The sequence below is a fragment of the Mytilus trossulus genome, chromosome 4, assembly GCF_036588685.1.
Source record: "Mytilus trossulus isolate FHL-02 chromosome 4, PNRI_Mtr1.1.1.hap1, whole genome shotgun sequence".
NCBI classification, from domain to species: Eukaryota; Metazoa; Mollusca; class Bivalvia; order Mytilida; family Mytilidae; genus Mytilus; species Mytilus trossulus.
The window spans coordinates 11,845,320-11,917,408 of NC_086376.1; the positions used below are offsets into that span (position 1 = coordinate 11,845,320).

General features: G+C 31.1%; 1 protein-coding gene across 2 annotated transcripts; it reads right to left on the minus strand.

The window, feature by feature from the left end:
- Positions 1–9,804: 9,804 nt before the first annotated feature.
- LOC134713733 (arg8-vasotocin receptor-like) lies at positions 9,805–47,864 on the minus strand. 2 transcript variants are annotated; one of them, XM_063575023.1, is made up of 3 exons: positions 47,534–47,864; positions 15,423–15,941; positions 9,805–10,566 (listed from the first exon to the last, which is right to left on the minus strand). In XM_063575023.1, the coding sequence occupies exons 2-3, from the start codon at positions 15,915–15,917 to the stop codon at positions 9,874–9,876; spliced, it is 1,188 nt and encodes a 395-aa protein (XP_063431093.1). In that variant the 5' UTR covers positions 15,918–15,941; positions 47,534–47,864; the 3' UTR covers positions 9,805–9,873. The 2 variants fall into 2 exon arrangements, with proteins under 2 accessions (XP_063431093.1, XP_063431094.1); XM_063575024.1 differs by lacking the exon at positions 47,534–47,864 and adding an exon at positions 16,196–16,315.
- Positions 47,865–72,089: the final 24,225 nt, after the last annotated feature.

The window sequence follows — 72,089 nt, forward strand, 5'->3', positions numbered from 1 at the left end:
ATTTGAGAAGTAGGCTTCATTTATTAAACAAAACAACTAGGACACTTTAGTTTAAAGTTCATATACATAATCGGAAATAAGAGTGAGAGAATTTGAGAAGGAGGTTTCATTTAAGAAATAAAAAACAAGATCAGACACTTTAGTTTTAAGTTCATATAAATTATTTATCGGCTATGATAGTTAGGGAATTTGAGAATTGAAAATAAGGCTTCATTTAATTATTCGTTTAGTTGAAAAGAAATTATATTGTTTGATTTAAGTACAAAGTATTATCATTCTCTATAATTACTCGCATCCGCATCATTTAAAATTTGGTGGATAGTTGTCTCATTTCCAATCATACCACATCCCCTTATTTATTCAATATCAAAAAGATATATATATATATATATATATATGAATTCGATCATTTTCAACAGAAGTCATTATTATGTTTTAAATAAATTTACTGGTAATTGTACAGTTCTAGGACAAATACTTCTTATGTTAGTATATAACTCAGAGGAAAGCTTCAAAAAATGAAAACGACACGTTATATAAACTGCATGCGTCCGAAGCGCTTTTCTGGATTCACTTCATCAGGCATCGAAGCCAAATATTTGAATGCCAAGGATTTAAAAGAACCGAAACAATTGAAGTGCTATATAACCAAAAATAAACTAAAAAAAATAGACATATCCATATGCCTTTGCCTGAGGGAGTTAACCTTAATTTCTTAATGATTTCAAAATTTATAAGCGGACAGGTTTAGAAAGGATTGTTATAAATCATGTCAGTATCAAAGTACTGACAACTGAGCTGCTGTTTATAACTTTATCAAATATGAGTTAAAATCTTGGTTTTTCATCAATATACGAAAATTATGTCAATTACAGTTTTATGTTTTATATTGATATTTTTTATCACCTATACTTTTGCGCAAAATAGGATTAACATGTACGGATTGATCTGGGTTACACACTTCCAGAAATGTACAATGCACATTTTGACCCTTAAATGCAATACATATACCTAAATAGATATAGTAAGATGTGGTATGAGTGCCAATGATACAACTCTCCATCCAAATAACAATTTATAAAACTAAACCATTATAGGTCAATGTACGGCCTTCAACACGGAGTCTTGGCTCACACCGAACAACAAGCTATAAAGGGCCCCAAAATTACTAGACGTGTAAAACCATTCAAACGGGAAAACCAACGGTCTAATCTATATATAAAAAACTCCGACTAAAGCACATTAAGAAATATGAACAGCATATCATACTGTCAGGTTATATAATTATTAGTCATCTCTCCAGAAATGTTACAATACCATTAAAAAGATGAGGATTTGGAAAATATGAAAGATATCATTGTCTATACAATAGATGTTATGTTGTGTGACGTCATTGTTTGAATCCATACCTGTTACTTCTATTACAAGTTTGTTAAATCTGTATTCCCTCTCCTGAAATATTATCCCTTCTGTCAATTTTATAACAAATAAAGCAATGACAGTGAGGTTATCGATGCACAATTTATATGCAGTTATTAATGGATGAATTCGACGGCGCGAAAAATTGACCTTGTTTTTTTGAAAACATGGGTTCATTAAGTATCACGAGGAAAACACAATTTATATTCAGTTAAAAATGGATGAATTCGATGGCGCGAAAAAATGACCTACTTTCTATTAAGACATGGTTCACTTGGTATCACTCCGCTTCTTAATTTAATGACGTACAACATACTGATGATCAACCAAAATGGACCAGTCGGCAATACAATTGGTCATTTAGAACAACATTTCATCTAATTGTCTCGGCAGTAAAAATCATAACGCAATATTCTTTGAAACTTTGAATAGGTGGTACAACTTCCAATAACATAACATTGGAAATGAATTGCCATTCAGAAATTGTAATCTCCTAGAAGTTATTCTTGCAGAGTAGTAAAGTTTTGTCAATATCTATTTGCATGAGGAAATTTCAATAACTTGTCGATGAAGTTTTCAGCCGATTTAACATTAAGATGAATGGGGAAATTGTAACCTTTCGAATCTTTATTTCTTATATTTAAAATAGATTTATCAGTTAATCAATCTTTCCGTCATTTCAAATTTCTCCATTCTGTTGCTGATTTTGTGAATTCATTTAGTATTCAAATGCTCAAGTTTATTATATTGAAAACCACAATGTTTCATTTTCACAAATCACAGCTTCGAGTTGTCAGTGTATTTTCGATGTAGGAGTTTGACTGGTCCTCTGGTATCTTTCGCCCCTCTTTCGCACGGTCTCTATAAAAAATATAGGAATAAAAGAACAACATGAAAACGTGTTCTTTTATATAAAATAGTTTGAATGTATATAAAGATGTAAAGAAGTTGACATGACCTTTGAGTTTCAAAATGTTTACCTGTAGAATAGTTCTGCCAATTCTGGTTGATTTCAAATCAAAGTATACGTAAATAATACTATTTGTCTAGTAAAAACAATAAATGTTTCAACCATTCAGAGAACAATCACAAACATCGGAAACCTATTGTTTTGGCTAAATGTGATTATCAAATAAACCAGATTAAGACGATCGAAAATGATATGGCAGAGATTTTCAATCAGCGTTAGGTCTTCAAAGAAGAGCAAAACCCGTACCGTATAGTAAGCTGACAAAAAAGAAATATTTCAAACAAGAAATCAAACGACCTGATTTGTGATAAAAAAAAATCACGAAACACAAACACGAACACAAACATTACATACGGCGACCAACGAATAACACCAAATCAAAAGCAACGGAAAGCAACATAAAGGATGTGGCGGGTTTGAAAGGCCTTTACACGGAGCATAAAAAAGTGCAAAAAATACAACAAAGTGATAATATTTTTTAAGTTCTATTTTCGTGTCCATGTTAGGTCACTAATAAAGGGTTCCTGTTTGAATTAGTGACATTAGTCATTTTGGGTACCTTTTTTGCTTGCTGTTCTGTGTGAGCCGGGGCTCCGTGTTAAAGGCCGTACTTTGACCTATAAATGCTTACTTTTTATACGTTGTGACTTTGATTGAGAGTTGTCTCATTGGCACTCATAAAACATTATTTGATTTAAGAATTGAATGCTTCTTTTTGTAAATTTATTGGGTGGTAAAAGCGTTGACCGAAGTACATTTTGTATGAAGCGCGGAAGCGCTTCATTCTAAAAATATACGCACGGTCAACGCTTTTACAACCCTATAAAGTTTCAAAAAGAAGTATTCAATACTTATAATTACATTTTTTAGCTTAAATCATGAAAACACGATTTTTATCCAGTTTTATTTAATTCACCTGTGCACTTTTTTGTCGGACTTCGTGTCATCATGCATGATAAATGTTATTGTCTGATGCAATTGTTTACGGAATAACATGTTAGCCAATCAGAATAACGTATTATAATGAAACTTACATCTAATGTAATTATTTATAATTATTCTAGATTTTTTAAATAACTGGTCACGATAGTTATTATTTACGTACATATGATTATTGAAATAGATACAAACAAGTACATCTTTAAAACCGTTACACACATAAAATCCTTAGTCTAGGTATAAATGGTCAGACATTTTTATGTACATTATTTCAGGTGGCTATAGTTATAAACTAAAAGCCGTTTACTTTTTCAAAAGGATTTTTACATCATTCTAGTTCAAAGCATCATAAAAGTATATATTTAATAGCTTCGTGTTGCCTAGGTGACGATTACGAAACGAAGAGGATCTAATATGAATAATTAATGAGAAGGAAAAAACTTGACAATAGATTTAATATAACACTGTCAAATAATGGAAAGAGAAACTAGGATAAACATCTGTTCAGACATTATCACCTAAATGCGCTTCTCATCAGTGCAAAAAAGTCTTCATTTCCCCCAAATAATCATAGTATGGTAACATCATTTGTAAACTTTGTGGTGGTTAAACATTTATGAAAATGGAAACAAATTTAAAATACATGTACCAACAAAAAAAATCGATTTTCTCTATATTTAGACGCTTTGTCATTTTCAAACGAGAAAGGGCATATAAATTGCTTTTCTGAAGTTAAGCCATAATTTTGTCATCATTGAAAATTATTGCAGAATGGTAACTTACACCAGGAACATATATATCAGATATCCTGTTTCCAGCTGCTGGAAGTTGGATGTGTCCTGATTGATAATTTAGTCTTTGGTGCACTATTTTGTATTAGTTGGCGCCTCCTCCTGACCAACTATTTAGCTTTGAACAAGCTGTCAGCAACTACGAGTACTCTCAAATCTGTACTGGATGTCTTTTTGTTGTTGAGATGTCTCTGTCCATGTCCATTCTATGTTTTGGTTATAATATGTATTTATATTTGTATCCAAAAGTTAAGACTTTTTGACTGTTTTTTTATTTCATTTTTATGTTGTACTGTTACACAACTGTCCAATGTTAAGGGGAGGTTCGGGACCCCGCCACATTCTGTTTGTATGTGCCTTTCCTATGTCAGGAGTAATTGAGTATTCTTATATATATCCCTTTTGGATATATAGCTCTAACTTATCCAAGCTCTGTATATCCTTATATAGATACACTATCTATAAAGGGAAATGTTGGACTAAGCAAGGAGTCGGAATACTCATGTGTTGTTTTTCTGCAAGGATACTAAGCATATTTCGGGAAAATGTGTCGGTTAAAGAAGGACGTTTGGCTATTCAGATGTCGGACAAGGCGGGTTGCACGGTATTTCGTAATTTACTTTAAACCATAAAATGTTTTTGTAAGCATAATTATTTTTAGCTTTAACAAATTTGTGTTCTGTATTCATGACGTAGTTTACCGGTGATGATAGTCACTTCTTAGATTGAAGCATTTAAAGTTGAGAGATTTATATATACAGTGTTTTGGTTTCTAAACCGAGTCGATAAGACTGATAGTCACGAGTGAATCATCAGCTTTTTAATCAGTAATTTGGTTCAGATTTCAATTACTCTTTGATAAATTTGGAAACTACGGACCAAGAAAATTACTGTTACATCCCTCTCAGACAACGATGATCGTAGGTGAATTTGGTGGATATTCTAGAATGCCAATTAACTTTAGATTCATGTAAAGTATCAACGCAATTTCTGTTCATTCAAATGAATATAAAGAGATTTGCGATAAAGGTCTGTGAGACAGCATCCCCCAAAAAATTAAAGATATCGAGACATGTATATTATTGATTCAATGTTTGAAAGCATGCATGCACTAGCAGTGTTTGATGTGTTCGAGCTTTTGATTTTGCTAATTTTGATTAGGGACCTTCCTTTTTGAATTTTCCTCGGAGTTCAGTATTTTTGTGATTTTACGTTTTGCTATGAAAAACCTGACAGAATTTCCGACTTTATGAGGATTATGAATAGTTAATCCACCAGGCTTTAATTTCGTAGAGCTCTGCATTAAAAGTTGTTAGCAAGAACTTTATCACCACATTATATAAATTGAATATAAAGATGTATGTTCGAGTTGATTTTATTTATTTTCTGAAAACGTGCGTCTAGTGTATTAAATTTTAAACCTGATACCTTTTGTTAGCTATTATTTGTGTGTTTTTCTGTTCTATGCGTTCTCTCATTTATTTGTATTGTAGTCCTGTCATGTAATGTTGTCATTAAAAGTTATTTTTAACATTGCCATAAAAGCGGGAGTTTTGGAATGCCAAACCCCCCCCCCCCTCCCCCCAAGTTTTACTCACCATTTTTTCTTAAAATGTCCTCTGCCGAGTGAGGAAAATGGCCATTATTATATCATAGTTCGTTTCTGTGTGGCGTTTATTTTAATGCTGTGTTTCTGTTGTGTCGTAGTTCTCCTCTTATATTTGATGTGTTTCCCTCGTTTTTAGTTTGTAACCAGGTTTTTTTCTCAATCGATTTATGAATTTCGAACAACGGTATACTACTGTTGCCTTTGTCTATAGGCATTTAAACAATATCATCTCCTTTTATGTATAATTCTGTTTTATGTAGACCCCACATGCACATACTTTCTGCACACGATATTAAGTTTAAATTTATAAAACAAAACATATTCGTTTTGAAATAAAGACTGAGTGACACACCAATGTCTCTAGAAAAGGAATAATGCACTTTTTACGTGGACTGTAATCAAGTATTATGCAAACTGGGTCAGATACCTATAAGTAAATTATATGCTATTTTTCTGGAGTGTGATACAATTTCTTTTTTTAGCCCATTTTATGAATACACCCGTATTATTACAGCCTTTTGTCATCACAGGCTTTTTCCTATTATTGATAAACCTGAAAATCATAAACGACATTTTCTCAAATTAAAATATATAAATAGAGGTATTGATTTGATTAATTTGTCTAGCATATTCAATGACTCTTCTGTCTATAGCTTAATACCTCCATATTTTAATAATATAGAACAACCCATTATTTCGTATTCTTATAAAAAACCGAGCAGAAATTTGATTTTCAATTATACATCAATTACAACAGACGTCAATATAGAAAATAATGTTCCTTCCACTTGAGATTGCGAAACATCTAGTTTTAAATATGTTCCCTATGGTCATGTTATCACAGGAGACCTCAACATCGTCGATGACCGTGAAGTCATAACTTTTCTAAAGAAAGGACCGAAATACCGTCCTCCATCTACAATAGATTGGAAACAGTGTCGTCAGGTCATTAAGGACGCTCTGTCTGCCTATTGTAAAAATTGGTGCAAACGTGTAAAATCCGATAAAAAATCTTTAGACAGTTATTTGAATAAAATTATGAATACTGTTGATATTTGAATATCTCATTTAGAAAACAATTCTGAAATTAATAATAGGAACCATGATATACCCATTTCTAGAATAAAAAACAAACTCAAGGTACTCGCAGAGCGGTTTGTGTTCGTACCGGCAGACAAGGCAGCAAATGATGTAGTGGTGGTGTGACGCATATACTACACGAAAGTTCTTCAAAACGAAATTATCAATTCCTCTACATTCAGGCCAGTGCGCACCACAGAGAGTCAAATCGTTAACAAGCATACCACTGCCACTGCCCAGCTTAAAGCATCTTCCGAACATTTAAAAGTCCCTACCATGTACTGGTTACCGAAATTACACAAAAAAACATTTAAATTCCGTTTCATCTCCGCTTCGAGTAAGTGTTCTACTACTAATCTATCAGTGCTTCTAACCACCTCCCTTACTACTATCAAAAAACTGGTTATTAACTTTTGTAATAAAGCTTATGAAAATAATGGTATTAATTATTTTTGGAGTGTTAAAAATTCTTTAGAGGTTTTAGATAAAATACATGCTTTCAATGGGCCTTACAATTCTGTTGACAGTTATGATTTTTCTACTCTGTACACTACACTTCCACACAATCTTATAAAGAAAAAGTTTTTATATTTGATAAAATGGTCTTCCGAAAAATCTCATGGTAATTTTATTTGCTGTAACTCGTTTAAAGCCTTTTTCTGTAACGAAAAAGGAAAGTATGCTAGATACACTTACTGAAAATGTGAGGATATGATTGAAGCTTTAAACTTTCTACTTGATAACCTTTATGTACGTTTCGGCGGTTAAGTCTATCGTCAGGTAGTAGGTATTCCTATGGGCACCAACTGTGCCCCTTTAATAGCAGATTTATTTCTATATTGCTATGAATCTCAGTTTATGACCAAACTCAGTAAAGACCCATCATTGTTACATTTGGTTGATACATTCAAAAATACCTACCGTTATCTGGATGATATTTTTTCGTTGAATAATCCAGAGTTCTCTAAATATACTTCAGAAATTTACTCAAACGAACTTACTTTACCTAAATCTAACATAAACAGCAGCAGTTGTCCTTTTCTAGATTTAGACATTTCAATTTCAAACGGGAAACTTCACACTAAAATTTACGACAAAAGAGACGATTTTTCATTTCCTATTAATTTTCCTTTTTTAGACGGCGATGTGCCTTTGGCTCCATCATACGGTGTTTATATATCGCAACTTGTTCGGTTTGCACGTGTGTGTTCTGATGTCATAGATTTTAACGAACGTAATCAATGCATCACTGGTAAATTGTTGTGTCAGGGATTTCGATACCATAAATTACTTAAAACTTTTACTAAATTCTTTCATAGATACAAAGATTTGATTAGTAAATTTGGCTATACCTGTAGAAAGCTTATTAAAACTGGTATTTCACATCCTAAATTTTATGGTAATATTGTACTTAAAGCGAGGAAATCACTATGTGATCCTTGTAAACTCATCGAACCTTTAAACAAACTTATTAGTAAGGGTTATCGTACCAATATTGTAATTAGATCTCTGAATATAGTTCACATTGGCACTAATATTGATTTTGTCATTAGCAAATTAAAACATAACTAAATTTCATTATCTTCTGAGGCGAGATGTATAGAGACACAGACACGTTAACTTTTCTTTCTATAGAAGTCGCTCTTCACTATACTACTACCTGTCGATACATTTATTTTTGGCATTGCACAAGTCATGTCTTCTTTGACTATTGTTTGACGTTAAAATACTAAATCCCTGTGATGTGTTTTAGTCGATTTTAGTCTCTGATGCATGATTTTTTATTATTAATTGGTTTTGGCTTTTAACTAGCTGTCAGTAACTGCGAGTACTCTCAAATCGTATTTTCTTGTTAATTCGACCTGTTGATACTGTTTATAATGCTTTTTTGTTATTTTTTATTTATATGGATCTTGGCTGTACACCAGCTTTGATTATTTGTAATATCTTCAATTTTTCACTTATTCTTACAACATTTGTATAAACTTCAAGATTATAAAAAAACGTTTTTTTTCTAAAGTGAACATTGATTGGTTAAATATTTCTCAGCGATGTCCTGTGATTGAATTTGTTTGTTAGCTTTTTGGTCATGAATGTTTGTCTCTAATATTTAATTGACTGTGCATTTGTATTCAGATATCGCAGATCAAATTTATTCGTTCATTGTGTAATCATACGTTTTTTGATTGAGTTAAGTCTGCCAATTGATATTTTATCGTATGTTTTTCTATGTTGTGATGTTATGCTATTGTTTCAAAAAAAAGGGCGAAGGTTTGGATCCATTAAAACGTTTAATCCCGCTGCAAAAATGTTTGCACCTGTCCTTAGTCAGGAATCTGATGTACAGTAGTTGTCGTTTGTTTATGTGATATATACATGTTTCTCGTTTCTCGTTTTGTTTGTATAGATTGGGCCGTTGGTTTTCCCGTTTGAATGGTTTTGCACTAGTAATTTTGGGGCCCTTTATAGCTTGTTGTTCGGTGTGAGCCAAGGCTCCGTGTTGAAGGCCGTACTTTAACCTATAATTGTTTACTTTTTAAATTGTTATTTGGACGGAGAGTTGTCTCATTGGCACTCACACCACATCTTTCTATATCTATGTAAATATACTTTAAAAAATTATTTAAAGTGCAAATTGTTCTAGTCAAGAATATGCATGTCTGAAGTATTTGCAACTGAATTTTAAGCAACCAACTAATTATCTATATATAACTGTCAGATGTTTCATTTGGTGTAAGCAAAAACAACAAATGATCCACGTGACTTAATAACGCAGTACATAGTACATCATAATTTTCTACTTGACGATCTTGATGATAAAGTTTCAATGTTGGATGTCTATCCAATGTAATTCAAATATTTCTCCTGATCGATTAAAGTTTAACATGACTAAGGGTTCAATTAAATAGTCTGTGAGTTGCATCACCTTTGTATGATTAATGAGTCTTGAATTTCAACACAAAATATATTTATTAAAATTATATTTGACAGAAGTACATACATTTGATAACACCCTTACTAACGATGAATACATTACGATAACTAGCGTGTAAATGATGTACATTTCATCGAATGTTCGACAGTTCAACGTGATTATCTTTAATGGAGGACCATTTATAATTGACAGATGCAGTTTTTGAGTCGTGAAAAGATCTCGTGCTAGTTGTTGAATACACGCAAGTCTTCTGTGTCCCAATGCCATCTGAAGGACCTCTCCTCAAATCACTCATTTTACAATTAGTGTTGAAAAGTAAGAAGACGTATGGGTTAGCAGTTGAGTTAGCAACAGCTAACGACCCTAAAAGTCCATAAACTAGAGGTGATATGACACAATGATCCCCGTATGACATAATCATCTCGGCTATAAAGTACGGTAATCCACAAACAGCATATACCGCTACTATAACAAATGTCATTTTCAGAGTTTTAACTTTTGCCTTTGGTAGTGAGCTTGACTGTGTGCTTTGTAAGTGAATTTTGCCGGGTTTAATTACTTGTCTAGATTTTCTACTTTCTCTTGCTTTTCGAGCAATTTTTAAAAATATTCTTGTATAGCAAAATATTAAAATGACGAAAGGAATTACGAATACTATGATACCAATATAAGTGAGAAATGCCTGTCGATGCGACTTTGGCGTTGTCCGAAATATATTTTCACATTGACTCCGGTCACCGTGCTCTACTAATCTAAACACGTAAAACATTGGTAACGAGGCTACAACTGCTACTGTCCATGCACAGCCAGACATTTTCCAAACCTGAAAAAAAATGAATATTTATTATAAAGTTTAAATGGCCACTTGTCTAAATACTATTTTGAAGTGCAATGATTATTGGTCGTCGTTTTTCCTAGAGACAGTCCTAAATACAACATGTTTACGGACAAATTCGAAGGAAGTAATCTTCATTTTGTAAACTTGTCTGAAGAGTACAGTGAAATCGAAGGAAGACTTTTTATATGAATTACGATTTCCCACTGGGTTAAGAGGCTGTTCAAAACTATTTTACCATTGAGATCTTAGACAATAAAAGCAATACTTTTACGTCGTCTCTTTGTTACAAAAAGTCCTAACCACTGATTTTTCTCAAAAGCTATCTGTCTGGGTCAGACTTTAATTGAATAAGACAGTCATAGAAAAGCGTTAATTTTAATTTATAAGATGGAAGTAGTAATCGTTCATTGCCTTTCTTCAAAACCTGTCACTTCGGTTTTATAAGTGATGAATCTATTTTTACAGAGTCTGGTAAGTGTGTTTGGTATGTTTCGATCTTACACATATGAACGTATATTGCTTTCATCTGGTAATCGACGAATTACTCCGCTAGCTATGTTTGAATTTACATAGAGTCTTTAAAACGTTAAACAATAGGAAAGTTCCGGTTTGTAATGAATACGGAAGAATTACATAACTAGTTCTTATCACAGACACATCAAATCGGTTATTTTTGCGTTTGAAATTGTTTGATTTAAATCATTTATTGGAAAAGCTGTTTTCTTATCCGATGTTCGGACAGATTTTTCAAGAAATAAACACGGAACAAGCCCATCATCCACCAACAATTTCCTGACTTTAAGATTTTAATCAATTACTATATTGAACTCTTAATGGTAATAAATCTCTTAAATACAGACTTATTATATAGTTGACTTCCTTCGTATTAAACCATCGAATTCTGTAACCAGAATGAGAAGACATTTATTGCATTGACAGACTAGCTGCATTATTTTTATTGCGTGATGATACTCTAGCCATAGGTTCGTGTCACTTAATTGGAACCTATGTCACCATACCCCGAATGTTTCTTAATGTAATTTATGTTCAAATTACATAGATACATTTCGAGTTCGTTAATTGTAGGAAAAATAAAGTTAATGCATCGTTTATTCAGGAAATGAACTTGGGCTCAAATTTGGTCAATTACCTAATTGTTCGTTATCAAGTGACGTAGACTTGGTCACATGATTAATTACATTGTAAGTTTATACAAATGGTAGAACATATGTTCTGACCTATACTGAAGTATCATGGCTTGGAGAATCAATTGAAATCTTTCTGTTGTCTAATATAATGAAGTATCTAAACAAAAAAGATCTTTGATGCATCTTAATGAAGTAAGATCAAATAAACATCACGTAACGATGCAATCATCTTATACCATGTGGATTTGAGAGTACAAGAGAAGAAGTAAATTAAGACATTCAGTTAACAAAAACTTCAGTATGTGATCAGAATGGTAAACGTACATTTTACAATATTGTTGTCAGATAGAACAGTTAGTGAAAAGATGGAAGCAAGAATGGAATAGGAAATGAAAACGACAAGAAGTAAACATAAAAAATACGATGAAATATCATGAGGGTCAATTCGCGAGTAAATGTAACAACAGTCATTTCCATAATGCAAAAGTAAAATCACAAAAATATTGAATTCCGAAGAAAATTCGAAAAGGAAATTTTCTAAGCAAATGGCAAAATCAAAAGCTCAAACACATCAAACAAATGGCTAACAACTGCCACATTCCTGACTTGGTAAATGCATTTTCTTATGTAGAAAATTGTGAATTATACCTGGTTTTAAAGCTAACTAATCGTCTCAAAAGGGAGCTTCTGGTAATTTACAACTCTTCTATTTGATCTCATCGTAAATAGAAGTTAAATCCAGACAGCAATCACACTTTCCACATCGCCATGTTATAGCATAGATACATTTTAAAATGGTTTTTATGTCAATGACATACAAACATGGTACCTGAATTATATTTTATTTTATTTCAATTTTCAGAAATGTCTGAATTTAACCGTCAAAGTTTATTATAAATTGGATTTATATTGAACAAATCAAAATTGACAAAAAAAAATATTCAACTGATTTCTTCAAACAAATACTCCAGTCGGATAATTTTGTTTAAAAATAGTACTTATTGCTTTTATCTGTTGTTTACCAAAAAAAAATGTTTAAAGCAACGCATGTGCTCATAATATTCGAATTTTGCCAAATAATGTTCCAAAAGTTTTCTTACTTTTCTGAAGATCTAAAGCATCTCTCTTTTTCGTCATTTATATAAAGTCCCATTTAGTAAATTGTGTAACGATGTGGAGTGTGTTGGTTGTCGATCCCTTGTCCAGAAAACAGTTATTTAATTTCAAACTTTCAAAGTTCATCACATAATTTGATTTAATTGAGAAAATTGAGAACTACCTAATTATTATGAATTTAGTAATGCACTTAAAGGAGAAAAAAGACTTTTATCAATGTGCGAAAGTGTAATGCCTTTTCATCATCTTTTTCTTATAGATTATTCAACATGAGTAACTACAAGACAGGTGTCTAGAGTGGAGCAGAAACTGCTGACTCTTCTGGAGCAATCGAGCTTTGTGTTTCTGTTGTTAGTTTTCTGAGTTTTGTATGATGGATTTATGTTTGACTATTTTTTTGTTTCCAAACATCTTGTTCAAAAGAGAAAAAAAATTGTCTAGACTTTTTAGACACATATTATTTCGTATTATTGAAATTAAACTCATTAGTGTTCTAAGATTATACAAATGTGGAACAAACATAGCGAAAAATATTTCCGAGTCATTATTTTCGTAATTAGAGCTTTAATATCTCGCATTTATTCTACATAAAAAATAAAGAGTTCGAATTTATGCCTGCTGACAGTGATTTAAAAGTTTGATAATTTAAAGGAGGTTAAAATAACCTCCGTGATAATTGGAATACATAAGTAGAAAAAGCCACGTGAATAAAATCCTAATAGTTTTAATATAAGGTACAAATTAAAATATAGAGACTTCGACAAAGTAGTTAGCAAAAAGTATGCAAAGATTATTTATAATTGAAAGTCATACTAATCCATACGATATCAACTCACTCACCATGTCCGTTCAAAAGCAATTTTGTAAATTTAAAATATAGAGTGTGGGTAATGAAATATAGCCACCAAAGGTTAAAGAATGCATAACTATTTAAAAATGATGTATATTCAACAATGAAAGACAAATGGCAGAAAACAACCCAAAAACCTGATACAAAAGATATGAGTCATGTATATTGATAGATCCCCACAGGATGTGAAATCAAAATGCTTAGTAAGTAAAATGCAAAAATACAACCTAAAAGGTATACAACTCTTTCCCTTTCTTATTTCTTGTCGAGCAAAATATTTGCTCCTCTAAATTTAAGCCTTTGGAATATTTAGTCGATTTTGCGAAGACTTAAGGTTGTTTTTTTCCAGGGAATTTTTTTTCCAAATAAATGTTATGGTTTTAAAATGAAAATCCGACTATGAGGATTAAGAAATGTCAAACATATTTTTCTGTAAAAGGATGATTTAAACAGTCAAATATAAAGCAAATGACGTTTACAAACAAAATAAGAAAAACAAAAAATAAAGACGATTAAGATTTAGTTACTACTCTGTGCCGACATATTTTGTAAAACTGTATATTATTTAAAACTTGTTTAAGAGTCTAGCCCTAGCCGTTCATAAACAGCTTTGACACAAAATTTGGGAATATTACTTTTCAAAGTTCTTCAACTTAATAATTGATTTGAACGTCCAAGTTCCAAAAGAGCTAGCCATTGAAAAAGTTTTGAATAGACGAAACGCGTATCTGGTTACTTAATCGCTTAAAGTACCACTGTGAGACGTTTTATCGTCAACACTCAGTCTGTTGGACATGAACGTTCATCAATACAGTAATCTTCTGTGAAAAAAAAGACAAGGGAAGATACCAAGGGGACACTAAAAATTCATACATCGAAGTGAAACTGACAACACAGTGCAAATGAACGAAAGACGGCATACGAGTAGACCACATACAATACAGAACAAAACTAAAATATAGACCCAACCAAATTTGGAGGGAATCTCATGTGCTCTAGATTCGCTTTTACTAGTTACAACCGTCATGTTGCCCCTGGTAAGTAAATTTGGTTGAAAATGTAAATTTACTGATCAAATTGACTTTTATTTTGTGGTTTTTTGGTTCTTAACTCTATTGTGTTAAGCGCTCCTGGCGAGACGTTTACAAACGAAACGTGAGTCTTGCATTCTTGCATGTCTGGTATATTTGTTGAGTTACCATTTTATGGTTTACTTTGAATTTAAATTGTACCGGATATCACCCGGAAACATTTGATCATCACTAATACTAAAATTTAAAAAAATAAATAAAAAGCGACAATTTTTTGTCACAAAAGAAATGGTCTTACAGTATAAGTTTCTAGATGGAAACCAAAATTTACAGTCTAACTGCATTGTATCAAATCTGCTTATTTAGTAGTATAAATAAAATATGTATTTGCTATTGTGTTTGTTTTATCAGAGGTGTATTTAAACATTTATCTTGCACATTAAGTAAATGAAGTACACATGTCAATGCATGTTAAAAGAATGAAACAAAGATTCGTACTATCAGTAATCTTTTTGTCCAATGTTTGTAAATGCATGCACTCACTCAAGCAAAGCATTTTTAGAAGCGCAAGTGCGGATTCCATGTAAACTTGTTGTGTTCTATTTATCTCTTTTTAGAATTACAAATTACATTTGGTTTGATACAAAAAGCAATTTGAAAGGAGCAATTTATTTTAATATGGTCTAATATACTTACGGATATTTTTTTGAGCGGAGCCCTGATAGCTAGATGACGGTCAATAGCTATCACAACAACAACGTTGGTGCTAGCCATCATCGTGAAACTTTGAAGAAACTTGATAAATTTACACATAAAGGCACCAGCATGCCATTCTCTCTGATCCTGATATTCCCATATTAACTGTGGTAAAATGGCTAACAGAACAACCATCAAATCGGCTACTGTCAAGTTCAGTATGAAACTATTCACCCGTGACAGACTATTCATCCGTCTGTTCAGACGTCTATTGTTCCACATCCATAACAACACAAAAATCCCTCCTAATGTTCCAATGATAATCATTACATATAAAGATGCACGTCGTATAGTTTCATCATATTTCTTATCATGAACATTTTCACAAATGTTAGTTGATTTGTTACTGGGTTCTGTTGTGTTAAACATGTCTACTTGAGGAGTCAATGTTGAATAATTGGTAATGTTATACTGATATGTTGTAGATATATCCATTTTGCTTCATACACCTTGTGCGTACTGAAAAATAACAAACGAATTGTGAATGGCTATGCGTGAATCGAATGCTGAAGAAAACATTGACAAAATGAACAACATGCACTCAAGTCAATTCGTATTACTGTCACTGAATACTGGCAAAGAAAATATGTTTTACAAAATTGATTTATTTTTTTGATCACCTAGAAAATCATTCCGCTAGATGTTCATTCAAAAATAACATCACTTCTTAAAACATCTTAATTTTTGGCAACAACTTTTGAATTAGTCCATACTTGACTGACTTGCAGACAGCAATCTCCACACTGGTTATTCCTGTTCAACAAAGAGAAGCGTAATGAATCTACTGTAACTAACACAGATTACTTCAAAAATTGACAAGTCGTTTAATTACATTTTCATTTTCCCAAATAAAACGCATTAATGATGTACAGAACAATTATATCAAACAAATTTATTTTCAAGTATAATGACATCATAACATAGTTAATTAATAGCTTTTCTTGTTAAACTGATTGGTCGGCACACGTGTCAAAGTCAGATATAGTTTTCCTGTTATTGATACAATGTTTTCTGGACATTAATCATACTTTCGTCAGAAGCACGTGTAATTATAGCCCATTACAGTGTCAGAAAACTTAAAAACAAAACAGAAAATGAAAGAGGATATCAGAAAACATGGTAAAGAATTTAAAGCAGACCAACTCTTATAACTGACGCTCTTGAAATACTTTTGTACGTACTTAGGTACAATGGTAATAGGTATGGAAGTTTGATACATGTCCAATTTTAGTATTGCCATGGATCCTTTTTTGAACTAGAATTGTAAACAATTTACTTATATTATGATTCATCGATTGTTTACGAAATATTATACTACTTTAGAAACTGCTAGTTTAATAAAAGTAAAATCACAAAACGGAAAGTTCCAAATCAAATGGCAAAATCAAAAGCTCAAAAACATCAAACAAACAGAAAAAAACTGTCTTGGTACAAGACATTTTATCATATAGAAAATGATTGATTAAACCAGGTTGTATAGCTAGCTAAACCTCTCACTAGAAATAAGTGAAACATGTTTTTGCGAAGAAATATAAAAAGGGACGAAAGATACCAAAGGGACAGTCAAACTCATAAATCAAAAATAAACTGACAACTCCATGGCTAAAAATGAAAACGACAAACAGAAAAACAATAGTACACATGACACAACATAGAAAACTAAAGTATACAGTTTGGCATAGTAATGGCGAAACTAGATGACTACATCTTTGCGAAGAGATATAAAGAATGCAATTTGGCATATACAGTGAGGACCTGGTTCAAAATTAGTGGACAACAAAAATCTGCGAAGAATTATGTAAAGATACAATTAACAATAACTTGTTTCGAAATTAGTGGAACACATATTTGCAAAGAAATATGAAGTATACAATTTAGCAAAATGAGGGTTTGAAACTAGTGTAATACATCTGCGATAAAATATAAAGTCGTCAATTTAGCATAGTAAGTTCGAAATTAGTGGAACATATATTTGTGAAGAAATATATAGTATACTAACAATTAAACAGAACATTCCTCATTGTTCTTAAATGGTTATGAAAACGTTGACACTTCCAGTAGATTTGTAATATCGTATACATGGCAATATCAGAATATGTTTTATAGATATTTTATTAAATTCCAATTTTACAAAGAAAGAGAGTCAGAAGAAACCAAAGGGATATTCAAATTTACAAGTTTATAAGACGTTGACAATTTACAACGTCATAGCAAAATAAAACCACCATCAAAAACAATACCAGGCCTAATCATGTTTACTAAAAGGCTAGATGTTATTGACTATTATAAGTGATTTATTTAATTTATCAGTTTTGGTTATTCCATCATCAACACATCTAAAAGAATCGAAAACAAATGTACAAAACATTGTCATCAACAACATAGAAATCAAATTATTATGTTAATTCTATTGTCTCGAGAATTTTTTCAGTTCTTTGGGATCAAGATATAATAGTAACGATAAACAAAGTAATCATTAAGCCACTACCCTTTAGGAAAATTGATAAATTAGTTAGCATTGTTCCTTATACATAGGATTAAATCCATCATTCAAACCATACATCACTTCCATTAATGGATGCAATGTAGACTTCAAATACTGAAAATTGAGAAAATTGATATACATGCTCCATATTGCTTTGGAAAATACCGCATCAACAAGACCAGTTTCAATTTAACTTTTACATATTGGAAACAAACAAGGGAAACTCATTTATTTCATATTTCTGAGCTGTAATTACAAAGTTGATAGACTATTTGCATTTTGTGACTATAGATATTGCAAGTATGTTAATGAAAAGTTAGAATACCTTACGCCAAACCTTTACGCATATATCTAAAAGGAATTATAAAAAAATATGAATACTTATGTCTGACAGTCTGATGTTAAAATCTGTAATGTGTTTATTTGTTAATTGGTAGATTTTGGATACTTTTTAACTTTTGAATTCAAGGGTCCACAAAAAGCAACCTTATCATAGATAATACCTTCTCATTTGACCACGTATCCAGTGCTTTGGTTCGGATTATGTGAAAGTTTACATCGTAAATGTATATGTTTAGTACCTTCCCTTGGTTATTATTCGTTTGTTTCTCTGTACTAATTTTTCTCCAATTTATTTATATTGTTGTCCTGTCATGTAATGTTGTCATTTTAATATTATAATTACCATTGCAATCGAAGGTTCAACCCCACATTTTTTTTAAATGCCCTGAACCAAGTCAGTAAAATGGCCATTGTTATATTATAGTTCGTTTCTGTGTGTGTTACATTTTAAGGTTGTGTTTCTGTTGTGTCGTAGTTCTCTTATATTTGATACGTTTCCCTCAGTTTTAGTTTGTAACCCGGACTTTTTTCTCTCTATCGATTTATGAATTTCGAACATCGGTATACTACTGATGTCTTTATTTAGTTCCAAATATGGACCCTTTATAGCTTGCTGTTCGGTGTAAGCCAATGCTTCGTGTTGTAGACAGTCCTTTGACCTATAATGGTTTACTTTTAGAAATTGTGACTTGGATGAAGAGTAGTCTCATTGGCATTGATACCACATCTTCGTATATCTAATTATGTTAAAATGTTAAAACAATTTTTACAGTTTTATCAGGCAAAGTTTATCGTAGACGTAGTTGGGTCTTCGGTGCAGGCCCTTTTCCGTTAAACGCTTCGATACGCAATTGCTTGCTGCCTAATCCTTTTGATAAGTTGACCAATGAACGTTCTTAATGAGATTTACTTGACAAGTTTACATGTGGTGCTGCTTACCCTTCCAGAGCACGTGAGATCACCCTCGATTTTTGAATTTTTAAATTAACTGTTTGCAAAAGTAAGAATTATTCGAAATACTAAAGATATTCTTATCCCAGGCATAGATTACCGTAGCCGTATTTGGCACAACTTTTTTTTCGTCAATGCTCTTCAACTTTATACTTGTTTGGATTTCTAACTATTTTGATCTGAACGTCAGTGATGAGTTTTATGTAGACGAAACGCGCGTGTGGCGTATCAAAATTATAAGCCTGGTAAAAATAAAACATTCATTAGGATCAATACCAGGGATAATCATTTAAAACTAGATGCTATTGACTATTATAAGTAATTTTGTTTAAAGGTAGGTATTAATAATTTGTAATTGGAGTCTTTTTTTCTTCTCATTGCTTCCCTCCACAAATGAGACTGTAAAAAATCGGGGCCATCTTAGTTGCTACTTTCGGCAACTGAGGGTTGATGTAACAGACGATTATTAATAAAATATGTTTCATATTAAAAAAAAAAAGAATCGTAAACAAATATACAAAACATTGTCATCAACAACATAGAAATCAAATTATTATGTTAATTCTATTGTCTCGAGAAATTTTTTAGTCCTTCGGGATCAAAATATAATGGCAACAATCAACAAAGTAATCATTAAACCACTGTGGGATATATTTTTGGTAAATATGCATCTGACTATTTTTATCCTATATTTCTTTAAGGATTTGGTCAACGATAAGGATATCTTTGATGTGAAAAAAACCCCGAAAAAAACCAATAGTTACTGAAAAAACCCACCAATAATCAACTATGCAGAGCTTAGAGCAAAACCATATTCATTCAAGTAGGTGGTAATATAAACTGTTCAAAATATGGCTTGTTTCAATGGGTTTTGTCTTTCGTTAAACGTTACTTGCCATTGACTGCGCTAATTTCAATATAGCGAATTGATAGAAAAAGAGTTTTAGTACAGTGATAGCAATTGAAAACCATTTTTTAGAGAAGAGACGATGAATTGAAAGTTGCAAACGTTGATTGTTTCATAATCTAAATCAGATTTCAGTAAAAACATCAAGTAGTGAGATGCACTCGTCAAAAATGAAACTCGACAATCGTTGAGGCGTATTTCAATAGCTATTATTCATGTAGATATTTCAGCAATCCATCTATTTGATTAGTAGTACTTGGACATTTTCATTTATGATTTATCTGTTCACTAGGATATTTTGAAAAATTCAATTTAGACGCCGAGTCAGTTATATACTGTAAATGTAACCTAATCTTCAACCCCTCCTCCATATCTGATTTCAATGTCATTTTCAAGCTCATATCGACTGTGTAATGTATTGTTATATCTTGACCTTTATTTTCTGGATGAAATATCGCGTATTTATTTTGTGATAAATGTAAATGTTGGCGGCATATTAGACTAGTCGTTATTATTATTATCTTCAAATTGAGTTTTGATTTAAAGAAACGTCTATGAAAATATGAAATCTCATTTATTAACTACGCTCTATCCTAATATAAATTACATACTAAATGAAAGCTATTTAAAATATTTGCTGCTTTCTTTCGATTTTTCAGTCTTCAACTTGTGTCTCTCTTGAAACTAAAAAAACATTTTTAAGTTTATTTTCATCTTAAAATTAAGGATAATTGCATTTTGTAAAAGACCCTCTTCAAAGTATGTTCGTATTTTGCTAATGAGTAGTACAACAAAGACGTAACGACGTCAGATAAGTTTTATTTGTATCCATTCGAAAAGTTTTATTTAAATCCATTCGGATGTCTTGTTTTCATCTTCTTCAATCACTTTGTTCATTTGATTCAGACTATATAATACAGTTAAGAACCTTTGAAAGTTATCACTTTGTTCCGATTAGTTTTACGCCTTCTGCGTCAATATAATGATGTTAATGTTCAGGAGCATGCCAGATTGCAGTTTCAAAATGACGAATAAGGAGATAAAACAAAAATGAAATAATTTCTGTTAATTATGCTATTTTGTCATAGTTATTTACATAAATGAACATCCTTTTTTTTCTTCATTTTTTACTTTTATATTTTATAAGTAGATAACTTGTGTATGGAATGTTTGTGTTAGTGTCAAAAAGCACATTATGAGCGAGTGCGCATTAGAAAGTGCCGATGGTGGCATTTTGGTATTGTTTTAGTTTTTAATGGCTTTAATTTTTTTTGACGCAATCTTTATGAAAATAAGGAGATGTGGTATGACTAACAATGAGACAAATATCAACCAGAGTTCAAATGAAGCGGATGTAAGTATGTATACTTTGTTGGTTTTTAGCTGTCTGTAGAAATCTTGATGAACATATGTGGTTTTGAACAGACGTTTAAGGAACATTTATATATTGACTTTGAAGTCTTCTGTTTAAGAGTGTTTTATTTAGGTGGTCAGCTTATTAGAGCAATTAAAAGTATTCTAGGTTTAAAATTGGCATAAGAGAAAAGATACAGTATGAACATTCACGAGAAATCCTGTTAACGTCTTTTAGATAAAATCAAATCAAATCTCTGTCTCCGAAAATAAATAAGGCGATCGACAAACTTCGACACACAGATGTTGACATATTATTTTAAAAACATAATTAGTGGTCATACGACTATTTTTGTTATTTCTATAAGATCTTAATATTATTCTTTAAACCATTTTTGTTCCATTAACTAATTGTTTTTACGACAAGAAATGTTCTAGATGACCGTAATACGCTTCTTTATCAAATTAATAACTTTTTTTTCTCGTAAATTAACATTAGTACAGAGAGACTTTTACACAAACAAAATATCCTTCAGCAAACACCATACTTTGTGATCATGCGGTCATCTGATTTTATTTCTATTCTTTGTTTGCTTCTATTTGTTTTACTATAAAAACGCATCAAAGACACGAAGCATATAACTCGGTACGCCAGGTAATTTTTTATCTTCAGATTTCATTAGAGATATGGAAATAAGTTCGCAAATGTATATTACCGACTAATTTTAGCGATACGGTCTTTGACTTTATAAACGCATCAATGATACGAAACTTATCTGTACCGAAATAATTCGATACGCCTGACGGATGTTTTGTCTACATAAGAAGCATCAGTAGCGCTGAAATAAAAAACAACATTTTGCATAAGTCAGAAATTAGGGCAATATTTTCTCCGATTTCGTCTGGAGATATAGAAAAAAAGCTAAGAATTATATATTACCGGCTAATCTTAGCGCTAATACAAACTGACAGATTATTGACATATAGTTAACTTGGATTTTGGAAGCGTCAGTTACTGTCTGATTGTCCATTGTAGTCAAAGTCTATCCTGCATACAATGAAATTTATAAGACTTTTTCCTCTGGGCCTTATAGTGTTTCGTCATGTTCTAGATTTAGTTAGAAAAAAATACAATAACCATAAGACCTTGTATTCAATTGACAAATCATTTCACATTTTTTTCAATTAAGGTATACAAATGAATTGATTTCTATGGAAGGTCAATACCAACTGTTTTTGTCATGCCACTTTCTTCCGAGCTTTGTCATGAAATGAAGGAAAATTGACAGTCTTTATATAGGATTATGATGATCTTAGATATAAATTTGTTATATATTTATTATATTGAACCATCGTATGGAATGAATACCAAGTTGATATAGAAATGAAATACTTGATTTTAAGTTGTTCCTGAATCGCACAAAATAGGTCGTTTAATAACAACTTCATATATTAAACCAGAGTTCGTAACTTTATCTTTCATGTCATACACACAGCATTACGTTAGTTTTTGTTCTGTTAGAAACTTTTACAGAAAAAAAGATCACCTTAAGAGTAAAATCACAAAAATACTGAACTTAGAGGAAAATCAATTAGGAAAGTCCATAATCACATGGCAAAATCAAATAACGAAAGGCATCAAAAACGAATTGACAAGAACTGTCATATTCCTGACTTGAGGTGTCATGCACGCATTATTTTGGATTTTAAATGAACGTAATTCTATGTATTACTTGTAAAAAATTGAAAACAATACGTTTGATAATTTCTTGCGTCCGAAATTGTGAAGTCAGGGATTTCGTTACCACAAATTACTTTTAAACCTTTACTAAATTCTTCAATAGATATAGAGATTTTGTTTTGAAGTTTGGTCGTCCCTGAAAACTTATTTAAATGGGAAAGCACATCCTCGTTTTAACAGAAATGTTGTTAGCCGTGCCCGGTAATTTAGAAACTATCCTGGAAATCTTATCAATCATTCAAAAGAAAATGCTAAACAATCCTGGAAAACTTGTCGATCCTTTAAAAAACATATTCTTAAAGCGTACTCATTCTGTATGTGCCTTTCCCAAGTCAGGAGCCCCTAATTCAGTGGGTGTCGTTTGTTGCTTTGTTACATATTTGTTTTCATTTTTTTGTACGTAAATAAGACCATTAGTTTTCTCGTTTGATTTTTTTTACATTTGTCATTTCGGAGTCTTTCATAGCTGACTATGCGGTATGGACTTTTTCCATTGTCAAAGGCCGTACGGCGACCTCTTATTGTTAATTTCTGTGTCATTTTGTCTCTTGTGGAGAGTTGTATCATTGAGAATAATAACATATCTGATAGAGAGTACAAGTAAATCGATACAAAACACATGCAAATTAACTTTTACAAAGTATCTTTCGAATGAGAATGAGATAAAACGTCTAAAGAATCCTTACATATCCTTTAAAACGAACACATTCAACATGTTAGTACATACCTCGTTTGTGGTGATCTTATAGGTCAGCTTTTAATGGAGTTTTAGTTGGAGTATTTGGTAGATGACAGATATTTGTTCGTTTGGTGTAGAGCTTGGCGTGTTTATTTTAAAGACTAGATTACTTTTGGATAAATGTATCATTTGTTTGTTGTCTAATTGACGTATGTATGACTCATATCTTATTTCATTGATATACATGATTACTACATGTAAATCACATTCAGAGACAAACAACACCAAAAACATATAATAAAAAAAGAAAATTAATTTTACTATCTAGGTCTAATGATAAAACTATAAAGAGTAGAAAAGACCAGAGAGTCACTTAAGTTCAAACATGGTTAATATATCAAACATTAAAGATCTAAAGATAATACTTGTTAATCTTCACTGACCACCCAAAACATCAAAAATAGTTTGTTAGTGTAGTACTAATTTACCACTATTAAGCAATCTGCCAAAAATGTTAATACACAGTTGATTACAAATGATGAATTGAACACTCACAAAAATTTTCAAAAGAATATTATTTACCCCTGCATTAATCAATAACACTTCAAAAAACTTATGTGTCATTATTAGTTTAAGGGTCAAAACCATTTGTATTCTAACATCAGTATGTTTTCTAAATGAGTTAAATGTGTTGGCACCTATTCGTCTTCTACAAAGGAAATGATATTTAAATAAATGTTTGCTAAATATGTTAGTGACATCGTTATGTGGAACAAAACATATATTTTGCATTATAACACTTACAAATCTGAATATAACCCAATTATGTTATAGGAGGGCGATATCACTTATTTCGTTGTGCTTAAAAACTAATGGTCACTATGCGACTTTTATGGGTTCCTAATGCAGATATTTAGCTTTCAAATTATACATTCAGTATTCGATTTGATCAGTTTGTGAATGGTAAGTGAATCGGACAGATATAGGACATTAACAATCACATCGTCCAAATAAGAACATATGACCAAGAAAAGCATCTTTAATGTTGCAACTTAGAACTAACATTTATATGGTTTACCACAATTTCAGATACAAATGAACTATCTTTGATTTGGTACGCTTAGAACGATTTTATGGTGAACCGTCATTGATTTTGAAGTATTGAAATCAGATGGTGAAATACAAGCCATAGAATAAAGCGTTAGATAGTCAACACTAGTGATTGTGCCCTTTGGAAGTTAATCCCTGTGTTATCGCAGTATTGGTTACAATTTTGAAAGTTAAAAATATATCAAATAAAAGAATTTTGACCATGATGTGTAGAAAAATGTCAGGTAAAAAATTGTTACCAGGAAATCTAGTGGAAAGACCGATTTCAATGTGAATTCGGGTTCCCAAAATAAAAAGCACCCTTATACAGGAATAACATGTGAACGATGATTTGTTTTTGAGAAGAAAAGCAGTTACATGACTAACAGCAAACCGAAATTTTGATAAGCGAAAATCTCGAAAATTTAAACGTACTGTTGCGTAATAAGGAATTTTAGTTGTACACATAATTTGAAAAATAAAAAGTATCAAGTGAAGAAGCCAAGCGATGCCAAAATCAACAGATATTGCCGCCCTTGTCATTAAAAGTAAACATTATTTGATTAAACCTTAGCTTTATTACTTTGCAGTATTGTTCATTTAATGTCTTTGATGCTATTTATTACAAAGTTCCAATATGCTGCAGTGCTTAATATCGAATAGTGTATTATTGTTTTAAATTTAATTTGAAGAAATGGTGTTTTTAATTAAAGGGTTATTACAAAATTTTAAACGAAGTGAACCAAATGATTTTAAATCAATAAAAAGCCAAGGTACTTGTTATTAAATAACTGACATGCACACAAAACATCGCATAACAACTTTAGATAAATTGTACGAAAAACATGAAGTAAACCTAACCATAAGCTTCAGTATTTCAGAGCTTTATGATATTTATTTCAATTAATATTTTTTTACCAACTTTTTTCTTGAGTTTATAACTAGTAGCGTCTGTGCGAAGAACGTGCAAACTATGAATAGTTCCAAATCTCTCAGTGTTTGCATAGGTGGACATTTGTTGGCAATTAATTCTCCACTTGATGGTAGAATATACTCATCATAGATAGAAATGTTGTATTTACGCCAGACGCCCGTTTCGTCTACAAATGACTCATCTGTGACGCTTGATTATTTTTTTTAAAAGGCCGAATAAAACAAATTGTTGAGCTTTAAGGACCAAACAATCCTAAAAGTTTTGTCAAATACCACTAAGGAGATCTATTCCTGAGGTATAAAAACCTTAGTATTTAAAAAAATATGTCTTTTGTTAACAATAAATGTATAATTATGACCATATATATCAATGATTATTCATGTCAGTAAGAAGTACTGACTACTGGGCTGGTAAAACCCTTCTGAAAAATTTCTACCAACAGTGGCATCGACCTTGTAGTTTTAAATACACTCATCATAGATACCAGGATTGAAACTCTTAATTTATGCCAGACGCGCCTTTTGTTTACAAGGTTCTTCAATGACGCTCGAATAAATAAAAAATACAAAGGTCAAATAAAACATATCAATGACAATGCATGTCAACACAGAAGTGCTGTCTTCTGGGCTTGTGATACATTCGGGGAATAACAATTCCACCAGCAGTAGCAAATTACCCGTTAAAATATAAGCATATACAAAATAAGCTGACAACAGGGCCGAAAAATGGTAAAAGCTATTCTTCCGGATGTCCGCCAACAAAAATCTGCTGTCATCTGAACATACCGAAGGAGTGAAAACAAAAGGAGAATCATTACGAACAATCCGAAGAGATAAATGTGAAAATACGTGAACTTGTTTATTTAGATCTAAAGACATTGACGACATGGGCAAGTGTTTTACGGGTATTCCGTGTGCTCCATTTATGAAACTAACTAAGTTTTTTTCATGATTTTATGAAAAGGATACTTCACTATTAATGAATATCAGAAAAGGAGATTACAATTGAGATTAAAGTTTTAGTTTTAGATACTATTGCTTTTCACTAAAAATGCATGGTATGAAGTACGTAGTACTTAAATTTATAATACATTTTGTGTTATGGCAAGTACATATATATACAAATCATTTTATAAATCTAGAGGTATGGATTACTGTTCCGAATGAAAATAATGTAACAAAGTCAAAATATTATAGTTACAAGAAGTATATAATTAATTTCCAAAAAATATAATATTCTTTAGAATATGAATTGATTAGGAGATAATGTAAAAAATCGACAGAGATCGCCTCATTTCTTTCATGCATTCCCTTTTCAAACATCTTTTGGCATATGTCTATCCATATTTTCTATTTAAAATGAAACGGGATGCGGATGTGATATTCCACTACTGGAAAAAAAGTGAAATCACAAATATACTGAACTCGGAGGAAAATTGAAAAAAGGATAGTCTCTAATCAAATTGCAAAATCAATAGCTCAAACACATCAAACGAATGGATGACAACTGTTATGACCCTTCCCATAGAAATTTACATTCCGTTGATATATTTAAATGATTAACATTAGCATCGTTAAGAAGACATTTGTTCGACCCCTCAGAAAACATTCCTATGGTTTTAGTTAATGTGTATATTGCTAATAATTAGATAGTTTTGGGGTTTCTCGAAATGATAACGATAATTTACAGTCTTACAAGTTCTCCGATGTCTACAAACTAGCGTCAATATATTTAATTATTACAAGTTGGAAGTTCGAGAATGACCTTAAAAATTAGGTTGATATTTGATAAAGGTTTCATACAGCCATTTAAGATGTTTTCAATTATTCATTTTTGTAATTATAATGGTATAGTTGGGATACTTTAAAGTCCGTCTTTTTAATAAAGAAAACAAGATAAGACGTAACCATTTGTAAGGATTTTAGAAAAAGACTTGAACCCACCTCCTTGTCTATTGAAGAAAAAAATACCCACATTTATTTCAATTTCTATATAATGAAGCCACAAAGTAATCCGATGGTTTCTACCATTTTAAAATGATTTTGTTTAATATAAAAGTTAATCAGATTTTTGTTAGAATAATTAAGTTGTGCCTGAAATGGATCACCATTGAGGTTTAAAACATTTTTCGTATGTGTTAGTTTTCAGAACTCTTTTTGATGTCGTGTCATGATTGATCTTAAGCAATATATCCTTTTTAGTAATAACGTTTGCGGTGATAGGCAAGGTTTTGCCTGTTAACTAAAATATCTACGTACTTCCGTATTCATACTCAATTTATGGATCATACACCAGAAAATGTCAAATTCCTTGCTGTATTAATATTACATGTTATCTACTTTGGATCAAAACTGATTATATATATGTCACTCATTCCCAAATAACACCTTTTATACATGGCACAATGTCGAACACAGCCATTTATGTATTCAATTATTTAACAAAAAACATAATGGAAATATGCGCCTACAGAGAAAAGTGATCTTCCAAAAAAGAACTTTCCTTCCAAGAAGTTTAATTACTAACGAGAAATTACATTACAGGGATGACAAGTGTCCCTATTTATTCTGGTATCAATTGACATTCAGCACAAATGTACTTTTAGATTTCTAATAAATGTTCACAAGTGTGATTATATTCTCTAATGAAAATTTAAGTGATTTCTTTTTTCCGGAACTCCCACTATGGTATTAGCTAAGTGGATATAAATGTGTCCGACATTTCTATTTATCAGTTTACTACATGTGTGTATGGGTATATTCCGTTAGAGAATATGATATTGTATTATATGTCTCTGGTTCTGTAAAAGAAATTGTTAAGACGTGTCACGGTACTTGTATATCCCAAGTTCATGTATTTGGTTTTGATGTTATATTTGTTATTCTCGTGGGATTTTGTCTGATGCTTGATCCGTTTCTGTGTGTGTTACATTGTAGTGTTGTGTCGTTGTTCTCCTTTTATATTTAATGCGTTTCCCTCGATTTCAGTTTATTACCCCGATTTTGTTTTTTGTCAACGGATTTATGAGTTTTGAACAGCGGTATACTACTGTTGCCTTTATTTATATCAATACTTCTAAACAAGATAAAGTGTACACAGAAATGATATGTTGTAAAAGACAGAATATGTTTTGTCTACTGTTGTTTGTCTTTGGTTCTTCTTTGTTTGCCAAGTGTTCAGTTTATTTTATGATTGGTATTTCCATTCATCCCTAAATTTCATAAATGCAGTTCTCCAATTTCGAAATTATCATTATCGAATGTAAATTATCGAATTAACGAGAAAAAGAAGGCACTAAGTTGTCATGTATAAGTCTAACATGTTAAAAAATCTATTTGAAGTCTACACAACACTCCTATTTGTTTGGAACCGAAAAACATACAAGGTCACATATAATTGGAAAGATGTAAACGAAATTCGCTTTAATTACTTCTAAACCCAATTATAACTATTTAACATTTGGGGAAATGGGACAATTGAATTTGTCTCGCTCTATATTATGTGCAAATTGAGCAGTAATCGAATGTCAACATTACCTTACTTCAAACTGTTCCTGATGAAGGGTAATCCAAAAAGCACTTTTACAGCACGAAATTATGTATGTAAATTATACTTGCTTTTTAAAGCAGCATCCCGAATATGCATGGGATATTTTATGTAAAAATTAGAAAAGAAGCAAAACAAATAATTTATCAGTAAATATATATTTGTTCGGGGTGTACTGACTGCTAAAAAAGTATCCTTAGTGCAGTATTTTGTCATTTTGTTAAACGTATTTATGCTTAATACTAAATTGATAAGTTTTACACATTTAGGATTTTGTATCGTTGTTTCAACGGTTGAATTTGTCATTTTATACACAATTAAAAGTTCCAACTCATTCGGGTTCTAGACCTTAAACGCGAATCTTAAAAGTGCATTTTGGATATACTAGCTTCAGTTATAGTTCTTTACACAATCATTATGTTTTGTTATATTGGTTCTGAACATTTTTAATTAAGGTATATTACACTAGAATCACTCATTAATGTGTCGCAAAGTATTTCCATTCATTAATGTATAGTCATTGTACCCTTTTCAGTAACACATATTACCATTAAATACTATGCCCCTCGTATTGCAGATTTATTCCTTTGCTATCAGTAGTCACTATTAATGGCAAATTTCATCTTAGGCATTTCTTATATAGCAGTTTTGTATGCTGCCCGATATTTTAAAGCACTTTTTAAAAATACACTGAAAAAGTGAAAAACTTTTATAAATGCCTGAAAAGATTACATGAAATATATACAAAAAACTTAACCATTGAAAGTTTTGACTAAAGCAAATATAACTTTATAATCCTGGTACTTTTGATAGCTATTTTGAGTTAATTCATTCAACTGAATCATTTCACAATTTCACAAGCATTAAACTGAACAATTATTTGTTGTTTTATGTAATGTTTTAAAATAGAGGACACCAATAATTGTTGCACGTTGTACTTATTTACGACAAAGACAACATTTTGCACGCATTTTTTCTGATTTAAGACAAAGACAACATTTAGTAGTACCATTTTCACTATAACCACACTTGATAAAACCTGACCACTGTCAAAACATTGATTAAACCTGACCATTATACATTCAGCAGTGCCAAGTAAAGGCAACAGAGTATACCGGTGTTCAAAAGTCTTAAATCGATTGAGAAAAAAAACCAAATTCAGTTTACAATCCAAAATTGAGAGAAACACACTTGTACGTTTTTCTGACAATCACTTATCTATTAAAAAAGACACAGTTGATTTATGACAAAACAATAAACGAAAAACAAATAAGATATCTATTTATTTGTCTTCATGTTTGAACAGCCGTTTTCTATTCATTTGATGTATTTGGGCTCTTGATTTTGCCATTTGGTGAGGGACTTTTCGATTTGAATTTTTCTTGGAGTTCGTTTTTTTGTTGTTGTTCTACTTTTTTTTTATTTATCCCGCGTAGCTAAAAGATGAAAATTAATCTTATAATGTTGACCAGAATCACACAATTATCTTGATCAAGACCAAGAAACAATTCATTCTGTAGGATTCCCCTGTTGAACTTTATAGAATCTTTTCTCGCCCTGAACATTGCATTTTTGCCATTCAACGTCAAACAACAACAAAAAATTAATTCTATCATTTTCATACTTTCTCAGCACCATTTTATACTTCTGGTCCAAATATGGATTTTAGTATTTATTTGTTTTTTAATATTTTGTTCCATTGTACGATCAAACTGGCCTACTGTCATCCGGTCGGAATTAGGGTGCTGCAGTCCCACTAGACCACGATCGCACAACGCTCACCGCGATCTAAAATAAATTCAGATCGTGGTGAGGTCGCAGTATGACCGGCATTAAAATTTAAATTTTCGTTGCTTTCACGAAGCTAATACGTTCTCAATACGCTTCTACAACGATCCCGCCACGATTATTCCCCGTTCTCATCGCGCTTATTCTGCGAACTCACTTCGCTTATCAAGATATTTCTACGGTCATCACGTTCTCTCTACGACCATACCACGAGTGATCCGATTGCAACACGATCTTACCACGCTTTTCCTGTACGTTTCTACCACGATTATACTACGTTCATACCGCGATATTACACCGTCAAAATTGTGTTCCATTCCTTCAATTTCTGATAAAGACATAGAAGTCTCGGAAACAATGCAGTCATGCTACCAAAATCTTCTGGAATACTTCTGGGTGTGGTGGTAGGGGTTGATGTACAGGCAGAGGGAGCTCTGATAGTAACGAATCCTGATCAAGCAGAGATTGCGGACCGACCAATGCAACCTAAGTTACAACCTTTTGCTGGTCCATAAAGCTCAAATGACGATATTGTAGTGAACGATAACAGAGATGACACAGATGTGTCAATTGATATTGGAAAATGTGGTATGAGTGCCAATGAGACAACTCTCCATCCAAGTAACAATTTATAAAAGTAAACCATTATAGGTCAAGTTACGGTCTTCAACAAGGAGCCTTGGCTCACTCCGAACAGCAAGATATATAAATGGCCCAAACAATACTAGTATGAAGCCAATTTTACAGGAAAATTAACGGTCTAATCTATATAAACGAGAAGCATTAGAGAAAATGGACAAGATATACATACAGACAAACAAAACCTGGAGATATATACTAGTAATATCTTTTATGTGTAAATGACAATGCCAATGATGGTCGTATTATGAACGTAGTCGGGTCGTAAGAAGAGCGCAATGAAGACGACAAGGGCGTGCTAGAATCGTACTATGGTCTTGAACAGCGTGGTGTAAACGGGGTATAGTCGTAGTCGAAACGTAGTTGGGTCGCGATGAGTCGTGATGGTTGTAGTGAGGTCGTAATAGCGTCGCTATGAGATCGTAGTGCAGTCTCTTCGAAAAGACTCACGCTTTCGCTACGCTCTCGCTTCAATGGTACAGCGACATTAGTGCGCTCTCACTACGCTTCTATTAGGACCTGATGTCGCCATGACCGCACCACGATTGCTTAAAGACCTCAACACGACCTCGATACGACCTTACTGAGATATACAAGATCGTATTAAAATCAAAATTTGCATTTTTTCACAAATCGTAGTGCGATCGTGGCCTAGTGGGACTGCGGTATTAAAAAAATAACACTTGTAACGACTTACTGGTGGTGCGTTGTTAGCCTTTTTCCTCTGCCAAAGATATTATTGAATAGTATGGTAGTCTACCAATCAGCTCATTTCGTTTTATTTTTTGTTTATTCCTGAATGTTTATCAAAGGGACTTCAAGAGAATAGCCAAATTTATTTATTTTTTTTGCCTTTTTTTTTTGCTTGAAGGAGTTGGAGCTTAGTATTTCTGTAATTTCTTAATTAATCAACGAAAGTGTTTATAAAATCATGTTATACGTAATGTCAATACTGAACACTAACTACAATGAGCTGATGATACGCTCCGGGTATTTTAAGAAATTAAGAAAACGATTGAAAATCTGATGTTTGTCATGTGTGGAGTCAACTATACCAATGTGATTCATACATGCATCATTTTACACTTTCATTTTTTTGGTTTTTATTAAGCAGGTGTTAAAAGCATATATTTCTTTTCTAACACAAATTTGGCAATTGTATATATTTGTCCCTTTATCCTTTTGTTCATATGTATTCATTACCGTTTTTGCTGAAGTTTAATTTTGTTTTTCTTCCGTTCGCAAAAAAAATTGTACTTTTGGAAGAATTTGTCCAAGAGACTGTGTGCATCTAATTCATGTTAAGTACCTGTTTTGTCGACGTTCTATTTATGTCTTACAGAAAGGATTTAAGAATAATACAGTGTCGTTAATAGTCTTATTTCTAGACAATCCTTCAAATGTACTCATACCTATATCTTATTGATATATAATGCAACACTCCTGTTAATGAAATCATTCTTCCTATTAATCTGTGTTTAATACAATTAGCGGGAAATAAATACATTGCAACTTGAAATCCAGAAAGATAAATACCATATGGACACACATGTGTTTAAAAATCAAAGAAATAAATAAGTCTTTTAATTGAGATACAAAACAATAATAGTTCATTTGATATATTGTAAACATCCTGCTGTTATGAAAAATAAATCTTCATTAGTAAATACTGAACGACGTGTTATTCGTTTATTGGTATCGTTTTCTATCGAAAAATTCAATTTAGTTAAACATTCGATGAATAGATGATTTTTCGATGTCGACATTAAATGATAAATGCACATTCGTTTGGAATAAATGATTTGTTTCTGAACTACCAATAAAAAGCCTTTTAAACTTTTTTTGAAATTTTTTAAACACGCATCAACTTAATTGTCATTGCTTTAAAGTACTTGTACCGCAATGGTAACGGTTTACGCTATCACAGTTTGTTTGGGAACAGGGTCTTCTTGTACTATTAGCATTGTAAAAATGAATTGTTACTCTCTATAGCAATAAAGCACTTTCACTTGCCTTAAAATTAATGACGAGCATGTTCTACTAAAATGTTTAACTTTAACTTTCCACTTTTAGAGGTTTGATGCTTACAAAAAATCTGTTAACCAATATTTTCAAGTGGTAAAGTAAAAATCAAACGATACTTTTACGGAGTTGATTGAGCGAAATGACATATTTGTTCTTCAGACGAATAATAATGTTCCAATTGTCATAGCCACAACCCCGTCCTCTTTTTCTAGAATATTACCTAACTAATAAGACTTAACAATTATATCATATCTAACTAATATTTTATATAGAATTGAGTGTGCTCAATTTATAATCCATTAAATTTGTTTAGAAGACCTTAATATCAATAAAACCTTTGTTTAATACATAAATACATATTTTAAAAGCAACACCAGCATTTCCTAGAATCATTTCAAGCATCGTATGAGTGAAATAGAACTGACTTAAGAAAAGACAGGGGTATATTGTCAACCAATTTATATCTAAACTTATATAATAGCTTGCAAAGAGTTCATGTATGGCTGAACCAGCTAACATAAAAAAAAACACTCAACCTGTATGTGGACAATCAGGGAATTCATATGAAAAGAGGTACAATACATAATGATCGATATATGTAAAATAAATTTTAAAGAGAATAGTAAAATCGTATACAGTTTTTTGACTCTCATTGTGTTTATGTGCAAGTGGTGGTATGTGAAATGAACAAAATTTATACACCATAATGTTTTTCTTTATAGATTTTTTTTCATTTGAAATAAAGTCCGCATAAATGATCACGTATTTCATTACTTTGATTAACAGACAAAATGTTCCGAATAGGTCTATAAATAAGAGGTAATGGTAGTTTACCGATGTTCTTAACTCGATTAGGTTAATATTGCGTGATATAGGTAACCGTATGTAAGGAAACTGATTGTCTATATAACTTATACTTTTTTTTATAGGATCACATGAGATTTTGTTATGACCAATTGACCTGTCTTGCAAAAGTAATCTGAAATTAAATCCAGTTATAAATTTAAGTTGATGTTATTAGTGTTGTAATTAATGTATAGGCCACATGTTTTATGGCAGTTTCAATGGAGTAGTTTCCGTAAAGCATCCGAAATTGAAAGAATTTAAAGACGTAATAGGAAATTCTCCTTCTTATTTATCATCACGAACCTAAGATGGAGATAACTCGAATTTAACATGCAATTTTAAAACCAAAGAAAAGGAAATAAGGCCATCAGTAGCAATAACACTATAATGTATTTCACTACCATTTATCACTGTATTAACTTCGTGTCGCAGTTTTTTAGGTTTATTACCCCTTATATGTCTCCTTCCTGTGGAATGCACTTTCAAGGGTTGTCATATTAAGAAAGAAAATAGATTTTTTTTAGGAAGTCAACTGATATGAATCACAAACAATTTGTGTACTGAAAAAAATATAATCACAAACGTCTGATAATTATAAAATAATAAACACAATATTTTTTAAAACATTTGCTTTCCTTTCATTGGTTGAAAAGAACTTGTTATTTCATATTTATGACTTAATATAATTGCTCACCATCAAAGAGAGTCGGGGGTAATTTTGTAGTATAGAGAATTTTCTGGTTTGATTTATTTCATTAAGACAGATCTAAATTGATAAATGGGAGAAACAGACACGAGGTATAGAAACGATTTAATCAAAATTACATACAGCTGCGTTGGGATTATATACGATATAATTTACTTTACTTTTTATTTCATTTTCTATTTGTGATTTTACAACAACTAAACATCCAGAAGTTTTACTTATGACTTGTGATAGAAGGTCATATCAGAACAGAAATGATTTTCAAATGATTAAAGAAAACATTTACGTAGTTACTATACAACCTTTTTTTACCGTGTCAATATGCCAACATAATACACACCATTCATCCCTTTTTATGATGTAAGCATAATTTGAAAAGTATTTTATTCGTGTCAATTCTCGTAGTTTAAGTAAAAGATACATGTTCATGGGTTTCCAAATTCGTAGAGTTAAGTGTTCAGAAGAAGAATTGTTTTGGAAAAAAATTGAATTTGAAACCCGCAGAAAGCGAATTGTTTAAATTGACTGGTGGACATTGCCATCTAGTGTATTGTAATACATGTGTAGGGGAATGTCTTTGTTCATAATCTTTTTCTATATAGACAGTAAGATACACCGATGCTTTATAAAATTTCATTATACCATTTACACAAGACAAAGAAAAAATAAACTTATCAAAGATACCAGCTAGGATTGAAATGTTATATTTGCGACAGACGTGCGTTTCGTCTACAAACAACTCAACACTCGGATGAAAAATGTTAAAAAGGTCAAATAAAGTACGAAGTTGAAGACCATTGAGGACAAAAAAGTCCTAAAATGTTTGCCAAATACAGCTAAGGTTATCTCTTCGTGAGGTAGAAAAGCCTTAGTATTTAAAAAATCCAATGATTAATTTTGTAAACAGTTTATTTATAATGATGAACATATTAATGATATCTCAAGTCAAAACTTAAGTGCTGACTACTGGGCAGTTGATACCCCCCTCCAACAGTGGCATCATGTCACCTCAGAAAACGTCACCGATACTGAATTTAACAAATTAGACATTTCAAGGATCAATTATGTTTAAATGACGGACGAGCTCCCGAACTATACTAGATAATTTAAATCGTGTGTCAAGTTGTATAAGAAGACTGACAGGCAAACAACTGAAAACAAACCTTAATTAAAAATCGAACACTTACAGAATCGCAATATCAGGAAATTTACTTTTAACTTTTGAAAGAAATTAAAAAAACAAAACAAATACTCTTACAAAAGCAGAAAAAATGCGAACACGTTGTTTTCGGAAATTAATGGGTTGGCACTTAGTTACGTTTCGAAACGACAATATATTATGTTCAAAAATAAGATTTAAAGTCTATTACATGTCTTTTGTAATTTCTTTGTATATTTATGTTGTTTTTCGACAAATTGCAACCTTCAAATATACATTGTAAATTTTACTTGTAAAGAATTAAATTAAGCGTGGAATAATTTCCTATCATTTGACACTCTGTGCCGCCTAATCCTTAGCTAACATGGTATTTACGGAAGTTTTCCTACACAGCAGTTAATGAAACTATTGCATGCAATTAGATGATCCGCGCTCAGACAACTTTCTTGCTACAGAACTATATGACTATTATTAACATTTCTAAGTACAAGTACTTAACGCAAAAAAAAATCGGAAGGTTTTACTTTCAATTTTCTTTGAAACACCTACGTTAACACTACATATTAATTTCGCATGTATTTTATTCGAACTATTTCTGTTGAACAATTCTAAGCATAAGGAGTTATATTAAATTAATAAGGGCAATTAGGATTTTATTTTAGGTGAACATTTCCACTAATCTGATATCCAGCTGATTGCAATCTCCTAGTGATAAATAAATTTGTGAATTTTTTCACGTTCTAGAAGAAAAACCATAAATTCCATTAGAAAACAATTATAGATTTTTAAGATAAATACACCTGCAAGTACAATTAATCAAATCAGATTTGAATTATTTATTGACACCAGCACATGGAGTAGTGAACTATAAACAATATGTAATAGTACGAGTGCAATGATTTCAAACTTAAAAAGGTAATTCGAAATGAAGTTAATTGAATCTTCTGTAGACGAAGACCTATGCAACAGAAGACATTAATATTTGAAAATAACACACCAGGGACTATAAAAGACCAGGAACCTAGACTATATTGGCTGTAAAAAGGGAAACATTAACATGACAAGAAATTAGTATAAAGATAACTTAATAATAGTAGGATTTTATAATCAAAATAGTTTCACAAGTACTGTCAACGTCTTTGTAACTTGTTAATGGTCGGTTCCCAATTAAAATAAGGTCAGACAAAAGTAAAGTAGAAGCTTTTTAATGAACTTGCTGGCAGCTTCATCGCTGTGGGGGTAAGGGTCTGCTTCCCAAAAACATGCTGTTTCTGGTGAGGTTCTGTAAAGAGATTTGTCAATAGTTGTTTATCTTTTCGATTGATTTTGCTTTTGTTAATGATGTTATTTGTCACTTTTATTTTAGATTACCCTGTTTGTATCATCTTCATTTTTCAAGCAAAAGAATGTATAATGTAACAGTTTTGTTCAAATTTTATTAATAAAGCTAAAAGAATGATTAAAAATTTAGATGCAAGATATTAATTTTGTATATTTAGATTTATATGTGTACTGTGGAAATGTAGGAATGATAATTCTCTCCATTTTTTCCCCACCTTAAATCGATCAATCTGTTAACAATGCATGCAATAAGTAATACTGACAATGCTCCCACGTCCTAGAAATATAATCCAAATACAAATATTCGCGAATCTAACAAACTTTGATCTTCTCTACTACACTAACGAAGGTCAACAACGCTAAAGACATCGTCCCGAGGTCTTGTACAGAAAGTCCAACGCCAAAAATATATCTGAGAACTAAGTTTGTGTTTAAATGTTCATGGTTTCTCAAAAGGATACAATGTTGAAATATGTATAGCCTAAATTGAAGTTGTTTTATTCTTAGATAAGACTCATTCTACCATACTTTTAACAATGTTGAAGAGCACACTTAATCACTTCTGAAAATTGTGTTAACCTACATGCTCTTCAGATATTTTCGGGCAATTTAACAAACTAAGCCTGACTTTCACATAACTTCCTTGGAGGCATTATTATGCATAACTCCCATTTCATTTTAAGAGGCAGATTAATATTAATTCCGTAACGATACACAATAGGCATTCACAGGATAAGACTGAAAAAGTTTAATCTAATCATCCATAGAACATTTGTTAAAGTTTTGTTTCAGCATATTCACTTTCTTGCAAATACAATGTGCGACAGGTAATTAAATACGATTGCAATAACACTCTGGTTTTCTCTTAACCTTGTACATGCATAATATAATAAAAATTATGTCCAGCAGGGGCCCGTATGGCGTCAAATCGTTGCTACGGTCTCTGTGGATATATATTTTATTGGTGAAATATTAGCGATCGCGGCAGATCTCCGCATTGGTATTTATGTAGTTGGTAGCATATCTATCAAAATTTACTAACACAAATTCATGACGGAGTAAATTTGGGTTCACAATGGTCTAACTATATCTTTCACTCGCTAAAACTTTGATTTATCCATTTTTCAGGGGGTTAGTTTTAGTAAAACCAACAACAGTATATAAGTCCTATGTATATGGTTTTGATTCTGTTTGGTAAAATTGGTGGCGTGACATCGACGCACATTTCGTCTTTATATACTTCTTTTGCTTTTACCATAATAAATCAAACTATTGCTAATTACCAGAATGGTTAAAATTTGCTATTGCATCAATAAACTTTTACTATATATTTTTGTTTTCTTCGGAGAGACGAACAGCCAGTAATAAATATTACTTTACAATGTCTCCTTTTTACACTTTATTTCATTAATTCATTGACAATTTCTCTCTATGTTTAACATTTGGTTGACTTTATATATAGACTTCAAACCAAATAGAGAAGTAGAACAAATATTTTTATTCTTAAGCAGGAACATATAATTACTATTAACTTTTATTTACAGTATAATTACCCCTGTATATTCGTTCAAAGTTTAATTATTCGGGTCAATATAAGGAATTAACTGGACACAAACCGGCTTATAATTACATGTTCGTCAGACTCTATCTCAATGTAAATTCTTGACATTTAATTGTAAATGACTAAGTTCCCTGATCAACAAGTGCAAGCTCCAGAGCTATAGACTTGGTGATTGCTTGGGTATGGTCACTCAGGAAACACAATCGCTTTTATATAAAATACGGTTTGACTAATATCTGTATATTTCTATTGATCTAAATATAAAGAAAGAAAATGTGGTATGGTTGCCAATAAGACAACTATCCACAAGAGACCACAATGACACAGACATTAACAATTATAGGTCACCCTTTCCACTTTGATATTACTTATAAACCACCTTCCCCCAACAACTTGTTGTAATTATGTGAAAGCTAGGCTAATTTTTGCTTAATTCAAGCAAAATTATTATCCTCGTATGTGGTTAATTATCATAACCCTTTCCCCACACATACAAGTTGTAATTTTGTGCATGCTAGGCTATTTATTGCATGATGTTCTAAAAGCTGCGTTTATAGTTAAAATTGGTAATCTGTCGGACTGCTGACCTATGAATAATTGATTAAAACCACATATATCATATATCTTATGACGCTTTTTTTGTTTAGACAATTGTATGAGTAACGTAGGTCTGGTTTTTCATGTTTATAGCTTACGAAAACAATATATCTTAAAGTGTGGAACACATTACGAAAAACTTTAAATGTGCAATGAATAAATAGGTATAAGAAGATTTGGTATGAGTGCCAATGAGACAAGTCTCAATCAAAGTCACAATTTGTAAAGAAAACCATGTTTAGGGTCAAAGTGAGTTCTTCAATACGAAGCATTGGCTCACACCGAACAGCAAGCCAAAATGGACCCCAAAAATATCTAGCGTAAAACCATTCAAAGGGGAAAACCAACGGTATAGTCTATACAAAAAAAACCGATAAAACGAGAAACATATATGAACCAACTGTACTGAACATCCGATTCCTAAGTTATGACAGGCGCAAACAAATTCAGCGGGTTTACACGGTTTGATAGGTACCAACATTCACCCTTATCTGAAATAATATTACAGTATCAAAACATAGAAAGTCACAATTTAAAATATCAATTGAAATGGCTTAACTCAACCAAAAGACATATTTTCACACAAGTGAACATACACTGAACGAATAAATTTGACTTATGCCACAATGTAAATACATTTATATAATCTGTTTATAACTTCTATGTGCCATTTTAATACAATAGCTCATTATTGTAATGTAAACTATACTCTTTTGGTGATTCGAAATGTTGTACTGAATCCACATTATGGCGGTCGAAAATGCAAAACGTTGTACCCAAGTTTGCAGATAGAAGAGGTGGAATCATTGGTGTCAAGTACATGTATTAGCATAGTTTTTCCAATGACATTTAATTTCAAGGACCTGGATGTTCATCTCTTGACGGAATTTTAATTAAAAAATCTTTAACAATACATATATTCAAACGATCTCTTTTACTTTTGTGGCATCAACCAATTTTAATAAAGATTAGTTTAATCAATGGAGGCATGTGGTATATGTCACTGAGATACAGGACAAAAAGAGTTTAACATGCGATTTAAATTACAGAAAACAGTCTTAACAATTACCAACCAGTCTTAAAATAATTGTGAATACAACAAATCAGTAAACAACAAAACATTACTCAAATGACAAAACAATAATAAGACCACTGCAATCGATACTAAAATAATATGTGTTTTTTTATTTGTATATAAGTGCACAAAACTCAAACCTCTCGCGTGCCAATAGGTTTTGCACTTTTAATTTTCTTATAAAGATGATGTACATGTACTAAATACAGCACTTATAACTCTTACTTTATCATACTCGAACCTGCATCATTAGCAAAACGTTAATCAATTCTTGTTGTCTCCTTTCTGCTGTTATTTTAGACTTCAAGTAATGTCGCAAATTAAACTAAGTGACTTTTATTTGTTGGGTAGTAATCTTATTCTTATTTTTGTCTTTGATGTTCTTTTCACAGAACCACAGGCGTTTAATATAATTGTATTGTAAGCATATAAATGACAATGTTCATTCCGGAAACTTAGCAGTTAATTTAACGAATTCCAAAACTATTTTGACAGAGACAGACCTCATTATACGATATATATTTCAATAAAACAAGAAAACAGTTTTAAGAGAATAAGTTAATGACAATAAAGAGACATCCTTGCTACATTAGAATTCCATTTAGAATAAGAATGGTCAATTATTGGCCGCTTCATTTCCAGTGGCTAATATTTCATGAATTTTATGACGATTTTATATATCAATATCTGTGTTTATGGAAACGAGTACAAAAAATTTGAAAGGATTATAAACTAAAAAAAGAAAACAAGTAGAGTCAAAGCCGGATTAACATTACACCAGCAATACTGGTGATAATGCTGAAAAATAATAAATAAACCAATTGATGTAATATGTGGATCATTAGTTTTGTTAAATGTTAAAAATATACTAGTATATGAAAGACTCCGAAATACTAAGGATTTTCATATCCTAGGCATAGAATACCTTTGGCACAACTTTTCAGGATTTTAGGTCCTCAATGCTCTCCAACTTTGTACTTGTGTTGGCTGTCTAGCTATTTTGATCTGAACATTACTGATGAGTCTTATGTAGACGACACACGCGTCTGACGTATCAAATTACAAGCCTGTTGGTACCTTTGATTCTTTTATGCTAGCAAATATCTACAAAATGTATATAGCATTTCAGCTGCATGCTTTCTGCATGGCATCACAGACAACCTCTCGACGTCAATTAATCACCCAAAACAAATTACATCAGTGGTAATGGGAGGTAAACACATTAGCCTTTATTTGTAATTAGATTAGACTACTGTTTAATTAAATATAATTGTTTTATCAGTCACATATATCTGTTTTGCATGTTTATCAATTATCTAGTTTTACAAATGAACCATTCAAATCTCATTGCTAAACTGTATCTCTAAAAATAAAGATAAATAATTTGCTTTTAGCTTTGACAAGTATTGTTATGCGGACACGAAATGATGAAACACCGATAACACATATGACAGCACAATGTACTTTATAAAGTGGAGAATAATTAATATTTTGTAAATTGCTCTAGCGAAGACACTGAAATATAAACGACATGCCTCAAATCAACTGTTACATGCAACTTGTATTTCAGATATTGAAATATGAATTTACTCGTCATAAAATATTGTTCCATTTTTCGTTTATTTTGATAACATATGTATCCTAGCTGTCTATGTTGTTCTATAAAAAGATCAAATAATAATACGTAACAAAAGTGCAGCTTCCAGACAATTCACTCTAGATTTCAAACATAATTTCAGCTGAAGTGCATGTACATTTCTTTGTCTGTAATCATTGTTTATATTGCAATGGAAAGTACAAGTAAAAAGTGTACTTTACAAGACAGTACAGCACGTTAATAATTCTCAACCACCCCCCCCCCCCCCCCCCCCGAAAAAAAAAAACCAAACAAAAAAACTACATGAAATTTTTTTCCTTCAAAACATAACAATAATTTGTTTTTTAAAGATATTTTAAGTCTATTTAATTTCAACTAATCAACAGTATTTTAAACAAGGTTTCTACAGCTGCGTTGTACCTATGCTATCATCCGTGTTTTGTCTTTCATTTCTCAAAATAAGTACAAATATAAAAGGAATAAAGAACATTAACTCTTGAAGAGTCAGCTGAACTTTTTAATCACGTGCTAGTAGTAAGGAGAAACAATGGTCACAGTGATCAAATATATATGTTTGTCTAACTGCTATATATCGAATGAAACTATTCATATACATTGAGTGGTTCAAGTTTTTTGAAATTTCTATCTTTTTGTCAATAGGTAAAAGATAAATCTTTTGAGAAAACAAAGTTCTATTCAGATTGCTTGGTACATAACCCCTTTGTCAAATCATTCGGTCAACAGAATCACGTAAAAAAATAATCCTGCAACCTGTATTCTTGATTTCTTTTTTGTTTTATCTTTCAGACATATTTATCATTAGATATAATTCTATAAAACAATCAAACCTTACTTAACTAGGAAGTGTTGTGTATGCTCATATAAAAGCTAATCTGACAGCAAATTAAACATTTTTCCCAATCGATGTCTCGTACGGACCTCTTGTCCATCCCTTGTCGAAGTCATTAATTAACATCCATATAATAAAGAATGACAGACAATCGCTGAAATCGACAATCAAATAATTAATCTTACAAACAAGCTAAAACATAGCTTAACCTTTCATTTCTTACCAGATTAATATGCCAATAAATTGCCAATATTGCCACGTGCACATTTAAAATGCAAAAATACATCAGACTGAGTACATGATCTGAAAACAATCTTTGTAAAGGTTTGATTCGTTACTATGAACATTAATTATTACCAAGGTTTATTGAAAACAAAACGTGCAACGATCTACGTATATAAATTAACAAGTTATGTAAAATATAACAGTAAAGGTCGTTAAATACAATGTACTGTTATCACGAAAAGTACTAAACTGTCCCAAAGTTTTGATTTCTTAAAATAACCGATATAAAACAAATATTTCGATGTTAAAGAGGATACATTAAATATAATGTATCTGACGTGTACATATCACAGAAAAGTGTACTAAAAGAACCAGCTATCATATATCTTCACATTTTAACTTACAAAAGATTGTAATGGACGACTGTACGGCACAGGAGATGATAACGTTTTATCTAACACGAAAATTTAATTCCTTTTAAGATTTGTGTTATATGCATTATGATTACTCCTACAACATGGTATTCACATCACTCACAGTTAATTCAATAAAGTAATTCGATATCCAGAGCTTTTGTCAAATACATTTCTTACACATCTATACAAAAGAAAATGCCATTTTGAAAAATTACTAAATAGATATGAACGTATAAAGGTTATCAATTTAGTATTGTAGAGGGAGACCTTTCCATATTGCCTTTCTCTGTATTAACACTGATTTCATATGCAACAGATTACTAAGCAAGTTATTTTCTACTATCTGTTACAGTTATGCTCAAACTGCGGATACGTATACTTTTGTTCTTCTGAGAAAAAGAAATATCATGAAACTTGCCTTTAGTTTCTACGATAACATAATAGGTTTATTTCTTTTATCTTTTAGTTAGATGAGTGAGGGTTGTAGGCTTTTTGCAAAGATTGTTATTTTCCCCTCTTATCCTAGCACAATCGTACAATATGTAAATGCTACCCCTTTTTGTTTTTAAATATATTAATATGATGGTATGGAATTATATTGGTTTTTAATGCCGAATCGAAGGAGGACGGAATAAGACGAAGCTGTTTTTATATGTAATTATGGGTTAATTAAGAGAAAATGCCATTACTTTGGTATTTTGAATTGATATTTTAATAAAGAAAACGAAATTTTATCTTGACAAATTCCAGTTTCAGTTTAATCAGTTTAGTCATGCTGAAATTCAAATCAGAATGAAATCATCATATATAATCTATAAAACTAAGATTTTTCAAGTTTTTAATGAAAAGGACATTACGTCTGTTAAACAGCCTTCATATTGTCATTAGGGCCACGGATGCTCGATTTAATAGTCCAATTCAGTTATAAACTGTTCCATAAATTTTCTCTGTTCACTGAGCAATGTGGCTGAAAATCTGAATTCGTTTAGTTAATGTAGCATATAACATATGAAATGTTCGAAATAACTTTTATTGTTCTCATGGAACAGTATTCTGTAGAAGATATTTATAGTCGATTACCAAAATAGAATCATAGAATTGGTTAAGCGAACTTTGTTGTATATCCCATGCGGGCCCGGGATCAAATACATTTTTAGTTCATATATATATACTATTTTATTTTAATAGAATCTTAAGGACGGCACTGATAATTTCTAGATTCATATGCTCATATCATAAACAATAAACAAAATAGTGATCAGAATAAAAAGAAGAAAGTTACAAAAGCAATTTCCAAAAAATTACAAAGTTGGCATTTATGGTATTTGATTAAGGAGTAGGTTTACAAAGGGTAAAAAATGGCCATAAAATTGCCATGTTCAATGTTTAAGTAATCAGCATTTGAAAAAATACAATCAATCAGTCATTTTGGATGTTATTGTGATGTCATAACTGTGTATTTCTATACATATTTTATGTTAGATAAGAATATGTTTTTTAAAAGTCCAACTGTCTAGATAATACATCTTATCCTCGTAGGAGACCTTCTAAATTTGACCGGGTTTGTGTTTACATGAGAAATACGACGGACACCATATTAAGCAGGATCCACTAACCCTTTCGGAGGACCTGATGGGGTTTGTGTTGACCAGTCTATCGTTTTCTGTTTGTCTTCTGGTCGTCTTTCTTTCTTTCTGTGTCAGTTTGATTACGACATATGAATGATCACATGACGTACATGATATGCAATTACGATTTTTATTTAAAGAGTTGTAATCGGCAGAGTTTTAATTTGTGGCCTTTTCTGCGGTTTACATCTTTTTGATTGTACAAAATGTATGGTTATCTTCGTGTTTACTTGATTTCCTTATTTTACAAGATATCAGTAATGATACAGTCGCTTTATGCCTTTTTTAGAATTGTTTTTTAATCAGAGGATGTAAAAAGGCGCACACGAAAAGAATATTGAAACCTAAACGATTATAAAACGTACGCAGTTTGTCAATTAAAATAGAATCGGTGGTACAGATTTGTTTCGGAAAGAATCTGAAGCATACCTATATCTAAAATTGTTATAGACAATAATGGCAAATTAACTTCCTTCATATGTTAATGTTGACACGTACTTGCTGTCTATGCAAGCATAATGTACTACAGAGCCTTGTAGTGTCTAGACTTTCTGTTAATCTGAGATATGTTGATAAAATTTGAAGTGTAAATACCATCATATTTGTAAAGATCAATGACGGGCAGATAGTCTTCTAACGCTCATTTCTTGTTGACCGTGTATTTCATTAGACAGAATATATTGGACTCATAACCACGAATCAAGATTTGAATTCCCTGATAAAAAAAACAACGTGGCCTATGGCTTATTTAACATTTATGTAAACATACATATCAGTGTAGACTTGTTTGCGATGGAAATTTAAATTTTAATCTTAAAATCACATTTAGCATTTATGATATGTACTCGATGAAAAACATGAAAAGAGGTACATAAAAAGATAAAATTTGAAATGCTGCAGCTCGCAAATATACAACTTTAATCATCAGTAAATAATCTAAGTGTCATTACCACATTTAAAAAAAATATTTTATATATTAAACATTGAACATATATATGTGCACATAAAAAAACATTGAAAACGTGTAACTTGTCGTTATATACTAGTATCTGATATTCTTAGTACCAGTATTACAGAGTTGTGAATATATCGATTGTAAAATGGACTCATAATAGATTCAAGCATACCAATACATACGTAAGACGTGCGCTTTGTCTATAAAAGACACATCATTCAATGCTGAATTCAAACAAATTTGAAAAGCCAAATGAAGTTAAATGTTGAAGGGCTATAAGGACCTGATATTCTGAAAGGTTTTGCCAAATAGAGATACAGTTTGTCAATTTATTGCAGAAAATTAGTAGTATTTGAAAAATTAAAAAAATTGTAAACAGTTAATACAAAAGTATGAACACATCAATGAGAACACAGAAGTATTGACTACTGGGCTGGCAAATAGACAGATAAAACATCAATATTTTAACTCGTGACGAAAATAAGTTTATAAAAATAAATATTATAAAAATAAATTGCTTGTTTGAAACATGCATCTACTCGATTTATATATAATTATTATCATGAAAGTTATATATGAAAATAAAGTTTACATCTGTTGATATCTAAAGACTTACCTGTAACTCTGTAGTTGCAGAAACTTTTCACTTTTACCGATAATAAATGGTAAACATTTGTTTATTTTGCACTGATGTCCATTTCATAACCTCTAATTAAAGTAGGAAACCTCTTGATGTCATTTCTTTATCGATGTCATTGCTCCGTTCAACAAATAAAAGTTTCCTAATGCTTTCACAGATATCCAATCAAATCGTTTCCTTGGAGCTGTTGATTACTCCATTTTAACAAAGTCATAACTTATTTAATATTCATAGTTTATAAGTATACAATATATAATTATCGGAAAAGAAAGATCTGAGAAATTATATTTAATGCTGAAACTGTAGTATCGTGTACTGTCAGATTGGTAATTATTGGAAACTAGAAAAACGATGTCAAGTCAAATATTACAGTCACTGTTATTTATACAGCAGGGATCAAAACTTGATACCTCAAATAACCCAATGTCTCATACTAATTATTCTATATGTTTGTTATACGTCAGCCAGTAAAATTAATTATAATTATCTTGATATTATTACATTATGAACTATGTCCATGGTTAATAACTACCCGATGATGCAAGATAAGTTTTAGTTTATTTAAATTACAAAAATATATTAATAAAATCAAAGTAAGAAACAAAATGATGCAACTTTACCAGTTTTATTGGAATGTTTAATGCAATGCAGAAACACATGTGTAGCAGGAAAGTTGTATTAAAACAAACAGACGATGAAAGTTGCGATATCTGTCTAAAAGATGGAACTAAATGCATAAATGCAAACTAATTAAACATGCAGACATTTTTTTAATATAAAAGTACTTCAACTAAAGAAAATGGTTACAATCATACCTTGCAACTTCATTAGACTACATATTGTAGGCTATATTCACTTAGAAATTTTATGTTTATCGCTTGTTTAATCTTTATGGTTTCACAGATTTCTTGCTAAATTAGAGCGAAACAGATATAAGTAGAAATGATTGATATCATTTGAATCTTTACTTCTGTTGATAATCAATTGAAAAGTAAAATGACAAAAATCCCGAAATCCAACGAAAATTAGAAAAGGAAAATCTGTAATCAAATGGCAAAATAAAAAGCGTTAACACATAAAACGAGTCATATTCCTGACATGACACTTCTGTTGTACTGTTATACCACTGTCCCAAGATAGGGGGAGGGTTGGGATCCCGCTAACATGTTTAACCCCGCCACTTTATTTATGTATGTACCTGTCCCAAGTCAGGAGCCTGTATATTTAGTGGTTTTCGTTTGTTTATGTGTTACATATTTGTGTTTCGTTCATTTTTTTTACATAAAAAAGGCAGTTAGTTTTCTCGTTTGAATTGTTTTACATTGTCTGATCGGGGCCTTTTATAGCTGACTATGGCTTTTGCCCATTGTTAAAGGCCTTATGGTGACCTATAGCTGTGAATGTCTGTGTCAATTTGGTCTTTTGTGGATAGTTGTCTCATTGGCAATCATACCACATGTCCTTTTTATATGGTACAGGCATTTCTTTTTATAGAAAATTGGGAATTAAACCTGGTTTTATATCGGACATTTCAACCGACCTGTAAATATCCCTTTTTTGTGAAGTTATATAAATTAAGGGGAGTTTTAAAAGCTATCTAGTATCAGTCATGGCTATCACTCTGTTCTGTGAATATTATGAAAGCCGTCCTTGCTACGGCTATTTGTTTTCAACAGTGTAGCCAGATTTCCAATGATCAATCAGCAGAGCAACATTTATAAAAAAAAAAAAATAACCACAAGGGGTAAGACGCCTAATTGTTCCCTTTAATGCTTTTGTATCAGATGTTGGGTTTTTTTCTTTTAGTTTTCATTTATCAGCAATCTTTTGTTATTTGATAAAAATTGATTTATTTACAAATGAGTTTTCTTTTCAGTGAATTTCTATGAATTAATCTGTCATAATAAAAAAATATAGTTGAAATCTCATACAACCTACGATATATTTTATTATGAATTTAACATGAATATGCTGAAATACCGTGTTGGCTTGTTTGTCAGTTCCTATATGGAAGATGTCAATAGTGTAGTGTTAAGATTGATTCTGATAAACTTAACTGTGATTCAATTTAGTCGAATCACACAGATATAATCAATTAAATTCATCATACTAACATCCAACCAATCATATTAGACAATCCTGCAAACCATGTCCAATGGAGTTCTATGTACCCAACTGACTCCAACGATCTCTATAGTAGAACAACAACAGTTGACTAAATTGCACTTCCTTTGTAAGAGCAGTACAGTCAAACCAACACATGCTTATTTGTTTTAAAGTTCAAGACCAATTGCCTTAATTGATTCAATTAATCTCAATGATACATTAAGTTGAACTGATATTATTATTGTCTTGTTAAATCAGTCAAAGGAACACATTTCTTTAGTTCAATTTGTTATTTAAAATTTAATTGTACGCCTCCGTTAAGTCAGTGAAACTTTACTAGCTGTCTTGATAGTGTAATATGTCATTAAACAAACGGGATTCTAAATGTGTACCTTTTGCACATGGATTAAATACTGTTGCCTTTCATATGACAACAAATTGCAATTGATTTAAATGACCTAATGCATAATTTCACCACCACCCTTAATGGCGTTTAGTGTGTCGAGTAGTCCTTTGTTGTCTATGTTTTGTTTTGTAAATGGTATTTTTGTCGTATTTAGTGTTTTGCTTTTTTCAGTTTTGATTGAAGTTTTTGTTTAAAGTAAAATTACAGAAGTACAGATATCAAAGTGAAAGTCATTTATCAAATGGCTAAATTAAAAGCTAAAACTAATGGAAAACACCTGCCATATTCCTGACTTGGTACATTCATGTTGTTATTCCCTTAAGTATAATCCACCTTTTCCTTATACGCTTTATTTGTTTTTTTACCATTCTCTTTTATCTGAGTTATTTGATTCAATTGATCTGCATCGTACACTCGAATTCAGATAGATTAACACTATTCCAGTCAAGTCATTCAATTAAACTTTCTCCCCTGGTTTGGTATACAAGTATTTCATTTGACTTTATAGATTCGATTAACCTAGCCCATGCCACGTCAATCCAACCAGCCGATATTTCACATCTGTCCAATCATTCAATTAACCAACCTTTTTTCACCTTCACCTGTTTTGATAGATTTCAATTGACTTCATTGATTCAATTGGTTTAATTGTACCGCCCATGTCATGTCAATTAAGCCAGCGTTGTCTTAAAATATGCTCATTTATTCATTCAGTTAACTAATGTTTCTCACCTGGTTTGATAGATTTTATGTGACTTCATTTATTTCATTGACTTTATTGTACCGCGTATATCAATTAATTTAAACAGCCGATTCCTTCTGCAAATTTTTTAATCATTCAGTAACTAAATTTTTGTCCTCCTTGGTTTGATATTTTACATTTGACATAATTGTGTCGCCCATATCATGTCAAATAATCCAGCCGAATCTTTCAATTTGTTTAACAGTTCAATTAAGTAACCTTTCCCACATGGATTTGTTGTAATTTTATTTGAATTTTTTGATTCAATTGAATCAAGTGTACCGCCCATGACACGACTATTGAACTAGTCGATTCTCAACATATGTATATTCATTCAGTTAACTTATCTTTCTCACTTGGTTTGATAGATATCATTTGACTTTATTTATTCAATTGACCTAACTGTACCGCCAATAACATTAATTTGAACAGTAGTTTCCTTCAGCTGATTTGTCAAATCATTCAAGTACTAAACATTTTTCACATTTGACTTAATTGTTACGCCCATGATCCTATGACGTTTTCCAATCATTCAATTACCAAACTTTTCTCACCTGGTTTGAAATATTTCATTTGACTTCATTGATTGCACTGACTGAATTGTACCGCTTATGTCGTGTCAATTAAACCATCCGATTCTTTCCATTTGTCCATGCATTCACATACTTTTCTTACCTGGTTTTTATATTTCAATTGTATCTCTGCCATTTAAACCATTTGTAAGGACCGGTTCTACTGTAAACGAGGATTGCATACTATTATGATACGAATGGTTTGACAATAGTTTCAACCAACCTAATCGACAACTTTATTGATCTGCCTCATTGAAATCAGTCAGACAAACCAACTCTCCTTACTTTATTTCACCAAGTTTAATTGATACAACTGACCTCCTACATTAAATAAATTTGTTTCCGCAATTGTATTGCCCGTGTCAAATCAGTGAAACCGGCATATCAATCTTATTCAGTTTACTAGCGTTTTCAGTTGAAATATTTGATACTGCAAATAGTTTGGTCAGTTTGCTTAAACCATTCAATGTCTTATGATATTATAAAAATAGTAACATATCTATTTTATTAATTAACCTCCTTCAAATAAGAACTTATGTTTCTTACTTGCAATGTGTATCAGTCGGACAAGGCAATCCTTAATTACAGGTTTTTACTTGAAACAGGTTCATAAATTATATGGAGGGGTTAACATATATATTAATCTTCAACTATTTATCTCTTATATCGGAACAGTTGTTTTACAACGTTACATAAGTACAAACTATAAAGGCCAGTTATATATTTTTTGTCAATTGTGTTCTCCAATTTATTTATATTACAGTACTGTGGTGTTGTGTTGTCATTTTAATGTTATATTTCACATGGCTATAAAAGTGCGAGGTTTGGCATGCCACAAAACCAGGTTCAACCCACCATGTTTTCCTTTAAAAATGCCCTGTACCAAGTCAGGAATATGGCCATTGTTATATAATTATAGTTCGTTTCTGTGTGTGTTACATTTTAACGTTGCGTCGTTTGTTTTCTCTTATTTTGAATGTAAATTCACATTGCGATAAGACGTGTCACGGTACTTGTCTATCCCAAATTCATGTATTTTGTTCTGATTTTATATTTGTTATTCTCGTTGGATTTTGTCTGATGCTCGGTCCGTTTCTGTGTGTGTTACATTTTAGTGTTATGTCGTTGTTCTCCTCTTATATATAATGCGTATCCCTCGGTTTTAGTTTGTTACCGCGATTTTGTTTTTTGTCCATGGATTTATGAGTTTTGAACAGCGGTAAACTACTGTTGCCTTTATGTATATGGCTTAACTCAAAAAGATCAATACTAAACATAAAACAATGGACACATTATAAAAGAAACATTTTTATTAAGTTGTAGTAAATACCTTTTTTGTTTAGATTCCTCATTTGCGGTTAGCTGATTCCTCATTAATTAATGTTGTCAAAACGAATATTTATATCGATTCAGATTCGTTATTGTTTAATGTGCCTGGTTATTTATTTTTTATGCTTCAGTATAGTTTTATTAATTTGGAATTTTTTACATTGATATCAAATGTGTATAAAAAGTATTTACACAAATACCAACTACAAGGTTTATAAAGGCTCCGTTAGTATACCGCTGTTCAAATGTCATATATCTATTGAGAAAAAACAAATCAGGGTCACAAGCGTAAACCGACGGAAACACATCAACAATGAGAGAAAAACAAAGAAACAACAGAACACTGAAGTACAACAAAAACAAAAGACAATGCAACATACATATAAATGAACTATTAGATAACAACTGCCACAGTCCTGACTTGGTACAGGACTTTAAAAAAAAGGTTAAAACCTAAGAACAAAAAAGTTCGACTATAGCAACCAAAAAAACAACTGTCAAACTGAAATGTTACAGGCCCTTTCTGACAAAAATGGTAGTATCTACACCTAGCTTATTCTCCAACATGTTTGACAGTGGTTTATGGTTCTGTTGTATTCACGAGTGACCAACCTTAACAGGCACACGATAAATGTGATATTTGGATCCTGCATACTAAAACATTGTAAATGTACCTTACAGACAAACAAGCACAACTTACTTAAAAACTCAAACAATCTTAGAAATAATTCAGACAAAGATGTTTACAATAAAAGTTCTACAAATTGCTAGCATATATGCAAGTGTGTAACATACTTTCATATAAACTTTCCCAATACATGTATAATATTAAAGCTACTGTATTGAATGGCTTCGGTACTAACAAAATTAATCACAAACCTTTGGGTAAATCATTCATCGGTAACACGGTCCACAATTTGGTCTTTTAGTGACAAAGCTATTTAAGAGCTTTGGGAAGTATATATCATTGGCTTTCAAATGTTGGTTTTAAGTGCGAGTTAGCATGTCTGACGAGGTTCACAAAAAAAACCGAATCGAACTTAACCAATTTATAAATTGTATTTTTGATTTTTTCATCTGTTTAATAAAGAAAACTGGCTGTGATATAAAAACAGTATATCTTTGAATTCTATACATATCACATCTAAAACAGAAAAAAGTAAAATCACAAAAATACTGAACTCCGATGAAAATTCAAAACAGAAAGTCCCTAATCTAATGACAAAATCAAAGGAGAAAAGGATTTTTTGGTAAAAGTTTCTTTAATAACATTTTGCAATTTAAATGCCTTTTTGTGATGTCTTTCAATCAGTAGGGTTTCTTGTCTCTTATGGTCCATATTTTTCAACACTAAACAAACATTAATTTTCTTCGCATCGATGTATATGGCTGTTTCAAATAAGCATTTAGAATTGTTGGTCTGTTAAAGTTTAAATTGACAATAAAAGTGCTGATACCGTGATATATCCTATAGCTTTGTTTGCTTCCGGTTTTTTAAAACCTTAACGACATCTAAAATGTCCTATCTTAATTATTGTACACAGTTTGAAATAAACCTTGCGTTAGATATATTTACAACTTATAGCAAAACAACATAATAAAATTAATTGTGCAAAAAACTTCCTTAATTATCAAATATCACGAGAAAATATCAAGGTTAGAAATGTGACCTTTAGAAATACAACGTTCATATATAATGTTATAGCTGAAGCATCTTGTGCATGCATCGACTATAAAAAAAAACATGCACAAAACTTGTAATATAATGTTCATTGTATATTGTATACCTAAAGAAGAAGAAGATAAGCATGTGACCATGGCACATAGGTTTATTAAAACCTCTGTTATTTATTAAACGGTATCATTCTCCGTGATGTACGGCTCCTGACAGTACAAGTATAACCTGTCTATACAATTAAATTAATACAAGTTATTTTTAAATGTAAAAAAAAACAATTTGAAAGTACTGTCATTACTTGATCAGACGCCTCAGCAAAATGTTTGCTATACTGTAATGGTACTACCAATGAAAGTCTCTAAAACAGCAAGCACATCATAAATATCTATTTGTGTCAAAACTACGGGGCATATCTTTCTTATCCTTGCAACCATTTAACTCTCATTGAAACATCACTGTAAAATCGATAAAAAAAACAAAAAAACTTGGGTTTCGGAGCTTTCTTTTTTACATCTTAAAATGGATAACTTACCAGTTTCCTGTTTTGGTTCGAATGACAGTCGCAGTATATTTTTAATCAGGTAATGGAACAAAAATTGATAATACTTCCGCTATACACGACGACGTATAAGGTCCTACCTGTTGGTAATTTGACATTCGTTATGATAAAATATTTTGAAACAAGTCAAATTGAAAATGCAAATGGGGAATGTGTCAAAGCGACAACAATCCGACCATAAAGCAGACAACAGCCGAAGGTCACCAATGGGTCTTCAAAGAAGCGCGAAACTCCCATACCCTGAGGCGTCCTTCAACTGGCCCCTAAACAAATACGTATACTAGTTCAGTGATAATGGACGTCATACTAAACACCAAATTATACACAAGAAACTGAAATTGTAAATCATACAAAACCAACAAAGATCAGAGGCTCCTAACTTAGGAAAGGCGCAAAATTGCGGCGGGGTTAAGGTACCAGTCTTGTATTACAACTTAAGTTTCCGATGCATGTCAATACACGAAGGGAAACAAAAAAGTCATTTTTTTCTGAATTGTTTGCTGGACTCTATTTTTTCTGTTTGATAATAGGTTCATGCTGAATTGAAACATAGATATGGATAAAAAAATCTTGCATCTTTTTGGGGATATCAATCCAGGAATGTGGAAGGATATCATGTTTACTGGAAGTGGTGCGATCTAGTAAAAACAGCAAACAGAAATTAGAAGAAAAAAAAATGTTTTGACTTTTTTTTTAGCCATAGCGTTATCAGTGTATTTATAATTTATCTGTCTGACTATCCATTTGGTATCTTTCTTAATCCCTCTTTTAAAGACAGTATCGAATCAAATTTCAGCTCTGCCGAGAAAGGTAATTTTACGCCCAAACAATTATGTTATAAGTGTGTATTTAGGTGCTTTTTAAATAAATACATAAAGTTTCGGGTTGATCAAATTGTAAAATTTTCCATGAAATTTTAAGAACAAAGGATTAATTCAGTCTTCAATGTTGCAACATGGTTTTTGGGAACCAACAGCTTTCAAATAGTCTTATTCTCTTAATGTGGTTGTAATATTCAGACTCAGTATTCAACCAATCAAAATTAAGTTTTATGACTGAAAGTGCAGGTCTATCGCAGTGAATCTTTCTTAAAATTTAAGTTTCTAAATCTATCTTACATGTTACATTTTTTTAAACATCTTTTATAAATATCACATTTTCTAGCCTGGGTAATTCTACATTGTGCGCAACTGTTTTAAAAATAATGATTGAGGAATAAAAAAAAGTTTAAAAAATAAACCAACACATTTTATCAGGTAGTGCAGAAAATTCAGTTATTGTCAAATGAAATATACTATTATATGTAGCTAGAACAATTCTCCAAAGGATTCATTAGAGATCGGGCAGTGAATAGCTTCTGGCGTGGAGAGTATGTGGTAAGATGTATATTTATTCTACTTTTATAAGTGAAAAATTATGTGTACTGGAAAACTGGTAGCCAGAATTAAGATAATAAATACTAAACAAGTAGAAATGTAAGTTCTTATAACTAGTACACAATAATTTGAAATCATTAAAATAAGAAAAGATTTGATTGACCTTGTTGATATACCATAATCATAATGAATGGAATGTATGAAAGCTATTGAGGCACGAAGAAGATATTTTTTCTTAATTTCCGAAATGTTTTAAGCACTCGAATGTCATGTTTTAAAGAACATTTGAAAATATGCTATGTGGCATAATTCATGACTATGAAAATGTAAATATATCTTTACAAACCTATTTCTATTAGAATTGTAGAAAAAAAACTCTGCACCAAAGTATTCAGAAGTATCACCGAAGTGATGTCAGAGCGGTGGAAATATACGCGATTATTACACACAAAAAGCCTGACCGAACTGACCAGATGGCCAACTACGATTTACGGTTGAATACCTGAATTTCTCTCGGAATATGTTTTGCGCAATTTATACAGATTTCATATAGAAAAACACGTGAAACGTGCTTTTACATATTCCTCTTATATAAATATTAAAAAGATGGCTGATATAAATGTTAACAGCATGACAATACTGCTGCTTTACAAATCCGTTAATAAGATCTATTTGCACATAATTGAAATTTGCAATGAAGAAGTGAAATTAAATACTGCAGCTTCACTAATTTTGCAATCATTTTGGCTTGAAAGCAGTATTATCCAACTCTTAAAAACAAAAAGAGTACAATCGATTTTTTTTTTAAATGTTACAAAATATAAAATTAAGTTTTTTTTAGCTTTAAATGAAGGTACATTCATCATGTTCATCATCTTCAAATTTTACTTTTACTCAAACGTAATGTTTTATGTCACACTTGTCATATGTACTGATATCTGTACCCTACTTTTTGTCTGTAACAAATGCATTATCTTTGTATTTGTCGGACTTCAACTCATCAAACAGCTAAACAAGACTTCAAATCTGAGAAGAAAACATTAGTTTAACCGATATCTGATAAGTAAACATTTGATATTAATATCTTATCTGCCCTGCAGCTGAAAGTTCGATTAATTTTAACTTCCTAGTACTCTTTTAATTTCTTTATTTTGAAATGAAAAACAACAACAAATTCTTCTTAAAAATGGGTTAATCCTGTTCTTTCAATTATCAATTTAACCAATTTAGGCTGTTTAAGTAAGGAATCAATTACTTTTGTAGTGTAAAATGTAGGCTATCTACTTTGTCGTCGTCTTAAATGAATAAACTACCCCTCTTGAAATCTGACAATTATATCGGATGTTGTTTAATATATTTATGTTTCAGGTGGTTCTAGGCATAGGCAGGCATGTAGCTATCATACTTAAGGGGGCTCCTGGGTATAAATGATTTTTTTTTCTAATATAGGATTTCGCTATATTTTTTCATAAATGAACTTTATCATATACTTAAAAGAAAAATGAAATAAAAAAATGGAGTCACCGTTCATTTAAGCTAAAATCTGCATCTGGAAGAAGCATACATTTTTGTTAATGTCCTTTTTTTCTGTTGAACTAATAGGAGAAAAAGAGGAAATATCGAAATAACAAAAATAACCTAATATAAGAAATCGCTTAAATTTTACAATTATTTAGTTTATGTACAGTTTATTTGAAAACAATAATAAAAAAATATAGGTCACCGATGAGTTAAAAAAGATATATCAATTTTAAGGCCAAAAATTACATTTTTGCACCAAAGGGAGATAATTTGGAGCTTTTTCAATTTTTAAAGTCATCTGGGGCCAAACCAAATCATTGTTTTGGGTTGTTTTTTGTACCATATCATAAAGTAACAACTAATAGTGTAACAAATAAAATTTGTAATAAAATAATAAAGGTTTAATTTTTTGCTAAATTTTTGTACCCACGAGCCACCTTAATGATGTCTAGTTGATACATGCTCAAATGTTTAACATAAATATTGTTTATAGTTCTAATTGAAATTAAAAGAGACCATTATTTCAAGCACATGAAATACACATCAAAATCTTTTCTTGACTATTGGAAAAAAGTAAAATCACAAATATACTGAACTCAGAGGAAAATCAATTCGGAAATTCCATAATGACATGGCAAAATTAAAATAAAAACGCATCAAAAACGAATTGACAAGAACTGTCATATTCCTGACTTGGTACAGGCATTTTCAAATGTAAAAAATGGTAGATTAAACCGAATCGACCTTTCTTCCTCTAAATGCCCCCTTTTTATTTATTTTTTATTAATTTGATAAAAGTTCATAACTATCATTTAAGACCTGTGCGTCTTTGATTGATAGTTTAAGTTTCTTATAACATTTTTTGCTTAGAGGTTTCTATATGCTGAATGTCAAATCAAATCGCGAATTTTACTACAGGACTTAATGTTAAGGCACTAAATGTATGAACGTGTTCAAAAGTGTTTGTAAACAGCAAAAAGTCTACACAACCCAATAGTTTAAAATTTGCAGTATGTAGGTAGCTACATCAGTTTTTGATGTATGAAAGCTTTAATTGGTTTAGATTAAATAAGAATTCATATATTAAAAAGGGATGAGAACCATATTTAATCGGCATTCATACCACATCTTCCTTTGAAACAAAATTATCATTAACAAACTTTAGTAATGCAACTCTCTGTTTTAGAAAGAAAATGTTATCTTATCTTTTTTTAATCCATCATTTTAACTTAAGATACAATAGTTTACTGATGTTCAAATCTCCTAGATTGGTTTAGACAATACAAAATGAAAGTGCATTTAACCTTCATAATTTAAGATTTTGCCGTATCTTGTATTCTTATATGTATTAGATAAGCTTAAAAATAAATGAAATTTACTCAAAGACGTGTAATTCATCGGGCATCTTGACTTTTATTGTGGAAATGCATCAGGGCCCAGTTACAGTGTAATACAAACCGTTCTTGCTATTATATAGAGCAAGCAAAGGCAACAAAACTTATATCTAAAAAACTTGTCCATATATATTCCATTGCAAAAATTTAAAAAATTAGAAATTGAATTAAAAAAAAAAATCTGTTTTATCGTCTAGCAATATTTCAAAGTTAAGAACTTACCAATTAAGGCATTACTATCGGAAAGGTAAAACAGTTTACACTCTTTAGACCAATTCCTCTCCTAACAACTGATACAAAATTGTTGTTTTTAAATTCCTAATGTTTGATACTTAACTTTAAATTATTCCGTGCTAATGCGATTATAATAATGTAAATTAGCTGTTTATTTGTTATTAAGAAGAAGAATATTTATATGAAAATTCAAATCGGATAACAGCAAAAGATAGTCGAAAGACGAAAGATATAAAAAGGTAATTCGCACACATCAGTCGACTGTTAATTTCGTTTCGAGCGTCACTGATGAATCTTTTGTCGACGAAACGCGCGTCTAGCGTAAATACAAAATTGAATCTTGGTATCTATGGTGACGTTAATTTATTGACAACGCAATGGCTAAAAATGAAAAAGACCAACACAGTACAAAAAAAGCACATCACAGAACTCTAATAACTAAGCAACCCGAACCCTCTCAAAAACTGCGCGGATTTCATATGCTTTAGAAGGATTCGCAGATCCTTGATTGACATGTTGAACCCGTCGTATAGCTTATGTAAGTCAAGAAATAGCAATATCATAAACATATATAAAGAAGACTCGAACATGCAAACACCAGTTACAAAATCATCTAACACACCAAGCAACGCGAACCTATCGACAACTGTATGTGATTTTAGGTGCTTGTGAAATAAAATAAAACTTTATTAATTGTACGCATTTGAATCTCATTTATTAACCTTTACAAGAAACCAACAAATTTTGAAAGCCGAGTATCGACATTCCTGAAAGGGAGAGCAAAAAATACCAAAGGGATATTCATACTGAAAATCATAAACACAATGAAAAGGCCATGCAAAAAACGAAAAAAAGAATGAAAGGACAAACAAAAGTGCACATTCGGTATTATTATCATCTAGGAATAGAGAAGTTGGTTTGTGGCTATGGTAATCGGAACATACCCGTTGGTATTCTCGAGAACGAAATTCCATAATGGTCAACCAAATTATAGTTAAACGTTTGGAAGTATAATTTCAAATTTTACCGTTGAAAAATGGTTTAAATAGCAACATTTCACAAAATTTTCAGACGGCTAATTCGTTAAATAGTTCCCTTTAATATATTCCGAAGACCTTTGACGAAGAAATAAAAAATATTCATTTTCATCCTTATGACATTCAAATAGTATATCAATTCGAAATGAAAAAGAGTGGCTAGATATATCCATTTCTAAGAGCTGCCACGATAGCGTTCCATACCGTCACCATCTTCACTTTCCTTGATAAGAAAAATAAAACGAAAGACAATTTTACTTATTTGTTCGGTAAAGCAACTCGCGCAGATCATATGAACCCAGGTGGACCAAGATAAGGGATTTACAAAAATAATTAATTTAATTCTAATGATTACGCATGTGATTATAGATTCAATGTAAATGGTATCTCTTCGTTGCCTTAATTTAGTAAAAAAGAAGCAATTTATTAAGCAGATACAAATTAAAGTATAAACTGATGGAATAGCATAACCTTAAGTCAGATCGGGTTCGTCGACAGGGTAAACATATTCAAGATAGAACTGTATCTATTATTCTCATCGATTGTATTCTATTGATCTATCTTGAATATAGTTATAAAAGGTAAAAGGCTTTAACTTTGATAGACAATCAAATTAGTTAAAAAGCCAATTAAATTTATAAATAAAGATCATTGAGGACCCAAAATTCCTGAAAGTTGTGCCGAATACAGCTAAAGTTATCTATGCCTGGGATTAGAACATTCTTAGTATTTCGAAAAATTATACTTTTGCAAACAGTTAATTTATAAAAACTACCATATAATTGATGTTCATTGTCAAAACTGAAATGCTGACTATTAGGCTGGTGATGCATAAGAGGTTCGTTTTTATAACCATAATGTTAATATTCAATATTTGATTTTAGAATACGAAAAACATGTATGCATTCAAAGAAGTTCAAAGTTTTCCTTTTTAAGTTTGACCAACATTCTTTTTAATGATTTTCATTTTTACATTAAACAAATATTTATGATTCTATATATTTTTCTCATTTGCTTTTTTGAAAATATTAATAAGAGAGACTTTATAAAAGGGACAATTTAACGTTTTTATTTTAATACGTGCTTATTTTGTTTTGTCTTCACCACTTATGTTACTGAAGGAGCAGGGATGACAATGTTAAAAAGTCTATAACGATTTATCAATTGGACACCATTGTTTATTTTTTTTTTTCTGTTATCAAATTATAAAGTGTACATACATGTCCTACCCTTTCATTATACAAATCTTGCTACATGTATGTTGACACTTTAATCATGTGAATTTGTATCATTTTCATACAAAGTATCACTTGATACAAAAGGGGATTATTTAAAAAAAAAATCAAAACAATTGAGAATTCTGCCACTTTTAGTTCACATGACCCGACGACTCCTTATTGCAGCTTATGACGGTCGTAACTAAAACAAATCTCGTTTGCATTAAACAAAAAAATGGATATCAACTGTCATATTCCTGACTTGGTAAAGACATTTTATTTGGTTTTTCTATCTCAGAAATAGATAAATTGAGCTGTATTTGGCATAAAATTTTAGGAATTTTGGTCTTCAACTTCGTACTTCATTTGATCTTTTTAGCTATTCTTGATTAGAGCGTTACTGATGATTATTGTGTAGACGAAACGCGTGTCTGGCGCAAATAGTAAATTTCAATCCTGGTATCTACGTGTATGAGGATCTTTATATTGAATTGGTTGAGAAAACTTAAAGTGACATTTCTTGGTACTTAGAATAAATTGTTGTCATATAATTATAACAGCTTTTTTTTTTAAAAATGTGTCCGATATTCTGCTTAAACTGGAACTGGAATTGCAAAGTATGTTGAATTAAGATCGCAGATGTATATCATTACATTAATTATGTAGCCCCACTATATAGTTTTACGCATTTTTACCTTTTAATTGAAATAAAAAATAAGCAATCAAAAAGAAAAATCATAAAAATACTGAACTTAGAGGAAAATCAATTCGGAAAGTCCATAATCACATGGCAAAATCAAATAACAAAACGCATCAAAAACCAATGGACAAGAACTATCATATTCCTGACTGGGTACAAGCATTTTCAAATGAAGGAAATGATGAATTAAACTTGGTTCTATAGCGCTTACCCTCTCACTTTAATGAAAGTCTCATCAACTTCCGTAATATTTACATTGATGCGTTAAATCAATTGACCAATCTGATGGCTGATGATAATACTATTTTTATTCTTCGATAATCAATATTATTACGTATATGTGCATCTTCTTACAATATTTACTTAGTAGATAAATCATGCATAAGCGATGGGAAATCGTCTTTCTACGATAAGATAATAAACCATATGCATATATGGTGTAACTTTTTTGAAATCAATTTAAAAAATTAATAGACTTCAAAGTTAAAAGGCTTATTTCCATGACAAAAAACTGGAAGCAGCCATAGTTTACCGATGTTTAAATCTCAAAAAGTTAAACACCACATACAGTTTTGTTCTATATTTCATGAGGTGTTTATCTTTATAGTTTAAATCATCTTTAAACGTGAGCTTAAGGTGAAAGGTAAAAGTTTAAAGGGGCACTAACCGTCAAATTCATGTTCACAGATTTGACTCAAATAAGTTTAAGAATTGAAATGGGGAATGCTTCAAAGAGCAGACAAAAGACATAAATGCTCCTGTTTGATTTATAACAATGTAAAACATTTATCCAAATTATAACAAAAAATATAGAATAAAAACAATTTACAGGACTTGGCCGCGATAATATGTAGCTTTTTCGATGAACATATAAGAAATTAAAAGATTTAATTTCATATTAAAGATTAAAGATATATGTTTACTATAGTTTATACCTGTTTAAAAATGTTTTTTTGTAGATCGAATCAATGATTTACTATTGTTTTACTTTAAATGTTGACATTATGTTCCTTTAAATAGCTCATCACGCACATTTCATGCGTTATTCATCTCATACGCATTCAATTAGGTCGAATTATTCAGTGCAAAGTTAATAATTCATCAATTCTGCTTTCAGTTTATTTTGACAAAATTGAACAATGCTGGCTTCTAAAATCGAATTAATAATTCACTATTTCATTTTCATTAATGACTTTTTTTTTCAAATGGTACATAAACAATATATAAAAAAAAATGAAAACAACACGTAATATAAATTAGTACTTTCATCGCAAACGTCCAAAGACTAAAAACAATGATCTGACCAGAAAAATAAGACAGTGGTCAGTAGCTCTGGGATGTTTTAAGATGAGGATTATATGGTAAAAAAGTCTTAGTTTTTGGTAAAAATAAAACTTTAGTTCTAATAACGTCAATCTTTTTAAGTGGCACGATGTAAAATTACCAGAACAATTGAGCAAGGATCCTTAGCTTTGAGATCGTTTAACTTAAGGATTATATTGCCAATAAATTGTTGGCGTCTACATAATATGCAAATAACATAATTATAGAGATTTATCAGCATATCCCTGTTGCATAATGAAATTGACGGAAATATCAGATTAAAGTAATGATGAATAATGAGAATTAATTATATTCAACAGAAACCATAAAGTTTAAATCAAATTTATCAGAAAAAAGGACAATGTTAAATTTGATCTTTTTATAGGATTTCTTCAGTGCTTAAGGAAAAAATCTATATATTACATTCGACTTTTGACAATAACATTAATATGAACTTGCTAATCTTCTTTTTGTTTTTTTACATATATTAGGAATGTTTATCTACGCTTGAAACCAACCACACAAAATAAACTTTAAAACTTGGTTTTCTAAAATGATAGTTGTTTACAAAGGAAGAAAAGCTTAAAAGTATTTGTGAATGCAAACTATCTCTCTTTTGTTTTTAACTTACTAGTATTTAATATATTTGAAAGAAGAGGGAACATTTTGCTTATATCTTTATTAAGACTAAAAAGACTGAATCGAGAAAATGTCATTATTGTTTTGTTTAGTGACTAGGTTTGAGAATTGAAGAAATATCTTGTAAATAGAGGTGGTAATCAAAGTAACTATAAAATTATTAATTAGAAGAGAAACACACAAAACCAGGGCAAAAATCGAAAACTGAAAACACACATAACAGGTTAAAATACTACTTTAAATATTAAACCGTAAGAACATCAACCCCAAATACAAAACGGAGTTTCATGTCATGTGAACAAGAAGGTCAATCAGATTTTTCATATGTAACACACATCATGATACTAACGAAAAGTGCAAATTTGGTTTCAAATCCCAGTCTGTGATTAATGGGAAAAAAAGGGATTGCAGCTACGGACATTAAGAAGAAAAATAGTTAATATGATTGTACACATGTGAAAAAGTTCGTTTTCTCTGAGGAAAAGGCACTACTATCTTCAATTCTTTCTCCAAACATAGTTTATTTCTTAAAAAATTCTGCCAAATATAATAAAGACAAGTATAGTTTCCTCCGGTTTCAGTTTGTAAGTAGTGTATATTTTAAATTAATCGATTTATGACTATTGAACAGCGGTAAAAACCTGTTGCCCTTATCCAAAATAACAATGTTTCCCCCAAAATCAACAAACTATTGAACTGATCTTTCTTACGCTGGGTTATTACAGTAATTGTGTTAACACCGTTAACCATTTACATACTTTAATATGTTTTACCAATACAATACTAGACACCATGAGTATTTAATACGAGAACATTTCATAGAAAATATCAAATCAATCACACGAACAACGCATGTTGATATCTATAACAATACACAGCAAGCAGAGCATATTATCGCAATCTTTTTTGACCGGCAGTTAACCTTTGTTTTTTGTTTTGATATATTCGAAGATGAAAAGTACAGTTACATGTATTTGTTTCCAAATAAAGGCGTGCAATCATCTCGGACATAAGGTTTTATAACTGTTAGGCATAAAAAATAATAATAAAGATAAAGCCAGTTTTATCATAGTACTTCAAAGCGGTAGGCAATTTCGAACACCTTTGCATGCTATTGAATGTAAACCTTGATTTTAGTCAATTATTTCGTACCAATAGATTGTTCTTTCCAAGTAATTAATTTGAAATATGTTACATGAAATCAAAAAAGAAAACATGTTGCCGGTGTTTGCAACTTATCAAATCAAAATCTGAAGGTAGAACATAATTAATGAACCCTCATATTGCTTTTATACTCTAGAAAATCTAATACCAAGACAAGGGACTATGTCATTGCTATTGATAAATCAAAGGCGGTATATGGTAGCTATACTGCAAAACTTATGGGACAATTCTTAACAAAAACAAGAAATCATAACTTAGAGTGCTTAATTGTGTTCTATCTTTAAGGATGTTAATTTTGCTGCTCCGATCCAAATATTTTTTTAAAGTCTTTTTTAAATTGATAGTTTGTAAATAACAGAACAAAAAAAAAAGGTGAAAAAATTAAAGGTGTCTTTGTTGTGGAGTTATGACCAATTGAAAATTTGATGGGAAATGATTTTCTATATTTTTCAAAAATACACCATTGTACAGTTTGGTTACAAAACTATAAAAAAAAGAGTACAATAATCATATCAGATTTGTTTGTTTGTTAAATATGTTGTAGAACTACGAAACAAGTAAGCGTTTAAGAGCATATTTTGAATGTTTGACTACATTGATAAAACCGTAAAAATTTATAAGTAAGATCAGTAAACATATTTCAAGATTATGTGATTGCCAAAACTTTATTGGAACGAGTAAATAAAGAATGTGTCTAATTGGAAACAAAACCACATCTGCTTATTTTATATCTACAAGAGGCCTAGAAATTATGACCTGTTTGTGTAAATAATATTTCTTTGAAAATAATAAGACAAAAAAAAACACATATAAATTTGAACGTTGGATGCTAGCGGTGAACACTAGTTACCCGAGCGTTCCAAAGAAAATAAGATATCAATCAATAAACATTGAATGCTGATATTTAGAATAAAACATTAAGCACAGTATTTTTATGGCAAGTCTTTTTTGACCGCTAGATAACCTTGTATTACTCTTAATATATAGGAAACTGACAAGTACATTTATATGTCTTTGTTTCCCCTGGACAAGTGTCCAATCATCTTATTGACAGTTCAACATTGGACATATTTTATAATATCAAGTTAATATAATAAGCGAACTCGAAAATCATTACGCAAATGTAAAGCTTTCATCAAATTATTTGTTTGAAACATGTCGCAAGAAAATGTTAAAAAGACAAAACATCTTACTTGCATTATATTTGCGACTAATCAAATAGAAATGTTAAAGGTATACACCTAGATCGCTAAATGTTCTAGAAAAAGCGTTACAAGTACAATTACTGGGACAAAAACTATGTGCTGGTTTATTTAACAATCTGGTAAATTTTTTTTTTTTTTTTAAATATTTGGTACAATTGTTTTTTTTCCCTTTTTGGATGTCTTTTATGGTTCAATTGCAAATACTTGTAACTTGTTTTTAAAATAAATTTGGCAATGACTATCACACTATATATTTTTGACTTCAACAGATCAAATTATGTAGTCATTTCGAAACTTATAAATTCTTTTAAAGAAAAAATCTGTCAAAATGAGATATAAAAAAAACCCATATAACTTGAGTTATCATTAGAATAATTGCATACGTCTTAAGAAATGTCAGAGATCATATCTCAATCTTCTTTCATTATGCTAATTTTTAAGGACTTAATTCTTTGACAGAAGTCATAAAATATAGTTTGTTACAAAATGTTGTACATTAAAAAAATCATTTATTCAAATTCAAATAAAAGAAACTTTAAAATATTCAGAAATCATATTTCTCAGATCATTGACACGAAACTTTTTTTTACTGAAAAACCTTCAATAACTGAATAAAAGTACAGGTTTTTGCCAACGAAATTGTTTTTTAATTTAGAAAAATAAAAACAAAAAATGACTATTATTGAGACCAAGATATCATATACACAGGTTCAGAGGGATCACCAAAACTATTGAACAGTATGACAACTACGTAAACCATCAGCACTCGAATCTTTACAAATATAGACGTTCAGGCAGGACAATACAACATGATCCAGCTACCATGAATTTGTACTGGCAAAGATAACACAACAACATGATATAGTTACCATGATTTTGTATTGGCAAAGACAACACAACAACATGGTTCAGATACCATGATCTTGTTTTGGCAAATACAACACAACAACATAATTCAGATACCATGAACAAGTACACGGAAAGACAAAATAACAACAAGATTCAGATACCATGAACTTGTACTGCCAAAGACAACACAACAACATGATTTAGATATCATAACTTTGTACAGACAAATCATGTTAACTCTAGATATCCATTTTGTCTTAATTTCGCGTCTCATTGAAGTACATATAAAGGGGTTACAGGAATCGTCCAAAGTACCACACAGTACAATAGATCACATCATCCGTGAGAAGACCCTCCTAAAACATAAAAGTACATTTAAACCATTTTATACATTTATTAACAAGACAATCAAATTAGCATATGCAGAGGTTGACTAAGAGTTAAACATTGGTGTAAGTTAAATTTCACAATTTATAAACGTAAAAGATGTATGGCTAATGTTCTTTGTATATGTTTCACACAACAGTACAAAATCCGGAAATTGAATTTAGCAATAGGTAGTAGTACCTTTAGCACTTTCGTGTCTGCAAATAATACCTTTTTTTAATCTATATCGTAAAATTAAAATGTCATTCTATACACTACATTATTGTTTCAGACAATTTTAATGCAATTTGCAAATTTCATTATTTACGTACACGATTGTGTTAAATGCTACATCGAACTAAACTAATAAACGGATACAACAATGCAAAGTTTTATTTCCGATAGAACATTTGCAGGTTTGTGATGAATGTACTTTTTCTTTACTGTTTGAATAGCAAAGAAAAAATGTCTTAAATCTATCAACCTTTAAGCTTTTGTCCATCTGTACGCTCTTCATCTTACTGCCATGTTCAGAAATACTAATAGTTGTTCTTCAAGAATATTCCCTGAATTTATGTGATTTCACTTAATATCTCTATAAATTTCTCTTGTGTGAAATGAACCTAGAAAAAACCAGCTTCCATGCTTTTGCCAAGAAGCTACAGACTTTGTTCTAATAAAATTTTGAGTTACTAATTCGAAACATTATAAATTGATGATTGCATCTCCCTTAATGCTATCTCTTATTCCTTGTCCGGGTTTTGCTTACTTTTGGTCTTTTTTGTTTTGTTCTATTATCACCTCTTCAAGGTGTTTTTTTAAAGTTTATATAGATATAATATATATCTCGGATTTTCACTTAATTAAGCTTCGGGCACAACTGATAGAACATAAATTGTTGAAATGTGCATCTATTGCAATAAAATTGCTTCCGTTAATGTCATTGTAATATAGTGTTTTTTATTATTTAACAATGTTATGATATTTCATATTGTAAAGTAATTTTCCTTACCAATATATGACGTGTGGGGGTATTCATCAATTAGGCAGCGACTCAATAAAACAAAAAAATCAAAACACATATTGAGATCATCATACGAATCTATTTACGGTCTTCAAAGAAAAATGAATGCATTCCTTTTAACTTTTTTTTCATTTGAGCGTTACTGATATATCATTTGGGAGAGATCCGTTTGCGCCAAAATTCGTCCATTTGCGCCGAATTTTTTTTTCTCTCCAATGCTGCGTTTGCGCCATCTGTTTTTAAATTACATGGTATCATTTGCGCCAAAAATAAAACATACGATTGCGCCAATTAGAAGAAAAATGAGTTCCATTCACCTTTATTCGGACTTGGAACCGGCAGTTTACACGGCAAATGTTTCCTTTTCTGAAACATACTTTCTTCTTACTGCTACTGCATGACTACTTCCTAATTTGAAGTATGTAGTAGCTTGTAACTCACTTTATTGTTCTAAAAGACATTATTTAAGGATGAAATACATCAAACAGTTCATAATAATTCCCCGTGGAATGCTTCTGCTCCATTACTAATACGTCTTGCGGTATATAGAGTGTCAGCCAATACGGATGGTGGGAGCAAAGCACTGTGTCATCTGTAGGTATTATTCGTAAAATTTTAGTCATTATTTGCATTTTGTCCAATTTTCTAAATCGGTATATCACAGATTTGTATGCTTTTCCTGTTCTTTCTTTATTGTATGTTCTAGATCAGGATGTCAATAAACTTATCATAGATACCAGAACTAAATTTTATATATACGCCACACGCGCGTTTCCTCTACAAAAGACTCATCAATGACGCTCGTATCTCAAAAAGTCATAAAAACGCCAAAAAAGTACGAAATTTAAGAGCATTGAGACCCCAAATTCCTAAAAAGTGTTGCCAAATACAGCTAAGGAAATATATGCCTGGGGTAGAAAAGCCTTAGTATTTCAAAATATTCAAAATTTTGTAAACAGTTAATTCATAAATGTAACAATATCAATGATAATTCATGTCAGCACAAAAAGTGCTGACTACTGGGCTTGTGATGCATTTTGTCCAATTTTCTAAATCGGTAAATTACAGATTTGTATGCTTTTCCAGTACTTGCTTTATTGTATGTTCTAGATCAGGATGTCAAATGTACCTTTTATTGTCCACTTAGTAGTATTACATGGGGAGTGTTAAATCCCACAAAATATGGTTCTATGTGCCTGTATGGTATTGTCGTAATTTATATTTTTAAATATTTTTTTTCACTCTTTTCAACTTATCTACACCAAATTTAGAGTTGTACATATATTATTACTGTATATAAATTAAGGATGAAGGGTAGTGCCTGTTAAAACAATGTTAAACAATTTCCACTAGTAAACTAACGGCCTTATTAATGTACAAAAACTGAAACAAAGTTCCTTTCTCATTTTTTTACTATAAAAGAGGGACGAAAGATATCAAAGGGACAGTCAAACTCATAAATCGAAAATAAACTGACTATGCGGTATGGGCTTTGCTCATTGTTGAAGGCCGTACAATGACCTATAGTTGTTAATGTAATGTTTGTGTCATTTTGGTATTTTGTGGATACTGGTCTCATTGGCAATCATACCACATCTTCTTTTTTATATTGACAACGCCAGGCTAAAAATGAAAAAAGACAAACAGACAAACAATAGTACACATGACACAACATAGATCTTCCTAGATCATTAAATATGTTAATCTTTCATTCTTTAAAACCAAATATTAATACCAAAATTTAATACCAATATTAATACCAAAATATACTACCGTTAAGGACCTGACAACAGCATCGTAACTTTTCTCCTTCTTATTAAGCCTTAATAAATGGCTTTTGGTTTCACGGTGTTGAGGTGTTTTCATGTTTTTTGGTATACCAAGGATTTTCTAGAATTATATATTCGAATATTCATTGCATCTTATGAGAACACTTCCCCAAGCCTTAATAAAATAAATAAAGCTAACTTAATAATAAATATCTTTTTCAGCTTTTGCTTTCGCGTCGATCCGGTGTATGTGAAAACAACGACCAATAAGTTAAAGATTGGTGATTCACTATTGTTCTAGAATAAAAAAGAAAATGTGTAAACAAGTTCAAATTGTTACTTCTCTTTAATTATAACCATGAAATAAGATCGAACATGTTTTCCTTAACTAACGAGGACGAAATATATGTTAGCTTGATAATTCAAGCTGAGTTTGGGTATATTTGGTTGAAAAATAATAATTGAATGGTGAAATCTGTTGTTCTCCAGGAAATAATTACAATATGAAAACAGACATTCGGGGGGGGGGGGGGGGGGGGGGAAGTGTAAGTGCATATCAGTTCAATGTCTCCTTCAGACTGGATGTTTTCATTTAATGTGTTAGAACTTATTTGGTACAAACACTGACCCATTCACCGAGTAATCTACATTTTTGATGAATTTTCCTTTTCTTTGGGCCACACATTTAGCAAATGTTTTAACTGTAACTCATAACTGATCTTAATTTTATGTCAACGGACGCTGAAGTAATTTTTTTTATATAAAAAACAAATATTGTAGATTAATTAGAAGCAACAAATCAAGATAGTAAACACAAACTTGGGAATTGGATTAACAATAAAATAAAAAGTAGGGCGAAAACGGGTGTGTCAACAATGCAAGCGTGTCCTGCTATGCATGTATAACCCTTCTTAGATTTCACACTAAATCAAAATGTCTGAATAGTGCATAATGACAATACGACAATGTCAAGTCTTACGACGGGAACATCTAAAACAAATGTAAAGTCTTTCGAGGGCTGTTTATGTATTAATTTTGTCAGATACTTCAAAAACCAGAAAACAAATAAAACAATCATATATCTCTTATTATGTACACGTATCTTATTATGTACTGCTTTAATGATGTTTATAAGAATCCTTACAACAAGTTTGAACACTGCAAACTTTCAATTCTTGAAACTTAATGAAATTATCGCAAATTGAATGATTAATATCAAATGAGAAATATTTCTGTTTAAAAACTTACAGTTGATATATTAAACGACTTTATCTTATTCTGATATCTAAATCTTTTCCAAGAAGGAAGAGATCCTTGCAGCG

What these genes read in the sequence shown, in the direction of transcription:
- LOC134713733 (XM_063575023.1), bottom strand. Translation starts at nt 15,917, where the DNA reads ATGGATATATCTACAACATATCAGTATAACATTACCAATTATTCAACA. An exon ending in CTCCGCTCAAAAAAATATCC is followed by an intron (nt 10,567 to 15,422) that starts GTAAGTATATTA and finishes ATTTTTTTTCAG; the next exon opens with GTTTGGAAAATGTCTGGCTG.